Below are 72089 nucleotides of genomic sequence, written 5' to 3'. Positions count from 1 at the left end.
TTAAGATTTTTTGGTCGAGTTCCATAAAAAATGTCATTGGTAATTTGATAGGGATTGCATTGAATCTGTAGATTGCTTTGGGTGGTATAGTCATTTTCACAATATTGATTCTTCCAATCCAAGAAGATGGTATAACTCTCCATCTGTTGGTATCATCTTTAATATCTTACATCAGTGTCTTATAGTTTTCTGCATACAGGTCTTTTGTCCCCTTATGTAGGTTTATTCCTAGGTATTTTATTCTTTTTGTTGCAATGGTAAATGGGAGTGTTTCCATAATTTCTCTTTCAGATTTTTCATCATTAGTGTATAGGAATGCAAGAGATTTCTGTGCATTAATTTTGTAACCTGCAACTTTACTAAATTCGTTGATTAGCTCCAGTAGTTTTCTGGTGGCATCTTTAGGATTCTCTATGTATAGTATCATGTCATCTGCAAACAGTGACAGTTTTCCTTCTTCTTTTCCAATTTCTATTCCTTTTATTTCTTTTTCTTCTCTGATTGCTGTGGCTAGGACTTCCAAAAATATGTTGAATAATAGTGGCGAGAGTAGACATCCTTGTCTTGTTCCTGATCTTAGAGGAAATGCTTTCAGTTTTTAAACATTGAGAATGATGTTTGCTGTGGGTTTGTCGTATATGGCCTTTATTATGTTGAGGTAGGTTCCCTCTATGCCCACTTTTTGGAGAGTTTTTATCATAAATGGGTGTTGAATTTTGTCAAAAGCTTTTTCTGCATCTATTGAGATGATCATATGGTTTTTATTCTTCAATTTGTTAATATGGTGTATCACATTGATTGTTTTGAGTTTATTGAAGAATCCTTGCATTCCTGGGATAAATCCCACTTGATCATGGTGTATGATCCTTTTAATGTGTTGTTGGTTTCTGTTTGTTAGTATTTTGTTGAGGATTTTTGCATCTATATTCACCAGTTATATTGGTCTGTAATTTTCTTTTTTTGTAGTATCTTTGTCTGGTTTTGGTATCAGGGTGATGGTGGCCTCGTAGAATGAGTTTGGGAGTGTTCCTTCCTCTGCAATTTTTTGGAAGAGTTTGAGAAGGATGGGTGTTAGCTCTTCTCTAAATGTTTGATAGAATTCACCTGTAAAGCCATCTGGTCCTGGACTTTTGTTTGTTGCAAGACTTTTAATCACAGTTTCAATTTCATTACTTGTGATTGGTCTGTTCATATTTTCTATTTCTTCCTGGTTCAGTCTTGGAAGGTTATACTGTTCTAGGAATTTGTCCATTTCTTCCAGGTTGTCCATTTTATTGGCATAGAGTTGCTTGTAGTAGTCTCTTAGGATGCTTTGTATTCTGCGGTGTCTGTTGTAACTTCTCCTTTTTCATTTCTAATTTTATTGATTTGAGTCCTCTCCCTCTTTTTCTTGATGCGTCTGGCTAATGGTTTATCAATTTTATTTATCTTCTCAAAGAACTAGCTTTTAGTTTTATTGATCTTTGCTATTGTTTTCTTTGTTTCTATTTCATTTATTTCTGATGAGATCTTTATGATTTCTTTCCTTCTGCTAACTTTGGGTTTTGTTTGTTCTTCCTTCTGTAGTTCCTTTAGGTGTAAGGTTAGATTGTTTACTTGAGATTTTTCTTGTTTCTTGAGGTAGGCTTGTATAGCTATAAACTTCCCTCTTAGAACTGCTTTTGCCGCATCACATAGGTTTTGGATCATCATGTTTTCATTGTCGTTTTTGTCTAGGTATTTTTTGATTTCCTCTTTGATTTCTTCAGTGATCTCTTGGTTATTTAGTAATGTATTGTTTAGCCTCCATGTGTTTGTGTTTTTTACGTTTCCTTCCCCCTGTAATTTATTTCTAAGCTCATAGCATTTTGGTCGGGAAAGACACTTGATATGATTTCAATTTTCTTAAATTTTCCAAGGCTTGATATGTGACCCAAGATGTGATCTATCCTGGAGAATGTTCCCTGTGCACTTGAGAAGAAAGCGTAATCTGCTCCTTTCAGATGGAATGTACTATAAATATCGCTTTAATCTATCTGGTCTATTGTGTCATTTAAAGCTTGTGTTTACTTACTAATTTTCCATTTGGATGATCTGTCCATTGGTATAAATGAGGTGTTAAAGTCCCCCACTATTATTGTATTACTGTCAGTTTGCTCTTTTATAGCTGTTAGCATTTGCCTTATGTATTGAGGTGCTCCTATGTTGGGTGCATATATATTTATAATTGTTATATCTTCTGGGATTGATCCCTTGATCATCATGTAGTGTCCTTGTCTCTTGTAACATTCTTTATTTTAAAGTCTATTTTATCTGATATGAGTATTGCTACTCCAGTTTTCTTTTGACTTCCATTTGCATGGAATATCTTTTTCCATCCCCTCACTTTCAGTCTGTATGTGTCCCTAGCTCTGAAGTGGGTCTCCTGTAGACAGCATATAGATGGGTCTTGTTTTTGTATCCATTCAGCAAGCCTGTGTCTTTTGGTTGGAACATTTAATCCATTTATGTTTAAGGTAATTATCGATGTGTATGTTCCTAAGACCTTTTTCTTAAATTGTTTTGGGTTTGTTTTTGTAGGTCCTTTTCTTCTCTTGTGTTTCCCACTTAGAGAAGTTCCTTTAGCATTTGTTGTAGAGCTGGTTTGGTGGTGCTGAATTCTCTTAGCTTTTGCTTGTCTGTAAAGCTTTCGATTTCTCCTTCGAATCTGAATGAGATCCTTGCTGGGTACAGTAATCTTGGTTGTAGGTTCTTCCCTTTCATCACTTTAAGTATATCATGCCACTCCCTTCTGGCTTGCAGAGTTTCTGCTGAGAAATCAGCTGTTAACCTTAAGGGAGTTCCCTTGTATGTTATTTGTCGTTTTTCCCTTGCTGCTTACAATAATTTTTCTTTGTCTTTTATTTTTGCCAGTTTGATTACTATGTGTCTCGGCGTGTTTCTCCTTGGGTTTATCCTGTATGGGACTCCCTGCGCTTCCTGGACTTGGGTGGCTATTTCCTTTCCCATGTTAGGGACATTTTTGACTATAATCTCTTCAAATATTTTCTCTGGTCGTTTCTGTCTCTCTTTTCCTTCTGGGACCCCTATAATGCGAATGTTGTTGTGTTTAATGTTGTGCCAGAGGTCTCTTAGGCTGTCTTCATTTCTTTTCATTCTTTTTTCTTTATTCTGTTCAGCAGCAGTGAATTCCACCCTTCTGTCTTCCAGGTCACTTATCCGTTTTTCTGCCTCAGTTATTCTGCTATTGATTCTTTCTAGTGTACTTTTCATTTCAGTTATTGTATTGTTCATCTTTGTTTGTTCTTTAATTCTTCTAGGTCTTTGTTAAACATTTCTTGCACCTTCTTGATCTTTCTCTCCATTCTTTTTCCAAGGTCCTGGATCATCTTCACTATCATTATTCTGAATTATTTTTCTGGTAGGTTGCCTATCTCCACTTCATTTAGTTGTTTTTCTGGGGTTTTATCTTGTTCCTTCTTCTGGTACATAGCCCTCTGCCTTTTCGTCTTGTCTATCTTTCTGTGAATGTGGTTTCTGTTCCACAGGCTGCAGGATTATAGTTCTTCTTGCTTCTGCTGTCTGCCCTCTGGTGGATGAGGCTATCTATGTTTCAATCTTTTAAGTTTAAAAATAAAACTGTCCAAGTGCTCACATAAAATAATATGCAGTAATGTATTTTCTTTTCCTTCATCCTGCAATCTCTGTGCTATCATTGTTTATTTCAGATTGGCTGTTTAAACAGAGGAATATGTAGTTCCACAGAAGTCAGCGAAAAGAACTTTGCCCAGAGCCTGATCCTAATTTCCAAAGTCATGTATGTAGCACAGCCACCTGTTTAACTAGAAATTCCTCAAATGAATTTCTATGTAGAACAAAATATTTACTAAAGGATAACAAAAAAAATGTGTTTGTGTGTATGTGTGTGTGTCCAACAGTAACCACAATTGTTTAGAATTTAGACCCCCAATTTTTTTGAGGGTGGAATATTTTATCATTAATAAAGGCTAATATTGCAGGGTCATGGTGATAAAAGGCTGAGTAATCTCGATCAGTTTCATTATTATTATTCTCTTCAGATTTAAATCATTACCTTCACTTTGGAAGGCTCACTCCCATATTTCTGCTCTTGAATTGACACATATGTAGCCCTTTTAATAATTGCTATTTTCAATACCGAGAAAAACTACTGATGAGTTGAGGCTCTGAATCTAATACTTTAAAGGACACTCGGAAAATAATTGTATGCTTTTCTCTCTGATACATTTATACACAAGGTATATCTCACAGTTGTCTGTGGTGCCATTTCAGAGGTGAGGGAGGGTGTGCAAAGCTGTGACTTAAGAGTGGAACCTACAAAACTACATGTGGAACAAGAAACTATAGTAGTAAATATAAAAATATATACGTACATATATATGCTGTGAAAAACAGACATTTGTTGACAAGATGTCAAAATGAGGAAGCAGGCATTTAGGAGGAAGCAAGTAATTTCTTTGTCAATTGAACATATCAGTATCATAGAACTCTAGGTGAGATGAAGGATAATAATAATTGAATGGTTAAATTATGGGCAAAGTCATAATTCTTTATTGTATTTCCTGTTAGTTCATAAGTAGAATAGTAGTATTAACTTAAAAAAAAATACCATTTCTAAGAAAATAGCATTTCTTTGAAAAATTCTGTTGTGGTATCCAGAATACTGTTTGGGACATACCTGGTGTATAATAATTCATTGATTGATATAAACAACATTGTAAATATCCTTAGTGGTTTCTCAAGGAAAAACAAATCTACCCATGAGAATGTGAAATGTCAGCTGAAAATAGATGTAACTTATTTATGAAACAGAGTGCTTACTGAAATTCTCCATGTAAACAACAAATATATAAGCCAATGCACTACCATCTTGGTTTACTTTTTTTTTTTTTTTTTTTTTTTTTTTTAAATTATTTATTTATTTATTTATGGCTGTGTTGGGTCTTCGTCTCTGTGCGAGGGCTTTCTCTAGTTGCGGCAAGTGGGGGCCACTCTTCATCACGGTGTGCGGGCCTCTCACTATCGTGGCCTCTCTTGTTGCGGAGCACAGGCTCCAGATGCGCAGGCTCAGTAGTTGTGGCTCACGGGCCTAGTTGCTCCGCGGCATGTGGGATCTTCCCAGACCAGGGCTCGAACCCGTGTCCCCTGCATTGGCAGGCAGATTCTCAACCACTGCGCCACCAGGGAAGCCCTTGGTTTACTTTTGATATCCACTTTCATTGTAGAGATGCTTTATCTTAATTTCTTGTTACTTTTGATTGGTAGATACTCTTTAATATTTAATGGAACATTGGAACGTTCCTCCACTGCCATTTCTCAACTTTTCCTTTCAAGAAATTAAGGAACTGAAAGCATCATAGTATATTGTTTGCTTTTTATTTTAAGGAAATCCCAAGTGATTTTGAAAGTAAAGAATTTTAACAAGAAAGAAATTATCAATAAAAACTATATTATAAATGTGGGTCTTCAAAATATATATGGTGTGGTTTACTTCTTAAATTGCAATATTTAATTTCATTTTACTATTTCTTCTCAGTAGCCAGGATTGAGCAGGAAATGTATTAACAGATATCTGTAAAATTATGTTTTCTTGTCAAAAAAAATTTTATTCAAATATGTCATTATTTTAGATTCCTAGGACTGCTATATCAAAATACCACAAAGTGAGTGGCTTAAAACAACAGAAATTTACTGTCTCACAGTTCTGGAGGCTGGAAGTCTGAAATCAAGATGTCGCAGGGCCATGCTCCCTTTGAAACCTAAAGGGAATCCTTCCTTGTATCTTCCTAGCTTCTGGTGGTTTGTCAGCATCTCTGGCACACCTTGGCTTGTAGGTGCATCACTCTAATCCTCCGTCTTCACATGGTATTCTCCTTGTGTGTCTTCACATAGTCTTCCTTCTGTGCACATCTGTGTGTCCAAATTCCCCTTTATATAAAGGCACCAGTCATACTGGATTGTGGACCACCCTAGTGACCTAATTTTAACTTGAATATATCTAAGTGTTTTAGGTATGACTTATGTGTATAAATGTATAAATATGGGTCTGGAAAAATGTATCACTTACTACATCTGTGGAGAGTAATGAGAATGACATAGGGCGAAGGAGAACTTTCATACTTCATATTTTTTGCATTATTTGACCTATGTACAACAAGAATATTGTAACATAAAAATATTATAAAAAGAAGACATTGGAAGGAAATGTTGATTTTTTCTCTTTGAAAGAGAGTCTAAAAAGTCATTTGGGGAAAGAAAGAAAGAGAGAGAGGAGGGAGAGAGAAAGAGCAGAGAGGGAGGAAGGGAGGAAGGAAAGGATGAAAGGAAGACACACATATAACCTATGTGATTCTAAATTCAGAGAGGAAATGTAAGAAGTAATTGAACTTCACAATCCAGCTGGGAATATGAAGAGGATCACAGTGGTCCACTTGGGCTGCCATAACAAAATACCATAGGCTGGATTGTTTAAACAACAGAAATTTATTTTCTTACACTTCTGGAAGCTGGAAATTCCAAGAAAACGGCTCCAGTAGGGTTCCGTTTCTGGTAAGAACTCTCTTCCTGGCTTGTGGATGGCCATCCTTTCTTCACATGGCCCTTCTTTCATGTGCTCTGAGAGAAAGGACTCTAGTGTATTTTCCCTTCTTATAATGGCAGCAGGCCTATCAGATTAGAGCTCTCCTCTTGTGATCTCATTTAGCCTTCATCACATCCTCACAGGCCGTATGTCCAAATACAGTTACACTGGAAGGCTTCAACATATAAATTTGGGAGGACACAAATGTTCAGTCTGTAATAGGTCATGACAGATCAGTTACTGCCACAATTTTAAGGCCACTCTTTTTTTACCGCCAAGATGCTTCCCAACTTGAAACCAGACAAAGGATGTGTGGAGGTTAGAAAACCACAATTACCGATTGAACCTGGTGTGGACCAACATAGGTTATATATTTATTACAGTCAAGATGGTGGTGATGAACCCCATTTTTCTTTTATTCTAATTGTAAGCTGAACACAAGAAGATGAAGAACATTTTTATGTGAAGCAACAAGAAAGTCAGCTATTACAAACTAAAGAGGTATACTGTTAATACCCCTTTTTTTGACCCTGTGTACATCAGCAGCAGGTGGGCTTCTGTTTGTTTCAAAAGAGACTTCTGTTGCAGGAGACCCAGAGATATCAAGAAAACAGGAAAGTTAGGTTCAACTTTATTATCCCTCAGTTCATCTGTCTTGCATAAAAGGCAACAATATCCTCATTATTTTCTCTGAAAACAACAATTGAGGATTAAGAGTGATGTGCTATTGACAGACACTGTACCTTTCCCTAAAAGCTCCAGCTGATCCATGGCAGACAAGGTTAAAATTTAAATACAATTAATCTTGGCTTCATGTCAATGAATGTTACATACCACTACCTACCCCAAATTTTCTCTCCTAATTCCCAGTGTTGAAAATTACCTGTAATGTGTTGTTAAAGGTAAATTTTTAAAAAAAATGGGTAAAAGGAAATTCCGATTATTCTTTATAGGAAAGTGGATTACTTCTCCAAAATCAAGATTTTCCAGAAGAGTATTTATTTATTTTTTTTTAATTTTTATTTTTTTTGGCTGTGTTGGGTCTTCGTTTCTGTGCGAGGGCTTTCTCTACCTGCGGCAAGCGGGGGCCACTCTTCATTGCGGTGCGCGGGCCTCTCACTATCGCGGCCTCTCTTGTTGTGGAGCACAGGCTCCAGACGCGCAGGCTCAGTAGTTGTGGCTCACAGGCCCAGTTGCTCCGCGGCATGTGGGATCCTCCCAGACCAGGGCTCGAACCCGTGTCCCCTGCATTAGCAGGCAGACTCCCAACCACTGCGCCACCAAGGAAGCCCCAGAAGAGTATTTTAAAAAGCATTTGAAAAGATTCTGAGTAGTCCCTGCACATATGTCTTGTATTTGATTTTGTGTAGACTATAGCGTGATTACCTTAGAGTATGTTTTAACATCAAAAGATAAGTTCTGACAGCTGAAATTACATTTGAAATTTCATAATTAACTGGTACTTTAATAATGTGGTAAATATATGAACTTTAAAAAGATAATAATTGAGGGCAGGTGTTATGGATTACACTTGAGACCATATATTAAAGAGTCTAAGGCAAATTTATACAAGGACAGGCACAGAGATTTTTTTTTTTTTTTTTTTTGAGATATTTTTTTAAACAGTGAATCCGTTAAGAAAATAAAGTTAGAAGATTAGAAACACTTTAGATGCTTCTATATGCAACCCAAATCACAAGTTAAGTCGATCAAATATCAGGTAATGTATAGTAATAACTAGGGCTAACATTCAATTCTTATATTAATAAGACCAAATACCTGAGTTTGAGACACAATATTCTAGAACACAAAATAATCTGATTATTAAGTACAGCCTGTTCTCTTTATTCATAGATTCAGTATTTGGAGAGTCCATATTTATACATTCTCCTACTCTCTAAAATATATTTATAACCCCAAAATCAATACTCCTAGTGCATTTTCATGGTCATTCGTGGGCATGCTCAGAGCTGTGAAAAATTCGAGTTGCTTGATGCATGTTCCTAGCTAAGGTTGAAGAGGACAATGGTAGGCCTTCTTGTTTTAGCTCTCACACAGAGATGACCAGAGGACGGAGACGGTAGGGGCAATGCAGGGTAGTGTAAAAAGCTCCCATTCTGGGGCCATTTACACAGTGTTTAAATCTCATCTCTGGTACCTATTAGTTGGGCAGCCTCAGGCAAGTCACTTAGTTAACAGTTCTGAACCTCGTGAAAGAAAAAAAAGGAATCTACCAGAATGAGGTACTTTCATGATTTAGGATTATAAATTATGTGAGATATGTATACATATTTCCCCTTAGAGAAATGGTTCAGTATTTGCTAATACAGTATTTATAGTGACTTTATATTGATAGAACATAACTACTGCAAATAAAGATAATCAACTGGATTTAAAAAAATAATAATAATTAAAAGTTACTATTTTTTTAAACTACAAAAATACCCCCATAAGAATTAGACCAGCAACTATGAGAGTTTTTTCCTAATTTTCAGAGATCTTGGGAGGGTACTATATGTGATATGTGATAGGATATAAAGCTCTTTAAATCTCTGTAACTTGATACTTTTTTTTTTCATTCAATCAACAAATTTGCATTAAGTACTATTCTTGGGATACAACACTGAGCAAAAAATAGACAAACAAATTGTCTTTGCAGAGTTAATATTCCAGTTCTAGAGAGACACAGTAAGCAAAATAAATTAGTAAATCTGTATAGTATATACGATAGTCATAAGTGAGTCAGAAGTGAGAAATTCTAAATCAGGAAGGAAGACAGTCTTTGAGTTGGAAATCTGTTAGTTATTCTCTTTTCTACATAAGCACTGACTTTACCCAACTTTAGCCACATGTTCTTTTATGATTCAGTCTATTGTAGGTGGCTCCTAAACAGTTTCCCATCTCCACTCTCACTATTTTCCAATTAGTCCTACATAGATTTGCTAGAGATATCTCTCTAAATACTAATCCAGGTATTAATACCCTCTGTCCCCTGCTCTAAGTTCTTCAGTGATGCCTCAACTCCATATAAAAATATGGCAAAGACCCACATTATTCTGTCCAACCTACCTGGATGAGGTTAACTTATTCCAACCTGATGCTGCTATTCAACTCAAATATCCACTGGTCCCTATATATGCCCTGCATTTTTTCATTTCCTATCCTTTTTTTATAGGCCAAGACCTATCTTACTAAAATGCAAATCTACCATATCACTCTCATTTATAAAACACTTCAGTGATTCTGCATTTTCTAAGAGTTATAGAGCTGGCTACTTATAATGATATGAAGCCTCATTTCCTACCGCACCCCCAGTTTATGTTATAGTCATTGATACTGAACTGTATGTCTCTACTTAGAGTGGCCAGCACCTCTATTCTGCCTAATACACTGCTGATTTTCAGAATTCAACTCCAACCCCACTTCCTCCTTTGGACCTTCTCTCTGCCAGAAATTAGGTGCTCACTTAGCACTTTAAGTAAATATCTGTTGTAACATACTGATACCTTCTATTAATTTTAATTTTGTTCCTTCTATCTTACAAGATCTCCATTTGTTGTGTATTTCCTGGTACATAGATCTTTCATAAACGTTTGCGGTACATAATATAATACATTTCAAACAATAGATAGTATATGCATAACTGTTGATTAAATGACTAGAAGCAGAAGTTCTCAGGGAGAGAGAACATCATATTGTAAAAAGTTAGATGTGATACAGTCATCGAAACAGAGGAGGAAATTCTTGATTGAAGGGATGTGAAAATCAGTTACTGCTAGTCTTTTTGAAAACAAAAACAAATGCTGTTAGAGGGTCTAGGGGAGCATATACTAGAAGCTTGGCTAGCTATGGACATGTAACACAAAGCCATATTTATGAGCTTCCCTCTCTATTCCTTTTTGACCTGCCTTGAGCTGGCCCAGTTATTATTAGGCCATCACTTTAGTAAACAAATTCTTTATGCCCATGTGATTCATTTCCTATCTGTGCTTTATATACAGCTTATGTGTGTTTGTGTATTGGTTTTTAAAGATTGGAGAGAGGTGAAAAGTTTATAATATAATCTCCAAGCTGCCTCTGATCGTGCCTGGTGAGGGGCACTAATTGATAATTAAAACCTTCATGACAAATGGTGCCTTCCTTGTCAACAGACAGGTTATTCCTACAACAATAGCTGGAGATCAGTGCTGCTAAATACCTCTTCTCATTTGGCACTATATTGTACAACTTATCATACAGTTTCTTAGATAATTTTGGTGTATTTCTGCTCTCTTCAATTAACAAATAAATTACCAAGAACAGGTTTCACTTTTCTTAATTTCCACCATAGGACTTAGCCCAGTTCTCATCATTAGGTAGCTACATAACTGAATTCATCGAACATGATTCAGTTTGCTTAGATGTAAAGTCATGTTTAATTCTATGGGTTTACTTTGATAGTGCTTCTTTCTTAAACTAAGCTAAAGAACTAATGATGTATTTGAAATAAGAGAAAAACTGTGTTAATCGATTAATCCATGCACTTATCTAAAAATACTTCATAGGATAACAAGAAGTACAAATAAGGAGCTTGTAATTTAACTAGAAGTAAGCTGCTCTGTTGGATGAATACATGGAATTCCAAAGCATATCATACTGATTTGCAAGGCTGTCTCTATTCACAATGTGAATCCATGAAATTGCTGTATATTGCTATTGGAAGCATGCAGTTAAAGTGATTTACTTTTATAATTTACAATACCAATTGATAATTAATATGAGTCTGTGGCTAAAATAAACTTATCATAAATATATATATATATTTCTTTTTCAGCTTCTAACATTGACATAAACATGAACACTAAAAATAGTAACACATATTACTAAAATGTAATACTTTTAATTCCTCCCCAGAATCCTTAATTAGTGCCTTAATTAATTAAGTTAGTGACTGCACTACATGGAATTAAGGTTTATTTTTGCGGCCAATGCATGCCAACAAAAAAAGGAAGCAGGTAATCAATAATACATTAGGGCTTGTTTTATGGTAATCCTGGAAAAGATGACTGCAAGGTAAAGACAACAGAAGGGCTTTTCTATGAGAAAAAAAAGAAGCTAAATGATTTTTAAGTCAAAGCAAACAAACAAACAGAACTCCTCCATTCCTTACTCATTTTTTATTTGATTGTTATTACCCTGACAATAACATCAGCCTCAATACATCAGCCTCTGTTTGGCAAAGAAATATTTTAGGTAGTAAATGAAATGTGTTTGAGCTTCATAACTGAGCATGAATAATTGCCTTTGCAATAGCCAAATCTCTGAAGACAGCTGTTGAGACAATTTCAACTGATGATAATTTTAAAAAATAATAAGTACCAATTTACAATGTGTCTCAAATAGAGAACTGAACTACTTATTACAAACAGTAACTTGTCCCTTTAGGGTGAGACAGAAGAAATAATTGTTTCTAGTGTAACTTATGGTGATTTTTTTATAAAACATTAGAAAACTAATCACTGTTCTGCACTTTACTCCCTTAAATATTGAGTACAAAGCTCTGTTAGGATCAACCTTCCCAGAGGGTTTAATCAATGATACAAAGGATCTTGGCAAAGAACTCAAAGGCCATTTAATATTTTTCATTCAATCATCTATAACTTTTGTTAGACAGATGAAAGTTAAAATAGAAATTGTACATTAGAAGCTCTATTTACTTCTCAGTGCATCATCAGGAGAGTTGAAAAGGTAGTTGGGAATTTTACAGTCCCCTTGATTTTGATGTTTGTGAGCCTACGTAAACTTTTGTTTCCTAGCTGGATGGATATTTACAGTAAAGAGGAGGTGAAAGGGTTTGAAAGAACATGAAGAACAGTGGAAAAGAATGTTTCTACATCTCTTTCAGTGAAAAAAAAGCCTGTACATTAAGTCCAGAAGAATCACTCACTGGACATCATTTTGCATGCTCTGATTTTAAGTTTTTTTAATGGATATAGTCAATACAGATATTTCCTCATTAGTCTGTATATCTAAGCCAACTGAAGTTATCTAATGATGCCCACTGATCAGTTTTATAGACGTGTACAAAAATTCTATGATTATTGGGGAAAAAAATATCTTCATTACTTTTCTTCTGTCCAAGACTAATTCTTTAGTGGGCTAATTTGTTCTTTCAGTAAAACCAAAATTTGATTCAACTTATGCGGCCAAACAGATATTTAAATCTGGAGTAGAGGGACAGCTTTGCAATTACTACTTAGTCACCAGTTGTCAGAAATTTAGTGAAAAGGACTTATGTCCAGAAATAGAACAAAACCATAAGATAATATTAAGCTATAATATCCAGTATAAATTAGTCTCATTGTCATTCAAATGTCATTCAAAACCCTTCCAAAAACTAATGATATTAAAACCAAATTTATGACTTCCAGTTTCCAGATCCACTAGAAATAAACTTGAGGTCTCCACTCCATCCTAACAACAAGTGAAAGTCTGAACAGACCTTCCAAACAGAAAGCACCAGGCCCAGATAAGTTCATTGGTGAATTCTACCAAATGTTTAAAGATGAAATTATGTCAATTATCTACAATCTCTACAAAAGACAGAAGCAGAGAGAATATTTCCTAACTCATTCTATGAAACAGCATTACCCTAATACCAAAACCAGATAAAGACATTACAAGAAAAGAAAAATACAGATCAGTATCTCTCATGAACATAGATGCAAAAATCCTTAACAAAATATTAGAAAATTGAATAAAAAAAGTATAAGAAAGAATTATACACCATGACCAAGTGGGATTTATCCCAGATATGTATGGCTGATTCAATATTCAAATATCAATTAATGTAACCCATCACACCAAAATATCAAAAAAGAAAAAATCACATGATCATATCAAGATGCAGCTAAAACATTTGATAAAATCCAACACCCATTCAGGATAAAACCTCTGAGTAAACTAGAAATAGAGAGGAACTGCCTCAACTTGATAAAGACTATCTACAACTAACATCACACTTAATGGTGAGAAACTCGAAGTTTTCCCACTAAGATCAAGTACAAGACAATGATGTCTCCTCTCACCATTCCTTTTCAATATTGTACTGGAAGTTCTTGCTAATGCAATAAGGAAAGAAAAGAAAAGAAAAGAGGAGAAAAGAAAGGAAAATGTTTAGAGATTGGGAATGAAGACATAAAACTGTCTTCATTCATAGATGACATGAGTGTCTATGTAGAAAATCTGAATGAGCTGACAAAAGAACTCCTGGAATTAATCAGCAATTATAGCAAGGTTGCAGAATATAAGATAAATATATAAAGGTCAATTGCTTTCCTATATACCAATAATGAACAAATGAAATTTAAAATTAAAAACAGAGTACCATTTGCATTAGCAACCTCCAAAATGAAATACTAGGTATAAATCTAACAAAATATGTACAAGATCAAAATGAAGAAATCTACAAAACTCTGATGTGTGTAATCAAAGAACGCAATAAACAGAGCTGTTCCATGTCCATAGATAGAAAAACTAATATTGTCAAGATGTGAATTCTTCCCAATTTAGTTTACAGATTCAATGCAATTCCAATCAAAAAAGCCCAGCAAATTATTTTGTGGATATTGACAAACTAATTCTAAAGTTCATAGAGAAAGGCAAAACACTCAGAATAGGCAACACAATATAGAAGGATGAGAACAAAGTTGGAGGGCTAACACTACCTGACTTCAAGACTCACTATAAAGCTACAGTAATCAAGACAGTGTGGTATTGGTATAAGAAAAGACAAATAGATCAATGAAACAGAAAAGAGGACCCGTAAAACGACCTTCATAAATAGAGTGAACTGATCTTTGACAAAGAAGCAAAGGCAATGCAATGGAGCAAAAATAGTCTTTTTAACAGAAGGTGCTGGAAGAACTGGACCTTCACATGCAAAAATAAATAAGTCTAGACACAGACCTTATACCCTTCACTAAAATTATCTCAAAGTGCATCACAGACCTAAATGTAAATTGCATAACTATAAAACTCCTAGACTATAACATAGGAGAAAACCTAGATGACATGATGTATGGTGATGATTTTTTAGATACAACACCAAAGACATTCCATGAAAGAACTGACAAGCTAGACTTCATTAAAATAAAAATCTCTGCTATACAAAAGACAAGAGAATGAGAAGACAAGTCACAGACTGGAAAAAAATATTTGCAGAAGACACAGCCGATAAATGACTGTTAGATAAAATATACAAAGAACTTTTAAAACTCAACAATAAGAAAACAACTAATCATATTAAAAATAGGCCAAAGACCTTAACACACATCATCAAAGAAGATATACACATGACAAATAAGCATGCTTCACATGTGCACTTATTAAAATCTCTAAACTATGGAACACTGACAACACCAAATGCTGGTGAGGATGTAGAGCAACATGAACTGTGAAACATTGTCGATGGGAATGCAAAATTATTACAGCCACTGTGTAAAACAGTTTGGCAGTTTTTAACAAAACTAAATTTACTCTTACCATACGATCCAGAAATCATGCTCCTTAGTATTTACCCAAAGGAGTTGAAACGTTATGTCCACACAAAAACCTACACATGGATGTTTATAGCAGCTTTACTCATAATTATCAATACTTAAAAGCAACTATGATGTTCTTCAGTAGATGAATGGATTAATAAACTGTACCTCCAGACAATGGAATATTATTCAGTGCTGAAAAGAAATGAGATATCAAGCCGTGAAAAGACATAGAAGAATCTTAAATGTATATAACTACGTGAAAGAAGCCAATCTGAAAAGGTAACATACACTGTGATTCCAATCATATAACATTCTGGAAAAGGCAAAACTGTGGATATAATAAAAATATCAGTGATTCCCAAGCGTTGATATTGGGGGAGAGAGATGATTAGGCAGAGCACAGAGGATTTTTAGGGCAGTGAAAATACTCTGTATGATATAATGGTAGATAAATGTCATTAAACATTTGTCCAAAACCATAGAATGTTCAATACTAAAGGTGAACCATAATGTAAAATATGGACTTTGGGTTATTATGATGTGTCAGTGTAGATTCATTGCTTGTAACAAATGTACCACTCTGGCAGAAGATTTGGATAATTGGAGAGTCTATGCATGGGTGGGGGCAGGTGGTATGTGGGAAATCTCTATTTTCTGTTCAATTTTTCTCCGAACCTAAGACTGCTCAATGAAAATTAAGTTTTAATTAAAAAAACCAAAATTTATCACCTAAAGTTAGTAACCTTGCTAAAGAAAAAAAATCAAATCATAAAGGCAAGAAGCTTTTTGGAGAAATTACAAGGTACACACACATATTAATTGGAATGATTGTAGCTGCAAGTAACCGACAACCTAACTGAGAATGACAAACTCAAAGCAAGAAGCCCAGAGGCAGGGAGTTACTGGCATTTGTTCAGCTACTTAACATCATCAAGGCTTCTATCTTTCTGTACTACTGTTATTAGCATATTGACTTTTTCTTGCCCTATGCTTTTTCTCTTCATTTTAGTAAGATGGCTGGTGTAGCCTCTAATATAACACATTCATTAAAGTTGATGAGTAAGAAGGAGGAAGGGCAGTACAGGATCCATCTATTATTTTTTATCAAATAAGCAAAAGGTTTTCCAGATGCTCCTTGGAAATTTTCTATGTCACATCAGCTAGAACTGAATTACATGGTCACCCATAACTGGGAAAGAAAACATCTCACTCAGCACCTTCAGTGAAATATGGGAAATGGAGAAAGGGTTAAGGAGCAGTCAGTGAATTATCCATTAACAGAAATGACTGAGAGACAGACAGATGATAGATAGATACATACATACATACACGCATACATACATACATATACACATATGGACACATATGGATTATATCTGTTTTAATATTTTCTATGTGAGACAAAAATATCATTCTGCTTTCTCCCCAATATTTTGAATTATCTTTTCACTGTTGACAATTACAGCAGCAATACTGTTTTTATAAATTAGACAACATATACTACATTACTTTTCTATCACACAGACTTTAAGTTGGATAGACTTAGTATTCAAATTTGTTTATTAAATTAAAAAAATCACACAGGCACTTAAAAAAATGGTTATATATAATTATAAAGCATTATATAAGCCTAATTGAATTTTAGCATTTAAAAAAAAAATCCTTATTGGAGTATAATTGCTTTACAATGGTGTATCAGTTTCTGCTTTATAACAAAGTGAATCAGTTATACATATATATATATGTCCCCATATCTCTTCCCTCTTGCGTCTCCCTCCCTCCCACCCTCCCTATCCCACCCCTCTAGGTGGTCACAAAGCACCGAGCTGATCTCCCTGTGCTATGCGGCTGCTTCCCACTAGCTATCTATTTTACGTTTGGTAGTGTATATATGTCCATGTCACTCTCTTACTTTGTCCCAGCTTACCCTTCCCCCTCCCCATATCCTCAAGTCCATTCTCTAGTAGTAGGTCTGTGTCTTTATTCCCGTCTTGCCCATAGGTTCTTCATGACCATTTTTCTTTTTTTTTGGATTCCATATATATGTGTTAGCATACGGTATTTGTTTTTCTCTTTCTGACTGACTTCACTCTGTATGACAGACTCTAGGTCCATCCACCTCACTACAAATAACTCAATTTCGTTTCTTTTTATGGCTGAGTAATATTCCACTGTATATATGTGCCACATCTTCTTGATCCATTCATCTGTTGATGGACACTTAGGTTGTTTCCATGTCCTGGCTATTGTAAACAGAGCTGCAATGAACATTTTGGTACACGACTTTTTTTGAATTTTGGTTTTCTCAGGGTATATGCCCAGTAGTGGGATTGCTGGGTCATATGGTAGATATATTTTTAGTTTTTTAAGGAACAAACAACCCAATCCAAAAATGGGCAGAAGACCTAAATAGACATTTCTCCAAAGAAGATATACAGATTGCCAACAAACACATGAAAGAATGCTCAACGTCATTAATCATTAGAGAAATGCAAATCAAAACTACAATGAGATATCATCACGCACCTGTCAGAATGGCCATGATCAAAACATCTACAAACAATAAATGCTGGAGAGGGTGTGGAGAAAAGGGAACCCTCTTGCACTGTTGGTGGGAATGTAAATTGATACAGCCACTATAGAGAGCAGTATGGAGGTTCCTGAATTTTAGCATTTTTGAATATTTAAAGTATATATATAATTTGTAAGGATATAATTTATAATTATAAAAAATATGTAAAAATATATCTAAAATTTTAAGTATGACATAAATGTCCCTAAGACATTTTATAAATGTTTCATGAGTTATCATTTTGTGTGTATATGTGTATATATATATATTTGTGTGTGCATGTGTATCATCTTTGTAGGAACAAGATGGTTCAAAATAAATACTTTGATGTAGAAATTTTAAATTAATCTGTTAAATTGGTCATTTTGAAAATGTGCATAGTGACATGAATGTAAACTCATAGACACACAGTAGATACTCAATATTAGTAGGTTATCTTAAAAAATCAAGGAAATTGAAATTATGTAACAGGATAACTTGAAATATCCAAAGGTATATGATAGAAAAAACCTGCAGCACATCAGGAAACTAGAGAATGCTGCATACTTATTTTTGAAACCTAGAAATTTCCAAAATATGTAGCTTAAAAGGATACCCAAAACTTTTTCTCACTTTAAAAGAAAAGACTTCTTCCCAAGGTGTTTCATATTATCTGTAATAACAGACATTTTGGGGTGTGTATATGTATGTACCTTTATGAATCCACTTTAATGAATGCCTTACTGCTGGCTAGTTAACATTTGAGGTAATCTACTCAAAATACACACTTCAAGGGTGAAGAGTAGTCTAAAGAGCATAGTTAGGAGTCTATGGACACCCAAAATAAATATCAACCGTAGGTAACTGAATAACTGTACAAGGATGATAATAATGATTTTATTGGGGGAAAGTAGATGTGTTAAAAATATGAGGATTTTCCAGGGATACAGAGACACAAAGAAGGCATACACATATGGCAATTCTAACAGCTGAAAACTATTCGAAGTAGAGTTGGAAATGTAACGAACTTACAAGAAACTATTTAACACCTTTTTGCTAGTAAATATTTATATGTGAGGTAAAATTCAGCATGAGACATAATTTCATTGATACATTGTGGACAAGGGGGTTCTGTCTCAAATCATAAGAGGCTACCAATACCTATAAAGAAGAACCAGATAACCATGACTGCCCAAATTAGCTTAGGTCAGTTCTCAACAGGACTAAATGCAAGAATCACTAACAAAAATGCATTTACATACATTGGTTCATGAGAACAAAACCTGATAATTTTAATACTATTAAAACCCTTGAGAAGAGTTTTATATATTGGAATTCATCCATAGTAGTAACATAATCTTTATGATATGTTACTTTCATAGATGTATTAATGATTGACTTAACATAAATAATATGACCACTAATGGGAATATATATTGTAGGTTTATATGCCTTCAAAGGGGAGTCTTTGGAAATAGTTCAATGGCTTATTCATCACCTTACATATTGAATCTATAAAAATTTGCTATTTTGCACACTCGTATCAATTGGATGATGTTATGAGTAAATCACAATGAAAACCTTATACTATTTTATTAAAATATGAATGCTTTAGAAATTTTTGTATTCGGTCACTGAAGAATTTAGGCTTACTATTGGGTTGCAGGGGACATTTCAAAGAATTCACAATCTTCTAAAACCATTACTATCATCTATTATTCACAAACTTACGTTACCCTCAGTAACACAGCATTGCTTTTCTTCATAGAAAACCATAGGGTGCTGATGTGAAATTAAAGTGCCTTTCTCTTTTAGTCCATATGTTTCTGAAATTTGATCACATAACAAAATTGCATGGTGAATGCCATAAACTGAAGATTTGAGCAGGTTATGATTTTTCAGGGTCACAATTAAGTTTCTCTGGGTATGCTGGTGTGTAAGGAATATCTGTTCCTTGATGATATATACAACTGAATTTAAGTTCATATTTCCATAATCTGTGATTTTGAGCAAGTTCTTTAAATTTCCCTACTCTTGGGTTTCTCACTTGTTTAGCTGGTACTAATAATTTTTGCTTGTCTTGTACTTTAAAGATACACTTGATTCCTATGTTTCTCTTCCAAAAGTGTTCTTTGCTCAGTAAAAGAGTTAATAAACATGAATATATAAGCCTGAAATTGGAAAGCCGGTAAAGATCAAGTGAGACAACACTTAGGCTAGCAGCCCATGGAACTAGTGAGTCACTGTTCCTAGGGCTCTAGGGCAGATTCAGATGCACAGTCTACAGTTGGATGGAATCTGTATGAAAAGTTACATGACCAGTAGGCAAGGATTCCCAGTAAGGTCGTCAAGAACCTTGTCTATTGCTCTGTTTTGATTTAAAAAGCAAAATGGTCTTTGTTGGGTACTTATTGTCCTATCTCAGTAAAGAGATAGGTTGGGCTTGTGACCATTTAAGTTCTTTATCCACTCTCAGAGTTATCTTCCCTCAATAGAAGCAAAAACTGTTACCGTATACCCTTATTCTGCATACAATCCTGTTTGAACAGGAGAGACTTGCATTAGCATTTGCCTGTTTGGGTACTAAAATATTAATTCAATTATCTTCACAGAAAATTTAAGAGTGAGGTTCAAACATCAATTTATTAAAACGTTTAGGCTTCTCTGTGAAATATAATCTGCCTTGGCAAAAAGCAAATCCCGCCATTATATCCAAAATATATAGTCCTCAGGTCTGGCTATCTCCAATCTGTGTACATTTATCAAAATAAATGATATTCATCCTTCTTTAAAGCTCTATTTTTTGAAATCCTGACATATCATGGAGACAAACATGATGACTGTCACAACTTACAACTAAAAACCTGCCTACCTCATAATGAGACACAAAATATATGTAAAATGTAAAAAGACTGCCACTTCCAGCTAAATAATGTTATTGTCTCTGAGATGGTTTACGATATTGGTGTGGTTATCTATCTCTGTGAAAGAAAAATGCAAATTCAAGCTACCAAACATTCAAGAGAGTCCTCTGAAGTCTAATTTATATTCTAAAATATTAACATCACACAGAAACACTATTTCCAGAATTATCCTGTGAAAATGTCTTTACCCAAATTCTCAAAGCAAGTTCTGAATAATTCAGAAAAAGGTTAAAATTCAGTTTAAAGTTCCTACTATGACCCCAAAATAAAAAATAGCAAACTAATCAGATCTAATTTTGAAGGAGGCAGAGCTGACTCAGTAGCAGAAGAGACCTTACTTAAAAGCTAAATAATGGGATGTTTGGAGATTTAAATTAAAAGACTAGACAAGGAGACAGATAATTAGAAAAACTATCAAGACTTGCCTCTGGAAAAGAAATTTGGATTAATCTTACTTTTGCTGACATATTATAACTAGACATCACTTAGAAAGGAAATCTGTATCTGTATTCTATAAGGAATTTTAATTTCAATTCTGCCTGTCCTTATAATCTGTGCATTACGAATTATTTTTCTGAATGGATACACATCTGTGTATTTTCTTCCCCATCATGTAAAATGATAAAAATAATTTACAAGTGGAAAAATGTATCATGAACTACCAAAGTGACCCAGAAGGCACATATGATAGTGATGAGTAATTATAATAAAGTGAATATATCTTCTGTATGTCTTATTTTTTCTAAAACCTTCAGATCAGAACACTTCTTTACATTACAGTGAATGTACTGTGATTAAGAAGCTTAAGGAAATTGTGAATAAAAGATATATGACATTGTAGTGTCAATATAAAGGGATATGCTGAGTTGTACAAATTTAAAGATTGAGCTAAGATAAATGTACCATATGAAAAACACCTATAGTAAAAACAAGTTTAAATAAAATTAAATGAATTATTAAAATCTAGATTTAGAATTATTTTACATTCTTGCTTCACAAGGAGAACATTTTTGGATAAAAATTAAAAATTACTATCTTTTGAATTATTTCTTGGTTTTTATATCATTGGGCATGCATCAGAGAAATTTGATCTTTATGACTTTTTAAAAAGATAGGGTTTCTAAAAGCTGGTTCTTTGAGAAGATAAACAAAATTGATAAACCATTAGCCAGACTCATCAAGAAAAAAAGGGAGAAGACTCAAATCAATAGAATTAGAAATGAAAAAGGAGAAGTTACAACTGACACTGCAGATATACAAAGGATCATGAGAGATTACTACAAGAAACAATATGCCAATAAAATGGACAACCTGGAACAAGTGGACAAATTCTTAGAAAAGCACAACTTTCCAAGACTGAACCATGAAGAAATAGAAAATATAAACAGACCAATCACAAGCACTGAAATTGAAACTGTGATTAAAAGTCTTCCAAAAAAGAGAAGCCCAGGACCAGATGGCTTCACAGGTGAATTCTATCAAACATTTAGAGAAGAGTTAATACATATCCTTCTCAAACTCTTCCAAAATATAGCAGAGGGAGGAACACTCCCAAACTTATTCTACGAGGCCACCATCACCCTGATACCAAAACCAGACAAAGATGTCACAAAGAAAGAAAACTATAGGCCAATATCACTGATGAACATAGATGCAAAAATCCTCAACAAAATACTAGCAAACAGAATCCAACAACACAGTAAAAGGGTCATACACCATGATCAAGTGGGGTTTATCCCAGGAATGCAAGGATTCTTCAATATACGGAAATCAATCAACGTGATACACCATATTAACAAATTGAAGGAGAAAAACCATATGATCATCTCAATAGATGCAGAAAAAGCTTTTGACAAAATTCAACACCCATTTATGATAAAAACCCTCCTGAAAGTAGGCATAGAGGGAACTTTCCTCAACATAATAAAGGCCATATATGACAAACCCACAAACTAGTAGACAACTAGTAGAGCTAATCAATGGATTTGGTCAAGTAGCAGGATACAAAATTAATGCACAGAAATCTCTCGCATACCTATACACTAATGATGAAAAATCTGAAAGAAAAATTAAGAAAACACTCCCATTTATCACTGCAACAAAAAGAACAAAGTACCTAGGAATAAACCTACCTAAGGAGACAAAAGACCTGTATGCAGAAAACTATAAGACATGGATGAAAGAAATTAAAGATGATACAAACAGATGGAGAAATATACCATACTCTTGGATTGGAAGAATCAACAATGTGAAAATGACTATACTACCCAAAGCAATCTACAGATTCAATGCAATCCCTATCAAACTACCAATGACATTTTTCAGAGAACTAGAGCAAAAAACTTCACAATTTGTATGGAAACACAAAAGACCCCGAATAGCCAAAGCAATCTTAAGAAAGAAAAATGAAGCTGGAGGAATCAGGCTCCCTGACTTCAGACTATACTACAAAGCTACAGTAATCAAGACAGTATGGTACTGGCATAAAAACAGAAAGATAGATCAACGGAACAGGATAGAAAGCCCAGAGATAAACCCACACACATATGGTCACCTTATCTTTGATAAAGGGAGCAAGAACATACAATGGAGAAAAGACAGCCTCTTCAATAAGTGGTGCTGGGAAAACTGGACAGCTACATATAAAAGAATGAAATTAGAACACTCCCTAACACCATACACAAAAATAAACTCAAAATGGATTAAAGACCTAAATGTAAGGCCAGACACTATCAAACTCTCAGAGGAAAACATAGGCAGAACACTCTATGACATAAATCCCAGCAAGATCCTTTTTGACCCACCTCCTAGAGAAATGGAAATAAAAACAAAGATAAACAATTGCGACCTAATGAAACTTAAAAGCTTTTGCACAGCAAAGGAAACCATAAACAAGACGAAAAGACAACCCTCAGAATGGGAGAAAATATTTGCAAATGAAGCAACTGACAAAGGATTAATCTCCAAAATTTACAAGCAGATCATGCAGCTCAATATCAAAAACAAAAAGAACCCAACCCAAAAATGGGCAGAAGGCCTAAATAGACATTTCTCCAAAGAAGATATACAGATTGCCAACAAACACATGAAAGAATGCTCAACATCAGTAATCATTAGAGAAATGCAAATCAAAACCACAATGAGGTATCACCTCACACTGGTCAGAATGGCCGTCATCAATAAAGCTGCAAACAATAAGTGCTGGAGAGGGTGTGGAAAAAAGGGAACCCTCTTGCACTGTTGGTGGGAATGTAAATTGATACAGCCACTATGGAGAACAGTATGGAGGTTTCTTAAAAAAACTAAAAATAGAACTACCATATGACCCAGCAATCCCACTACTGGGCATATACCCTGAGAAAACCGTAATTCAAAAAGAGTCATGTACCACAATGTTCATTGCAGCTCTAGTTACAATAGCCAGGACATGGAAGCAACCTATGTGTCCATCGACAGATGAATGGATCAAGATGTGGCACGTATATACAATGGAATATTACTCAGCCATAAAATGAAATGAAATTGAGTTATCTGTAGTGAGTTGGATGGACCTACAGATTGTCATACAGAGTGAAGTAAGTTAGAAAGAGAAAAAGAAATACCGTATGCTAACACATATATATGGAATCTAAAAAAAAAAAAAAATGGTTCTGAAGAACCTAGGGGCAGGAATAAAGACACAGACGTAGAGAATGGACTTGAGGACAGGGGGAGGGGGAAGGGTAAGCTGGGACGAAGTGAGAGAGTGGCATGGACATATATACACTACCAAATGTAAAATGGCTAGTGGGGAACAGCAGCATAGCACAGGGAGATCAGCTCAGTGCTTTTTGTCCACTTACAGTGGTGGGATAGGGAGGATGGGAGAGAGACGCAAGAGGGAGGAGATATGGGGATGAATGTATACATATAGCTGACTCACTTTGTTATACAGCAGCAACTAACACAACATTGTAAAGCAATTATAGTCCAATAAAGATGTTAAAAAAAAAAAAAGAAATGGTTCATACAGCCTGAAGAATTTTAGTGCCGTTTTACATTGAGTAAATATTATCAAATCTGTTATATCTATTCTAAATAAAAGGCACAAGATCTTAAATGATCCATTATATAAAACAGATATATAAGTTCAACAACAGCAAAAAAATGTAAAACATGTGACATTTTCCTTGAGTTTTGATGAACTTACCAGTCCTCACCTTTGTATCCCTCAAGGGATTCCTTTGAGGAATTCCAGCTCCTAACCAGGAACCTGATTCCTGACTGAGGCTTTCCACAATAGCTGTCAGAAGAGGTTTGGAATGAGGCATTTCTATTCTAGAACATGGATTTTTTTCTCCTTCCCAGGTGGTTTACATTTTAAACTTTCTCTATCCTCACAGACTTTGCTTCTTATGGGAGAAATTTTAAAGGTGGAAGATCTTACCAGAGTCCAGATACAAGAGCAGCAGCCGTAATATTTCCCCACTGCGTAAGACTAGCTCTTCCCACAAAGTCACACCTTTGGATAGGCAATTCACACCTTTTTTTCACGTATGTCTTACACTTCTAGTTTCATTTTAGTTAAACACTTGTTGGAATTTTAATTTCTCAAGTGATTCAGAAGATGAACCGAATGAATTTCTGAACTATCTTGCTGCAGTAGAGTCTAGTAATTATACTTGTGGGCCCAAGAGATAACCCAACCTCGGCTCAAATCCCACTCCTGTTGGGTAGTTACTATCTATGCCAGCTTATAAAAGTAATTTGACTGTGTCTCAGTTTTCACAACCACAAAGTAAGATGAATAACATCACCAACCTCACAGGAAAATCATGAGGATATGTAAAATATGTAAAAGTACCTTGAACATGTCAGTGAATGATATTTTCATTATGATCATCATCATCAACTTCACAAAGCTGTGATAATTAAATGACAAAAGGAATATAAACTATTTAACCCAGTGTCTGGCATATTAAATGTGCCTATACATGGTTTGGTCTATTGGGGGAAGGGTCTGTTTGGCTGACTTGATAAAGGAGTTGGTTCTGTCCTTATTTTATGCACGTTTGATTCTTGTCTCCAACACTGTGCATAAAAAGGTTAAACACATTTTGGTTTATATATATATATATATACCTGAATCTTATTTTATGATTGCAAATGTTATCTCTTAACTAAATATTTATCTTATGATTGCAAATATTATCTCTTAGCTAATATTTAAGCACCATATCTTATACATCCTTTGTAGCCAGAAGGGAACAGTGGGGTAGCAAAGCAACATTTGTGTTGTCTATATGCACAGTCCTACCCTGGGTGATTTACTTGTATTTGGCCACTCAATCCTCCCAGGAACCTTTGAAAGGGATGTTATTATCTCCATTTGACAGACAAGAATGCTGAGAGTCAAAACATTTTCAAAGCCAGAGCTAGAACTAGGTATATAAATATTCACATTCATTGCCAAGAATATACAATGGGGAAAGGATAGTCTCTTCAACAAATGGTGCTGGGAAAAGGGGATATCAACATGCAAAAGAATGAAATTGGAACCTTATTATACACTAACCACAAAAATCAACACAAAGTGGATTTAACACTTAAAACTCCTAGAAGAAAACATAGGGGAAAAGCTTCATGACATTGATCTTAGCAATAATTTGATAGATATGACACCAAAAGACACAGGCAACAAAAACAAAAATAAATAAGTGGGACTACATCAAACCAAAAAGCTTCTGCATAGCTAAGAAAACACCACATAAAAAGGGAACCTATGGAATGGAAGAAAATATTTGCAAACCATATATCTGATAAGGGGTTAGTCCCCGAAATATATAAGGAACTGCTACAACTCAACACCACAAAATCTAATAACGCATTTTAAAAATGGACTAAGCACTTGGATAGACACTTCTCCAAGGAAGACATTCAAATGGCCTACTGGTATAGGAACAGATTCTCAACACCACTAATCATCAGGGAAATGCAAATCAAAACCACAAGGAGATATCACCTCATACCTGTTAGGATGGTCATTATTTTAAAAGTACAGAAAATAACAAGTGTTGATGAGTATGTGAAAAAATTAGAACTCTTTTTCACTGTTGATGGGAATGCAAAATGGTGCAGCTGCTACAGAAAACAGTATGAAGTTCACTCAAAAAATTAAAAACAGAACTACCATATGATCCAAATCCCACTTCCGGGTATTTATCTAAAATAATTGAAATTGGGATCTCAAAGAGATATTAACACTCTCATGTTCACTGAAGCACTATTTACAATAGTTAAAATGTGTAAACAACCTAAATGTCCATTGATAGATGGAATGATAAAGAAAATGTGGTACATACATACAATAGAATACTAGTCAACCTTTAAAAAAAAGGAACATTCCGCCATATGCAACAACACAAATGAAACTTGAAGACATTACGCTAAGTGAAACAAGCCAATAACAGAAAGAAAAAGACTGCACATGATTCTACTTATGTAAGATAATTAAATAATATATTTTATAGAATCAGATTGTGGAATGGTGGTTGCTGGGGGCTGACAGGAGGGAGAAATGGGGAGTTACTAATCAATGGGCATAAAGTTTCAGTTAGCAAGATAAATAAGCTCTAGTGATCTACTGTAAAGCATTGTATCTAGAGTCAAAGATACTGCCTTGTACACTGAAAAATGTGTTAAGAGGGTTGATCTCATGTTAAGTGTTCTCACCACAATCAAATAACATTTTAAAAAATATTCAGTATCAGGGCAGTGTGGCTGACAGCACATAACACCTCCCCTCCCATTAAAGTGTTTGGTATGAATTAATTAAACAACTAAATTTACTTTTGAACTCACTAGACCAAAATTATATGCTCCAGAATAAGAAAAGAGGAATCTTTTCCCATTTGGTGATAATTTATCACATACCTAGCAGTGAGCACAGAGGGTCTGATATACGGGTTGGTTATTTTATGGAGACCCCTGAAGAAGCAAAATTGACTCCTCTCCAAAAATTGGTTCGGATATTGAGAGTGAGGATGACACACACATACTATGAGATTTTGGGGGGACAGCAGGGTAGATTTCCCAAACTGAAGTGAAAATGGCTTGGGTTTTTATGGTGGTTAGGGAATAAGACCTAGCTGAAGGTTCCTGCAAGTTGTTTGAACTTGTTGCCGGTATCAAACGTCAGCATACACCTGGCTTCCTTACCTGCTTGCTTAGATGTGAATCAGAATTGGAAAAGGGAGGAATAATGTTACAAGCTGTCATCAGTCAAAAAAAGTGTTTTTTTTTTTTAAATTTAGTCAGACTTCTCATTACTGTTTAATTAAAAGCAAACTTTCTTCAGAAAGATAGAATAATTATGGGAATATAAAAGTGAAAAAAAAAAGTTAAGGTAAATTTAAAATAAGTATGAAGAGAAGTAAGTATCAGGTTAGGGTAGAGCAAAGTCAGTTTGTGGTACACAGTATGATCTGAACAGCTACAAGTCTTAAATTATTGAATTTTACTGCTTTGCTTTTAGAAATGGAAATTTATAAAAGTGATTCAAGAAGCAATACTTTTGAAATTATTTGAGTCTCAAACCTTGCTTTAATTATAAGCTTTGCTTTTAATTTTAGAAAAATGTAATCATAATAGGGCAGAGATTTGGCTTTCAGTGAATTCCTCAAGTGAGTATTTCACTTGGTGAATTCATTCTATCTCAAGGCCACCTCTACATCTCATTATCACCTACTTTGATTTAATTAAGAAATTATCCACCAAGACAAGTAGAGTTAAACATAAAAACGGATGTGTCTTGAATTTACTCAATTCCACCCTCTAAAATCTGAATGTCCCTTCGCACTCTGTTGGAAATGGGAAAAACCAATGATCTGGTCTTTACCTTTTTTACTACCTTCACCTGCTACCTATGGAACTATGGATGGAAAGAGGATAAGCCCATCTGCGGAGGTACCACAACCTCTTCTTCATGGCACAGGTGAGATGGACTTAAGAGGGAAGGATTTGCCTTCCCTTCCATGCACATGGTGTTTCTCCTTGACTGAGCTCTCCAGCAACACAGAAACTAGAAATAAAATAAACTTGTGATAATCTTTCTATTCACTTTTCTGGACAGAGAGTCTGGCTGAACATATGTCCTATCCCATTTTGCAATGCCTCTCAATGACCAAGTTTCCTAAGTGCAGATCCTTCAGTTTTTGGAAAATCAAGACAGCATTCAATTGAACTCTTTCTACCCCAGTTTATTTTTTCCCATTAAAACATTAAAAGTTAATTAATTAAAGTTCACATGAAGCACACATAAAAGTGCAAACACATGCATACATACCCATTACTGCCAGCCATATGATAATTATCTGAAGAAGCAGGAAAAAAATGGTAACTATAGGGGAATATACATTCTAGTTGGTAAGACAAACGTGTACCCCACAAATAATGTGGGAACAATAACACAGCCAGAAATGCTGCATACCAACACAATTTCAGCCTAGATACATAAAAGATGAGTTGATATTGTAATAAGGGGGTGAAAAATCCTAAACAGTCATGTGTAAACTTGTGTCTTACCCCCTCCACCACTACTCTACTGGTCGACACTAATTAGGCAAGAAAAAACACATCAAATGGCTAGGGATTTTAACTTGAGGAAAAAAATGAGAATTCTGTTCATAAACATGAAATTAGCTGCTCATTAATTTTGATTATTTATTTGATTCAAAAGAACAATATTAGATGAATAAAATTAAGATATATATATATATAGATAGATAGATAGATAGATAGATAGATATAGATATAGATCAGGGCCAAAATCTTTGGAAATATTACCCTCCCACCCAGTGCATTTAAAAAATAATGATAAATATGAATGCCATGCAGATATTTATGTCCTACTAACTGAGCTAATCACACAGGTTAGGAAGGGTGTTTATCTTTTTAGTGTGATATTGAAACTCACCATTTCCTAACTTGTGCTTGTTGATCTTGAGGTCTCTTCTAACACAAAGGGGGAAAACTAAGTATAGTTGAGCATTTTAATTTAAATATGCAGAACATCAACCTCTTAATTTGTTGGGCAATTTCGTCCATGAATTCTTTAGAGATATATAGCAAGCTTAAAAGATGTAGAGGAGAGATGATAACAATTATCTTTTAATATCTCCCTTGTGGCTTTGTCCAACTGAGTGGCACTAATTTACCATGGATTGTTTTAAATATGCAATGATATATGTTTACATGAAAAGCAATCACAAATATCCTAAAATTATTTTTCCTTAGCCATTTAAAATCAACTGAACTATCATCTCACTCAACATTTAAATTCTATTGCTATAAAAACTTTTCTCCATCTTTGCTTTATTTCCCTTTCTATATGTCTAAGTTTAGTCATTATTTTTTCATTTAAATATATATTAACATATATAATTTACCATAGATTGTGCTAGAATCCTGAGGGTGGTGGGAACAAAGGGAGGATAAAAGTTTAAAAAAGGCTGTTTTTAATAGTTCACTGTCTAGTGGGAGAGCAAGAGAAGAGTAAACATACAACTAAATTCAGCATTACTTGTGTTATAATAGAGGTATGTGGAAAAAGGTAGACAGTAAGAGGTTTTAATGGACACTAAGAGCTAATCAGTAGGATGCTACGGATGGATGGTCTACACAGAGAATAGACACATCAACCTACATGAAAGACTATGGAGAATTCAAGAAATTATAGACTAATTTGGTATGACTTAACATAGAGGGCTTTTGGGGAATGTATGAAATGTGGTTGAAAGAGAAATATGTGGCCGTCTCACTGTGAAAGATAAGATGTGTTCTAAGAAGAACATGCATTCTGTAGGCATGGAGAAGCCATTGAACGTTTAGGTGATCAAGGTGGGCTTTAGAAACACCTCTGATGATGGTATGGGGGATGCATGGGAGAAAAGAGGAGGGAACAGGGAAGCCAGGTGGGAGGCTGAGACGCTTGCCTGAAAGGATTCGGTTCTGATCTGAGAGAGCAGCAGTGAGGACAGAGGGGGAAGAAATGAACTTGAGAGCTCCTTCAAGATTAGAATGGACAGGAGTTAGTTTATGGATGAGGTGAAAGAAAGGGAAACATCTAATAATACTCTGCTGTTTCACTTGGTGAATTGTGCACGATGAGTTCTCAGAAATGGGAAACATAGGAGAGGAGCATATTTGAAATAAAAGAAAACTTTATTTTGGATGTGTTGTATCTGAATTGCTTACCTGAGAGCTATACAGACATACCTGGCTACATGAAGGTGTTTGCTAGCTTCTCTTTTTCCTTTCGTTATACTCTTCTTATCTTTGAGTCTACTAGAATAATTTTTAATATCATATTGTCACATGCTAAAAACAATCATATTCAAAGGCTACATAAAATTCTCCAGTCTTACAAACTTTCTAATTTCCACAGCTGTTGCCCACAGTATAATTGTTTTTGTCTTTCAAAATGGTCATTGGCAAGCATTGTTTTAGGCACTGGACTCAGGTAGAACAATGGAGCACTGAACCATATGTGTCTGAGGTTGGTTGCCACCCCACAAAATTCTCTTTTTAAATGTAAGTCTTCAAGTACATCATTTGGCTTCTCGTAAGAAGTTTGACTATATAAAAGAAGCTTCTTTATTAGAGATATAATGCAAATAATAATAAAAAATCCTGGACCCAGAGGGAAATCTTACTGTGGTTCCCATTCATCACGAATCCTCTCATAATGAAAATACTGCTAATATGGACATGAAAGATGTGGGTGAGCATTCACCTCAAAGTGATCCAGCCAAACAAATGAACCCTAATAATTCAGGACCCTCTGACTTCAGATCCACTATGCTAAGATTTATGTTCAACTTCTGGAAGAAGTTGGCTTTGGAATGATCCACTGAATGAGGAAGCCCCTCTAGCCAGATGGCACAATGCCTATGGTGTTTTGACTCAGACCTTTTAATGATAAGAGAGTCAATTCCCCTGGGCTGAGTTAGAACATATCACTTCAGAGCCTTGAGTATTTTGTGAATTGAAAAAGGGGACTCCCCTAGAGTTATAATTATTTGCAGTTACATTGATGGGTAAAATTGTCTGGGCTTACCTGACAATAGATCAAATAGCTGTTCACCTTAGTGCTTCGTATTTAAACTCTTGGCTCTATAATACTAGAAATCAATTCGGCAGGAATGCACTCTGCCCCAAGTACATTTTTTTAGCTCTTCTGATAATTATTTCCTGCCCACTAAAATAACATAGACAACTCAAAGCACAAGGTATTATTTACTTGGAACATCTACTTCATCCTCTTTACCAAGATGGCACCAAGGAATCAGAATTGAAAAAAAATCATTTATGTTTTCGTTTTACTTGATTAGAAAATCTATTTGGAGTTATTGTTTAGTTTCATAAAACGACTGCATGCCTGGAGAACAATGTTATTAACTTAGACCAAAGGCACTTAGAGACCGATAAGCTTATGCAAAGTTATGAAACAATTATTTTTGTAAGATCAAAATCACTAATAAAAAACCACCACTCCACTGAGTAGGAGTGCTGAAAGATTATGGGAGATTTAGGTTCAGATTGGAGGCCTAAAGATCTGAGGAAGTTAGGACCCCTTACAACCACATCACCCTTAAATAGGAAAGGAAAGAAGAACAAACTTAGAAAATTTCTCTCTCAAAATAACCATGAAGGGCTTCCCTGGTGGCGCAGTGGTTAAGAGTCTGCCTGCCAATGCAGGGGACACAGGTTCGCGCCCTGGTCTGGGAAGATCCCACATGCGGCGGAGCAACAAAGTCCATGAGCCACAACTACTGAGCCTGCGCGTCTGGAGCCTGTGCTCCGCAACGGGAGAGGCCGCGACAGTGAGAGGCCCGCGCACCGCAATGAAGAGTGGCCCCCGCTTGCCGCAACTGGAGAAAGCCCTCGCACAGAAACGAAGACCCAACACAGCTAAAAATAAATATAAATAAATAAATTAATTAATTAAAAATAACCATGAAACAAAATTCTCAAACACATTAAGAAATCTAATGTTAAGCAATTTAACCAACCTGATAACAGAATTATGTACTCATTCCTGATAAAATGAATGTTATGGAATAGCCTGACAGAAATTTTAAAATAAATATGTTTAAGTTGTTAAAAGAGATAAATGAGGGATGATCATAAATTAAAAGTGATAAATACAATAAACAACAGTATGGATTAATCTCATAGACAAAATGATGAATGAAAGAAACCACTTACAAGAGTATATAATGTATGATTCCAATTATAAAAAGTGCAAAAACATTCAAGAAGTCTTTCCTGACTTCTGGTTTAAATGTTCTTACTCATTTTTTTCTTATTCAAAATATGCCATTTTTTTCTTCACTTATTTGCACCTTTGCATTTGCTGTTTTCTCTTCTCAGAATGTTCTCACTCAAATTTTTAATCTCGATAAATTCCTTCCTTATAAACTAAGTTGGGATGGTTTCATGGATGGTGTATGCATATGTCCAAACTCATCAAATTGTATACATTAAACATGCACTGTTTTCTTATTTATCAATTATACTTCAATAAAGCTGTTTAAAAAAAGACTAAGTTGGACTGCTACCTTCTCTGGGAAGTCTTATCTCTTGCCTATGACCAGTGTTAGCTGTCATTTTAATACCTCTCTCAGACATGTGAGATCATTAGAGAAGTTATATACTCAGGTTTAGGAGAGATACTGCCTGGGTTCTAAAATCTTTCCCACTACTTGCTGATTTTATGATATTGATGATTCATCTAACCTCTCCATGCCTTCGTTTTCTTGTAAGTAAAATGGGAATAAAATATAACCTTCTTCTTAGGATTGTTTTAATGATTAAATAAAAGCACAAATTCATAGAATAGTATCTGACACATACTATGTGATCATTAAATCTTTTTTTTTGAACATCTTTATTAGAGTATAATTACTTTACAATGGTGTGTTAGTTTCTGCTTTATAACAAAGTGAATCAGCCATACATATACATATGTCCCCATATCTCTTCCCTCTTGCGTCTCCCTCCCTCCCACCCTCCCTATCCCACCCCTCTAAGTGGTCACAAAGCTCCGAGCTGATCTCCCTGTGCTATGCGGCTGCTACCCACTAGCTATCTATTTTACCTTTGGTAGTGTATATATGTCCATGCCACTCTCTCACTTTGTCCCAGCTTACCCTTACCCCTCCCTGTATCCTCAAGTCCATTCTCTAATAGGTCTGTGTCTTTATTCCCGTCTTGCCCTTGGGTTCTTCATGACCATTGCTTTCTTTCTTTCTTTTTTTTGTAGATTCCATATATATGTGTTAGCATATGGTATTTGTTCTTCTCTTTCTGACTTACTTCACTCTGTATGACAGACTCTAGGTCCATCCACCTCACTACAAATAACTCAATTTCGTTTCTTTTTATGGCTGAGTAATATTCCATTGTATATATGTGCCACATCTTCTTTATCCATTCATCTGTTGATGGACACTTAGGTTGCTTCCATGTCCTGGCTACTGTAAACAGTGCTGCAATGAACACTGTGGTACATGACTCTTTTTGAATTATGGTTTTCTCAGGGTATATGCCCAGTAGTGGGATTGCTGGGTCATATGGTAGTTCTATTTGTAGATTTTAAAGGAACCTCCATATTGTTCTCCATAGTGGCTGTATCAATTTACATTCCCACCAACAGTGCAGGAGGGTTCCCTTTTCTCCACACCCTCTCCAGCACTTACTGTTTGTAGATTCTTTGATGACGGCCATTCTGACTAGCGTGAGGTGATACCTCATTGTAGTTTTGATTTGCATTTCTCTTATGATTAGTGATGTTGAGCATCCTTTCATGTGTTTGTTGGCAATCTGTATATCTTCTTTGGAGAAATGTCTATTTAGGTCTTCTGCCCATTTTTGGATTGGGTTGTTTCTTTTTTTAATATTGAGCTGCATGAACTGCTTGTAAATTTTGGAGGTTAATCCTTTGTCAGTTGCTTCATTTGCAAACATTTTCTCCCATTCTGAGGGTTACCTTGTCTATGGTTTCTTTTGCTGTGTGAAAGATTTTAAGTTTCATTAGGTCCCATTTGTTTATTTTGGTTTTTATTTCCATTTCTCTAGGAGGTGGGTCTAAAAGCATCTTGCTGTGATTTATGTCATAGAGTGTTCTGCCTATGTTTTCCTCTGAGAGTTTGATAGTGTCTGGCCTTACATGTAGGTCTTTAATCCATTTTGAGTTTATTTTTGTGTATGGTGTTAGGGAGTGTTCTAATTTCATTCTTTTATATGTAGCTGTCCAGTTTTCCCAGCACCACTTATTGAAGAGGCTGTCTTTTCTCCACTGTATATTCTTGCCTCCTTTATCAAAGATAAGGTGACCATATGTGCGTGGGTTTATCTCTGGGCTTTCTATGCTGTTCCATTGATCTATATTTCAGTTTTTGTGCCAGGACCATACTGTCTTGATTACTGTAGGGTTGCAGCATAGTCTGTCAGGGATCCTGATTCCTACAGCTCTGTTTTTCTTTCTCAAGATTGCTTTGGCTATTCGGGGTCTTCTGTGTTTCCATACAAATTGTGAAGTTTTATGTTCTAGTTCTGTGAAAAATGCCAGTGGTAGTTTGATAGGGATTGTATTTAATCTGTACATTGCTTTGGGTAGTAGTGTCATTTTCACAATGTTGATTCTTCCAATCTAAGAACATGGTATATCTCTCCATCTATTTGTATCACCTTTAATTTCTTTCATCAGTGTCTTATAATTTTCTGCATACAAGTCTTTTGTCTCCTTAGGTAGGTTTATTCCTAGATATTTTATTCTTTTTGTTGCAATGGTAAATGGGAGTGTTTTCTTAATTTCACTTTCAGATTTTTCATCATTAGTGTATAGAAATGCAAGATATTTGTGCATTAATTTGGTATCCTGCTACTTTACCAAATTCATTGATTAGCTCTAGTAGTTTTCTGGTAGCATCTTTAGGATTCTCTGTGTATAGTATCATGTCATCTGCAAACAGTGACAGTTTTACTTCTTTTCCAATATGGATTTCTTTTACTTCCTTTTCTTCTCTGATTGCTGTGGCTAAAACTACCAAAACTATGTTGAATAATAGTGGTGAGAGTGGGCAACCTTGTCTCGTTCCTGATCTTAGTGGAAATGCTTTCAGTTTTTCACCATTGAGGACGATGTTGGCTGTGGGTTTGTCATATATGGCCTTTATTATGTTGAGGAAAGTTCCCTCTATGCCTGCTTTCTGGAGGGTTTTTATCATAAATGGGTGTTGAATTTTTTCGAAAGCTTTCTTTGCATCTATTGAGATGATCATATGGTTTTTCTCCTTCAATTTGTTAATATGGTGTATCACATTGATTGATTTCCGTATATTGAAGAATCCTTGCATTCCTGGGATAAACCCCACTTGATCATGGTGTATGACCCTTTTACTGTGTTGTTGGATTCTGTTTGCTAGTATTTTGTTGAGGATTTTTGCATCTATGTTCATCAGTGATATTGGCCTATAGTTTTCTTTCTTTGTGACATCTTTGTCTGGTTTTGGTATCAGGGTGATGGTGGCCTCGTAGAATAAGTTTGGGAGTGTTCCTCCCTCTGCTATATTTTGGAAGAGTTTGAGAAGGATATGTATTAACTCTTCTCTAAATGTTTGATAGAATTCACCTGTGAAGCCATCTGGTCCTGGGCTTCTCTTTTTTGGAAGACTTTTAATCACAGTTTCAATTTCAGTGCTTGTGATTGGTCTGTTTATATTTTCTATTTCTTCCTGATTCAGTCTCAGAAGGTTGTGCTTTTCTAAGAAGTTGTCCATTTCTTCCAGGTTGTCCATTTTATTGGCATATAGTTGTTTGTAGTAATCTCTCATGATCCTTTGTATTTCTGCAGTGTCAGTTGTTACTTTGCCTTTTTCATTTCTAATTCTATTGATTTGAGTCTTCTCCCTTTTTTCTTGATGAGTCTGGCTAATGGTTTACCAATTTTGTTTATCTTCTCAAAGAACCAGCTTTTAGTTTTATTGATCTTTGCTATCGTTTTCTTTGTTTCTATTTCATTTATTTCTGCTCTGCTCTTTATGATTTCTTTCCTTCTGCTAAGTGGGTTTTGTTTGTTCTTCTTTCTCTAATTGCTTTAGGTGTAAAGTTAGGTTGTTTATTTGAGGTGTTTCTTGTTTCTTAAGGTAAGATAGTATTGCTATAAACTTTCCTCTTAGAACTGCTTTTGCTGCATCCCATAGGTTTTGGCTCATCGTGTTTTCATTGTCATTTGTTTCTAGGTATTTTTTGATTTCCTCTTTGATTTCTTCAGTGATCTCTTGGTTATTAAGTAGTGTATTGTTTAGCCTCCATGTGTTTATATTATTCACAAATTTTTTCCTGTAATTGATATCTAGTCTCATAGCGTTGTGGTCAGAAAAGATACTTGATACAATTTCAATTTTCTTAAATTTACCAAGGCTTGATTTGTGACCCAAGATATGATCTATCCTGGAGAATGTTCCATAAGCACTTGAGAAGAAAATGTATTCTGTTGTTTATGGATGGAATGTCCTATAAATATCAATTAAGTCCATCTTGTTTAATGTATCATTTAAAGCTTGTGTTTCCTTATTTATTTTCATTTTGGATGATGTGTCCATTGGTGAAAGTGGGTGTTAAAGTCCCCTACTATGATTTTGTTACTGTTGGTTTCCCCTTTTATGGCTGTTAGTGTTTGCCTTATGTATTGAGGTGCTCCTATGTTGGGTTCATAAATATTTACAAGTGTTATATCTTCTTCTTGCATTGATCCCTTTATCATTATGTAGTGTCCTTCTTTGTCTCTTATAATAGTCTTTGTTTTAAAGTCTATTTTGTCTGATATGAGAATTGCTACTCCAGCTTTCTTTTGATTTCCATTTGCATGGAATATCTTTTTTCTTCCCCTCACTTTCAGTCTGTATGTGTCCCTAGGTCTGAAGTGGGTCTCTTGTAGACAGCATATATACGGGTCTTGTTTTTGTATCCATTCATCCAGTCTATGTCTTTTGGTTGGAGCATTTAATCCATTTACATTTAAGGCAATTATCGATATGTATGTTCCCATTACCATTTTTTTAATTGTTTTGGGTTTTTTATTGTAGGTCTTTTCCTTCTCTTGTGTTTCCTGCCTAGAGAAGTTCCTTTAGCATTTGTTGTAAAGCTGTTTTGGTGGTGCTGAATTCTCTTAGCTTTTGCTTGTCTGTAAAAGTTTTAATTTCTCTGTCAAATCCGAATGAGATCCTTCCTGGGTACAGTAATCTTGGTTGTAGGTTTTTCTCCTTCATCACTTTAAATATGTCCTGCCACTCCCTTCTGGCTTGCAGAGTTTCTGCTGAAAGATCAGCTGTTAACCTTATGGGGATTCCCTTGTGTGTTATTTGTTGCTTTTCCCTTGCTGCTTTTAATATGTTTTCTTTGTATTTAATTTTTGTTAGTTTGATTAATATGTGTCTTGGCATGTTTCTCCTTGGATTTATCGTGTATGGGACTCTCTGTGCTTCCTGGACTTGATTTACTATTTCTTTTCCCATATTAGGGAAGTTTTCAACTATAATCTCTTCAAATATTTTCTCAGTCCCTTTCTTTTTCTCTTCTTCTTCTGGGAACCCTATAATTCGAATGTTGGTGTGTTTAGTGTTGTTCCAGAGGTCTCTGAGACTGCCCTCAATTCTTTTCATTCTTTTTTCTTTATTCTGCTTTGTGGTAGTTATTTCCACTATTTTATCTTCCAGGTCACTTATCTGTTCTTCTGCCTCAGTTATTCTGCTATTGATCCCTTCTAGAGAATTTTTAATTTCATTTATTGTGGTGTTCATCTCTGTCTGTTTGCGCTTTAGTTCTTCTAGGACCTTGTTAAACGTTTCTTGTATTTTCTCCATTCTATTTCCACGATTTTGGATCATCTTTACTATCATTATTCTGAATTCTTTTTCAGGTAGACGGCCTATTTCCTCTTCATTTGTTAGGTCTGGTGGGTTTTTACCTTGCTCCTCCATCTGCTGCTTCTCTTTCTTCTGATTTTGCTTAACTTACTGTGTTTGGGGTATCCTTTTTGCAGATTGCAGGTTCGTAGTTACTGTTGTTTTTGGTGTCTGTCCCCAGTGGCTAAGGTTGGTTCAGTGAGTTGTGTAGGCTTCCTGGTGGAGGGGACTAGTGCCTTTGTTGTGGTGGATGAGGCTGGATCTTGTCTTTCTGGTGGGCAGGTCCACATCCGGTGGTGTGTTTTGGGGTGTCTGTGGCCTTATTATGATTTTAGGTAGCCTCTCTGCTAATGGATGGGGTTGTGTTCCTGTTTTGCTAGTTGTTTGGCATAGGGTGTCCAGCACTGTAGCCTGCTTGTCGTTGAGTGGAGCTGGGTCTTGGCGTTGAGATGGAGATCTCTGGGAGATTTTCGCTGTTTGATATTATGTGGAGGTGGGAGGTCCCTTGTGTACCAGTGTCCTGAACTTGGCTCTCCCACCTCAGAGGCACAGCTCTGACACCTGGCTGGAGCACCAAGAGCCTGTCATCCACACGGCTCAGAATAAAAGGGAGAAAAAAAAGAAAGAAGAAGATAAAATAAAATAAGGTAAAATAAAATAAAGTTATTAAAGTCAAAAATAAAAAATAATTATACGAAAAAATTTTAAATAAGTAATAATAATAATAATAATAATAAAGGACAGACAGAACCCTAGAACAAATGGTAAAAGAAAAGCTATACAGACAAAATCATACACAGAAGCATACACATACATACTCACGAAAAGAGCAAAAGGGAAAATAATATATTGTTGCTCCCAAAGTCCACCTCCTCAATTTGGGATGATTTGTTGTCTATTCAGGTATTCCACAGATGCAGGTACATCAAGTTGATGGTGACGATTTAATCCACTGCTTCTGAGGCTGTTGGGAGAGATTTCCCTTTCTCTTCTTTTTTCGCACAGCTACTGGGGTGCTTTGGATTTGGACCCTCATCTGCGTGTAGGTCGCCTGAGGGCGTCTGTTCTTCACTCAGACAGGACGGGGTTAAAGGAGCAGCTGCTTAGGGGGCTCTGGCTCACTCAGGCCGGGCGGAGGGAGGGGTACGGAGGAGGCGGGGCGAGCCTGTGGCGGCAGAGGCCTGCGTGACGTTGCAGCAGCCTGAGGCACGCTGTGTGCTCTCCTGGGGAAGTTGTCCCCGGATCACGGGACCCTGGCAGTGGCGGGCTGCACAGGCTCCCGGGAGGGGCGGTGTGGAGAGTGACCTGTGCTCACACACAGGCTTCTTGGTGGCGGCAGCAGCAGCCTTAGCGTCTCATGCCCGTCTCTGGGGTCCGCGCTGATAGCTGCGGCTCGCGCCCGTCTCTGGAGCTCGTTTAGGCGGCGCTCTGAATCCCCTCTCCTCACGCACCAGGAAACAAAGAGGGAAGAAAAAGTCTCTTGCCTCTTCAGCAGCTGCAGACTTTTTCCCGGACTCCCTCCCGGCTAGCTGTGGTGCACTAACCCCTTCAGGCTGTGTTCACGCCGCCAACCCCAGTCCTCTCCCTGGGATCAGACCGAAGCCCGAGCCTCAGCTCCCAGCCCCGCCCACCCCGGCGGGTGAGCAGACGAGCCTCTTGGGCTGGTGAGTGCTGCTCGGCGCCGAGCCTCTGTGCGGGAATCTCTCCGCTTTGCCCTCTGCACCCCTGTTGCTGCGCTCTCCTCCGTGGCTCCGAAGCTTCCCCCCTCCGCCACCCGCAGTCTCCGCCTGCGAAGGGTTTCCTAGTGTGTGGAAACCTTTCCTCCTTCACGGCTCCCTCCCACTGGTGCAGGTCCCGTCCCTATTCTTTTGTCTCTGTTTTTTCTTTTTTCTTTTGCCCTACCCAGGTACGTGGGGAGTTTCTTGCCTTTTGGGAAGTCTGAGGTCTTCTGCCAGCGTTCAGTAGGTGTTCTGTAGGAGTTGTTCCACATGCAGATGTATTTCTGATGTATTTGTGGGGAAGAAGGTGATCTCTGCGTCTTACTCTTCCGCCATCTTGAAACTCCTTCTCATTAAATTTTAAACATTATTGTTGAATCACAGCTTTTAGTGTTCCATAATTTGGCCACTGCTAAGTTCCCTAAGATTCCCGATTTTGTCTTTACTATATCCTGTAGGCCTTGCACCATGTACAGCACCTGGCATACGTGAGGTACTCAATAATTCATTATTTGAATTGAATCCCTTTATTAGCCAATTGTTTAATATAGACTTATAATAATGATGATGAGGCTCTCGACAAATTTGAGGGGGCTTAAATATTAACAAGTATTTTAGTTATGCTCGACATAATTTTCATTATATCTCTATTGATATTTCTAAGTTCTTTGAATGTTATATCAAATGAGTAAGTACTCATTTCCCCAGAGTTCCACTAGCTGTCTGTGGGCTTACTGGTAAGTATGTGTCAAAAAATGACCTCCCTTTTTACAAAGAATGACAAAAGGACAAAACCATCCAGACATCAAGCAAAGAAGAGTTCTGAATGTCACCAGTCTAAGTGAATCAGACCCTGTTCTCAGTTTGCACCTTCCTTTACGTTTCACTCACTTTGATTTTCTCCACCCCTGGCTACAGGGCATAAGCTTCCGCCATAAAATATTTGTTCATGTCTATACAAAGGTGGTATCAAAGTTCAGACTCATTCAGGGTCATAAAAGAGAACTCCATTTGAGCTCTCCATAACAAAAGATGGTGGTTTCAGGGGTTGATTTTAAGAATATAACAATATATTTTAGAGACTTAAAAAAAGGAAGATACTATCAGGCCTAGGGGAAGAATCAGAATATTCAAATTTATACAAAATAATTATCCTTCTTCCTTCTTTTACTTTTGCCCTCTCGTGATTCTTGGCTTCATTCTTCTTTTTGTGTGTCAAGTTTTCTTTATTTTAGTCCACAAGGCAGAAAGTAATCATTCATAGTTTTACTTACAACTCCACAATAGAGTTGAGGTTTCTAAATTCAATTTTAAATTCCCAATTTTAAATTTAAGAGGGATGGCTTATTGGCAGAGACTAGATTCACAAAATAAGCCAGTCAATCAATTATGGTTAAGGAGGCAGAGTTATGCTAAAACAGCATGGCTAGATTCACACACACACACATGCACACACACACAATATGTGTCTGATTTTGACGATAACAGCAATGTTAGAGAGAATCTCAAGTATAGTGAGTTTTATAATGTCACCCTCAATATCCATATCTACTGGAAACCTCAGAATGTGACCTTATTTGGAAATATGTTCTTTGCAAGTATAATTATTGTAAGGAATGAGATAAGAAATTATGTTGAATTAGGCTTAGATCAAAACCCAATGATAGGGCTTCCCTGAAGGCACAGTGGTTAAGAATCCGCCTGCCAATGCAGGGGATACGGGTTTGAGTCCTGGTCTGGGAAGATCCCACCTGCCGCGGAGCAACTAAGCCCGTGTGCCACAACTACTGAGCCTGCGCTCTACAGCCTGTGAGCCACAACTGCTGAGCCTGCAAGCCACAACTACCGAGCCTGTGAGCCACAACTACTGAGCCTGCACACCTAGAGCCCGTGCTCCACAACAAGAGAAGCCACCGCAATGAGAAGCTTGTGCACCGCAATGAAGAGTAGCCCCCCCTTGCCACAATTAGAATGAAGCTCGCGCACAGCAACAAAGACCCAACGCAGCCCAAAATAAATAAATAAATTTTTTAAAAAAGAATGACTTGTAAATAAATAAATAATAAATATTGCTAAAATAAAAAACCAACCCAATGATAGTACCCTTCTTTTTAAGAAACAGAAAGGACACAAGGAGAGAGACACAGAGAAGAAAGTGATATGAAGATGGAAGCAGAGATTAGTGATGTGTCCATAAGCCAAAAAATGTTAAAGATATTGTGTAACCCCCAGAAGCTAGGAGAGAGGCATGGGAAAGTTTCCCCCTCAGAGCTGGCAAGACAAAGAGCATGTAATGGCAAAATTACAACATTTTGACAGTATGAAATTATGACAGAGGGAGCCAGTCCTGTTGATTCCTTGATTTCACACTTCTGGCTTCATGAACTGTGAGAGAATAGATTTCTGTTGTCTTGTAACCCACCAAGTTAGTAGTAGTTTATTATTGCAGCCCTAGGAAATAAATAGACCAAGAAAAGAGAAAAGGACTGAAGGAGACCAATTGAGGAGTTCCTTTTTTCCACCAAGAGATTCCCCCCACTTCTTCTCTGGTAAACAATGCATTCTGTATTTTAGCTTAGCCAGGTAAGCTATTTTCTTCCAATGTTCAACTTATATCATATTAGTTTATGAGTATAAAAGGATCCCAAGCAACTTAACATAGAACGATGCAATAATAGTTGACTATTATTGCTCACAAATGGCAAAAAAGCAGAAGATAGCTACTCTTTACTTCTACTCCTTTACTGATTTAAACTCATGTAACTAAGTGGTAGTTTCCTCACTTTAAGGACAAAATGTACTCGACAGTTCTCACTTAAGCATTCATCACCAGGACTCAAGGTCCTTGCATCATTTGGGATCGATTCAGTAAAAAAGCGACTAAAATGAAGTGCTTGAACTGGTCCTTAAATATTTCTGTAGTCATTGCATACCTTTGCAAATAGCTTTTTAATGGCGAAATTGCCACATTATGATTTAATTTGTACTGAACAAATGAGGATGTATTATCATCTCAGCCAATATTTGAGTTAGCTCAGGAGAATTTCAGGCAACTTGGATGAGTTTGGCTGCAATGCAGTGCCTGAAATAAAATAAACTTTGTTTCTTTTTGTGTTATGTAAAAATATAAGTACATATACATGAATTGAAAACAACCTTCATTTTATATAACCAGAATAAAAAATAAAATGGAAAGATGCCAGCATTTTTGTTTTCTATAGTAGAAAATACACTGACTTTTCAATCATGGCTTGATCATGTCTCAAGTGTCCTATGAAGAGAAAATAAAGCAGTAACATGTCATTTATCTGAAGGTCATGTATCCTACAAATCAGCAGTTTGGAACATCAGTGAGAACTTGGTAATAATGAAGAAAGGCCCAAGAGAATAGAAAGAGATGTCTGTACATTTTTTGATTTGACTTGATTTAACAAAACACTTGATTTGGCCATTCACCAAGAAAGCACTTGATATACAATTTTTTTTTTTTTACTGTTATAGTAATAATTTTATAAAGCCCACCTAGCTTTCTGACTATCAATGATTTAAAATTAATCAGAACTAAGGAGATCTAGAGGTAGTCACAGTGATGACAGAAGGAAGTTAACAACCTGGGAGCAATGGAGGAAACAGGTAATACTTTTTTTTTTTTTTTTAAACATCTTTATTGAAGTATAATTGACTTACAATGGTGTGTTAGCTTCTGCTTTATAACAAAGTGAATCAGTTATACATATACAATATGTTCCCATTTCTCTTCCCTCTTGCATCTCCCTCCCTCCCACCCTCCTTATCCCACACCTCTAGGTGGTCACAAAGCACCGAGCTGATCTCCCTGTGCTATGCGGCTGCTTCCCACTAGCTATCTATTTTACATTTGGTAGTGTATATATGTCCATGACACTCTCTTACCCTGTCACATCTCACCCCACCCCCTCCCCATATCCTCAAGTCCATTCTCTAGTAGGTCTGTGTCTTTATTCCCGTCTTGCCACTAGGTTCTTCATGGCCTTTTTTTTTTTTTTTCCTTAGATTCCGTATATATGTGTTAGCATACTGTATTTGTTTTTCTCTTTCTGACTTACTTCACTCTGTATGACAGACTCTAACTCCATCCACCTCATGACAAATACCTCCATTTCATTTCTTTTTATGGCTGAGTAATATTCCATTGTATATATGTGCCACATCTTTATCCATTCGTCTGTCGATGGACATTTAGGTTGCTTCCAGGTCCTGGCTATTGTAAATAGAGCTGCAATGAACATTTTGGTACATGACTCTTTTTGAACTATGGTTTTCTCAGGGTATATGCCCAGTAGTGGGATTGCTGGGTCGTATGGTAGTTCTATTTGTAGTTTTTTAAGGAACCTCCATACTGTTCTCCATAGTGGCTGTATCAATTTACATTCCCACCAACAGTGCAAGAGGGTTCCCTTTCCTCCACACCCTCTCCAGCATTTATTGTTTCTAGATTTTTTGATGATGGCCATTCTGACCGGTGTGAGATGATATCTCATTGTAGTTTTGATTTGCATTTCTCTAATGATTAATGATGTTGAGCATTCTTTCATGTGTCTGTAGGCCATCTGTATATCTTCTTTGGAGAAATGTCTATTTAGGTCTTCTGCCCATTTTTGGATAGGGTTGTTCGTTTTTTTGTTATTGAGCTGCATGAGCTGCTTGTAAATCTTGGAGATTAATCCTTTGTCAGTTGCTTCATTTGCAAATATTTTCTCCCATTCTGAGGGTTGTCTTTTGGTCTTGTTTATGGTTTCCTTTGCTGTGCAAAAGCTTTTAAGTTTCATTAGGTCCCATTTGTTTATTTGTGTTCTTATTTCCATTTCTCTGGGAGCTGGGTCAAAAAGAATCTTGCTGTGATGTATGTCATAGAGTGTTCTGCCTATGTTTTCCTCTAAGAGTTTGATAGTGTCTGGCTTTACACTTAGGTCTTTAATCCATTTTGAGTTTATTTTTGTGCATGGTGTCAGGGAGTGTTCTAATTTCATTCTTTTATATGTAGCTGTCCAGTTTTCCCAGCACCACTTTTTGAAGAGGCTGTCTTTTCTCCACTGTATATGCTTGCCTCTTTTATCAAAGATAAGGTGACCATATGTGTGTGGGTTTATCTCTGGGTTTTCTATCCTGTTCCATTGATCTATATTTCTGTTTTTGTGCCAGTACCAAACTGTCTTGATTACTGAAGCTTTGTAATATAGTCTGAAGTCAGGGAGCCTGATTCCCCCAGCTCCATTTTTCGTTCTCAAGATTGCTTTGGCTATTCGGGGTCTTTTGTGTTTCCATACAAATTGTGAAATTTTTTGTTCTAGTTCTGTGAAAAATGCCAGTGGTAGTTTGATAGGGATTGCATTGAATCTGTAGATTGCTTTGGGTAGTAGAGTCATTTTCACAATGTTGATTCTTCCAATCCAGGAACATGGTATAGCTCTCCATCTATTTGTATCATCTTTAATTTCTTTCATCAGTGTCTTATAACTTTCTGCATACAGGTCTTTTGTCTCCTTAGGTAGGTTTATTCCTAGATATTTTATTCTTTTTGTTGCAATGGTAAACGGGAGTGTTTTCTTAATTTCACTTTCAGATTTTTCGTCATTAGTGTATAGAAATGCAAGAGATTTCTGTGCATTAATTTTGTATCCTGCTACTTTACCAAATTCATTGATTAGCTCTAGTAGTTTTCTGGTAGCATCTTTAGGATTCTCTATGTATAGTATCATGTCATCTGCAAATAGTGACAGCTTTACTTCTTCTTTTCCGATTTGGATTCCTTTTATTTCTTTGTCTTCTCTGATTGCTGTTTCTAACACTTCCAAAACTATGTTGAATAATAGTGGTGAGAGTGGGCAACCTTGTCTTGTTCCTGATCTTAGTGGAAATGGTTTCAGTTTTTCACCATTGAGGACAATGTTGGCTGTGGGTTTGTCATATATGGCCTTTATTATGTTGAGGAAAGTTCCCTCTATGCCTACTTTCTGCAGGGCTTTTATCATAAATGGGTGTCGAATTTTGTCGAAAGCTTTCTCTGCATCTATTGAGATGATCATATGGTTTTTCTCCTTCAATTTGTTAATATGGTGTATCACATTGATTGATTTGCGTATGTTGAAGAATCCTTGCATTCCTGGGATAAACCCCACTTGATCATGGTGTATGATCCTTTTAATGTGCTGTTGGATTCTGTTTGCTAGTATTTTGTTGAGGATTTTTGCATCTATGTTCATCAGTGACATTGGCCTGTAGTTTTCTTGCTTTGTGACATCTTTGTCTGGTTTTGGTATCAGGGTGATGGTGGCCTCGTAGAATGAGTTTGGGAGTGTTCCTCCCTCTGCAATATCTTGGAAGAGTTTGAGAAGGATAGGTGTTAGCTCTTCTCTAAATGTTTGATAGAATTCACCTGTGAAGCCATCTGGTCCTGGGCTTTTGTTTGTTGGAAGGTTTTTAATCACAGTTTCAATTTCAGTGCTTGTGATTGGTCTGTTCATATTTTCTATTTCTTCCTGGTTCAGTCTCGGCAGTTTGTGCATTTCTAAGAATCTGTCCATTTCTTCCAGGTTGTCCATTTTATTGGCATAGAGTTGCTTGTAGTAATCTCTCATGATCTTTTGTATTTCTGCAGTGTCAGTGATTACTTCTCCTTTTCATTTCTAATTCTATTGATTTGAGTCTTCTCCCTTTTTCTCTTGATGAGTCTGGCTAATGGTTTATCAATTTTGTTTATCTTCTCAAAGAACCAGCTTTTAGTTTCATTGATTTTTGCTATTGTTTCCTTCATTTCTTTTTCATTTATTTCTGACCTAATCTTTATGATTTCTTTCCTTCTGCTAGCTTTGGGGTTTTTTTGTTCTTCTTTCTCTAATTGCTTTAGGTGCAAGGTTAGGTTGTTTATTCGAGATGTTTCCTGTTTCTTGAGGTAGGCTTGTATTGCTATAAACTTCCCACTTAGCACTGCTTTTGCTGCGTCCCATAGGTTTTGGGTCGTCGTATCTCCATTGTCATTTGTTTCTAGGTATTTTTTGATTTCCCCTTTGATTTCTTCAGTGATCACTTCGTTATTAAGTAGTGTATTGTGTAGCCTCCATGTGTTTATATTATTCACAAATTTTTTCCTGTAATTGATATCTAGTCTCATAGCGTTGTGGTCGGAAAAGATACTTGATACGATATCAATTTTCTTAAATTTACCAAGGCTTGATTTGTGACCCAAGATATGATCTATCCTGGAGAATGTTCCATGAGCACTTGAGAAAAATGTGTATTCTGTTGTTTTTGGGTGGAATGTCCTATAAATATCAATTAAGTCCATCTTGTTTAATGTATCATTTAAAGCTTGTGTTTCCTTATTTATTTTCATTTTGGATGATCTGTCCATTGGTGAAAGTGGGGTGTTAAAGTCCCCTACTATGATTGTGTTGCTGTCGATTTCCCCTTTTATGGCTGTTAGTATTTGCCTTATGTATTGAGGTGCTCCTATGTTGGGTGCATAAATATTTACAATTGTTATACCTTCCTCTTGGATCGATCCCTTGATCATTATATAGTGTCCTTCTTTGTCTCTTGTAATAGTCTTTATTTTAAAGTCTATTTTGTCTGATATGAGAATTGCTACTCCAGCTTTCTTTTGATTTCCATTTGCATGGAATATCTTTTTCCATCCCCTCACTTTCAGTCTGTATGTGTCTCTAGGTCTGAAGTGGGTCTCTTGTAGACAGCATATATATGGGTCTTGTTTTTGTACCCATTCAGCCAGCCTGTGTCTTTTGGTGGGAGCATTTAATCCATTTACATTCAAGGTAATTATCGATATGTATGTTCCTAGTCCCATTTTCTTAAATGTTTTGGGTTTGTTATTGTAGGTGTTTTCCTTCTCTTGTGTTTCTTGCCTAGAGAAGTTCCTTTAGCATTTGTTGTAAAGCTGGTTTGGTGGTGCTGAACTCTCTCAGCTTTTGCTTGTCTGTAAAGGTTTTAATTTCTCTGTCAAATCCGAATGAGATCCTTCCTGGGTAGAGTAATCTTGGTTGTAGGTTCTTCTCCTTCATCACTTTAAGTATATCCTGCCACTTCCTTCTGGCTTGCAGAGTTTCTGCTGAAAGATCAGATGTTAACCTTATGGGGATTCCCTTGTGTGTTATTTGTTGTTTTTCCCTTGCTGCCTTTAATATGTTTTCCTTATATTTAATTTTTGACAGTTTGATTAATATGTGTCTTGGCGTGTTTCTCCTTGGGTTTATCCTGTATGGGACTCTCTGTGCTTCCAGGACTTGATTAACTATTTCCTTTCCCATATTAGGGAAGTTTTCAACTATAATCTCTTCAAATATTTTCTCAGTCCCTTTCTTTTTCTCTTCTTCTTCTGGGACCCCTATAATTTGAATGTTGGTGCGTTTAATGTTGTCCCAGAGGTCTCTGAGACTGTCCTCAGTTCTTTTCATTCTTTTTTCTTTATCCTGCTCTGCAGTAGTTATTTCCACCATTTTATCTTCCAGGTCACTTATCCTTTCTTCTGCCTCAGTTATTCTGCTATTGATCCCATCTAGAGTATTTTTTATTTCATTTATTGTGTTTTTCATCATTGCTTGGTTCCTCTTTAGTTCTTCTACGTCCTTGTTAAATGTTTCTTGCATTTTGTCTATTCTATTTCCAAGATTTTGGATCATCCTTACTATCATTATTCTGAATTCTTTTTCAGGTAGACTACCTATTTCCTCTTCATTTGTTAAGTCTGGTGTGTTTTGACCCTGCTCCTTCATCTGCTGTGTGTTTTTCTGTCGTCTCATTTTCCTTATCTTACTGTGTTTGGGGTCTCCTTTTCACAGGCTGCAGGTTCGTAGTTCCCGTTGTTTTTGGTATCTGTCCCCAGTGGGTAAGGTTGGTTCAGTGGGTTGTGTAGGCTTCCTGGTGGAGGGAACTAGTGCCTGAGTTCTGGTGGATGAGGCTGGATCTTGTCTTTCTGGTGGGCACGTCCACGTCTGGTAGTGTATTTTGGGGTGTCTGTGGCCTTATTATGATTTTAGGCAGCCTCTCTGCTAATGGATGGGGCTGTGTTCCTGTCTTGCTAGTTGTTTGGCATAGGGTGTCCAGCACTGTAGCTTGCTGGTCGTTGAGTGAAGCTGGGTCTTGATGTTGAGATGGAGATCTCTGAGAGATTTTTGCTGTTTGGTATTACGTGGAGCTGGGAGGTCTCTTGTGGCCCAGTGTCCTGAAGTTGGCTCTCCCACCTCAGAGGCACGGCCCTGATGCCTGGCTGGAGCACCAAGAGCCTTTCGTCCACATGGCTCAGAGTAAAAGGGAGAAAAAATAGAAAGAAAGAAAGAAAGAGGCTATAATATAGTGAAGTAAGATAAAGCTATTATAAAGCAAAGCTATACAGACAAAATCTCACCCAGAAGCATATACATATACACTCACAAAAAAAGGAAAAGGGGAAAAATTAATATATCCTGCTCCCAAAGTCCACCTCCTGAATTTGGGATGATTCGTTGTCTATTCAGGTATTCAACAGATGCAGGCACATCAAGTTGTTTGTGGAGTTTTAATCCGCTGCTTCTGAGGCTGCCGGGAGAGATTTCCCCTCCTCGTCTCTGTTTGCACTGCTCCTGGGGATCAGCTTTGGATTTGGACCCGCCTCTGCGTGTAGGTCGCCTGAGGGCGTCTGTTCCCCGCCCAGACAGGACGGGGTTAAAGGAGCAGCTGCTTCGGGGGCTCTGGCTCACCCAGGCCGTGGGGAGGGAGGGGTACAGAGGAGACGGGGCGATCCTGCGGCGGCAGAGGCCGGCGTGACGTTGCACCAGCCTGAGGCGCGCCGTGCATTCTCCCGGGGAAGTTGTCCCCGGATCACAGGACCCTGGCAGTGGCGGGCTGCACAGGCTCCCGGGAGGGAGGTGTGGAGAGTGACCTGTGCTCACACACAGGATTTTTGGAGGCGGCAGCAGCAGCCCCAGCGTCTCACGCCCGTCTCTGGGGTCCGCGCTGACAACCGCGGCTCGCGCCAGTCTCTGGAGTTCGTTTAGGCGGCGCTCTGAATCCCCTCTCCTTGCGCGCCGTGAAACAAAGAGGCAAGAAAAAGTCTCTTGCCTCTTCGGCAGCTGCAGACTTTTTCCCGGTCTCCCTCCCAGCCAGCTGTGGTGCGCTAACTCCTTCAGGCTGTGTTTACGACGCCAACCCCAGTCCTCTCCCTGCGATCTGACCGAAGCCCGAGCCTCCGCTCCCAGCCCCGCCCGCCCCGGCGGGTGAGCAGACAAGCCTCTCCGGCTGGTGAGCGCTGCTCAGCGCCGAGCCTCTGTGCGGGAGTCTCTCCGTTTTTTCCTCTGCGCCCCTGTTGCTGTGGGATCCGCGCTGATTGCCGCGGCTCGTGCCCGTCTCTGGAGTTCGTTTAGGCGGCGCTGTGAATCCCCTCTTCTCGCGCACCAGGAAACAAAGAGGGAAGAAAAAGTCTCTTGCCTCTTCGGCAGCTGCAGACTTTTTCCCGGTCTCCCTCCCAGCCAGCTGTGGTGCGCTAACCCCTTCAGGCTGTGTTCACGCCGCCAACCCCAGTCCTCTCCCTGCGATCCGACCGAAGCTGAGCCTCAGCTCCCAGCCCCGCCCGCCCCGGCGGGTGAGCAGACAAGCCTCTCGGGCTGGTGAGTGCTGGTCGGCACTGATCCTCCGCGCGGGAATCTCTCCGCTTTGCCCTCCGCACCCCTGTTGCTGCGCTCTCCTCCGTGGCTCCGAAGCTTCCCCCCTCTGCCACCCGCAGTCTCTGCCCGCGAAGGGGCTTCCTAGTGCGTGGAAATCTTTCCTCCTTCACAGCTCCCTCCCACTGGTGCAGGTCCCGTCCCTATTCTTTTGTCTCTGTTATTTCTTTTTTCTTTTGCCCTACCCAAGTACGGGGGGAGTTTCTTGCCTTTTGGGAGGTCTGACGTTTTCTGCCAGCGTTCAGTGGGTGTTCTGTAGGAGCAGTTCCACGTGTAGATGTATTTCTACTGTATCTGTGGGAAGGAAGGTGATCTCCGCGTCTTACTCTTCCGCCATCTTCTCTCCTCCTCCCAGGTAATACTTTAAAATACAGAAAGAAGAGCTCTCTAAAATTATAGCAGATCAATTTTGCAAATTCACAACTCCTGATCAATTTCGCAAATTTACAACTGCTCAAACCTCCCACAATGTCATCTGAACACATATAAATGAAAGAACAAGCACTGCCAAACAAAATTGCCATAATTAAAAAAGAGATTTTCTTCATAGACTAGGAATGAAGCATATATTTACTAAACATTCTGGGCTAAGTCAAGAACATCAAAGGTCTGGGGAGGAGGGTCAGTGTAACAGAACTTGTGATTTACTTGGGTGGTGCTCATAAAACATGCATAACGGTAAAGAATCAGAAAATATAACATAATACAAGAAGAGGAATAAATTTTTATTGACTGAAAACTCAAGCAGGATCTCTTATACATGTGAAGCCAATCTAGAATTCTGTAATGTATTTAATGAAATAAATCCAGGAATAAACTAACCACATGGGATCTGAATCCAATAATAGGTGAAACATGCAAAGACTGTCGTGGAAGCCTTGTGTCATGGAAGGCCAAGACTAAGCATCTTTAAGACAGTTATGTATTCCCTGGATGTGTAATAAAGTAATATCTGTCCAAAGATAGCCTTACAAATAAGAATCACAAAGTGCTAGAGGAAAACCAAAACAATGAAAGGGTTGCACAACTGAGCAAAACAGACTTATAACTCAGAACATAGAGAAAAGTACAGCAATCTGAAAAGAACTTTAAAGTAATCAATTTAATGTCTTCTAAAGAAAAATAAAAGTGAAAGCAACCAAAACAAGAATAAAAAATTATGACACAGAAGTTGATGGTTATTAAATGAGAAATACTTGAATAGATTTACTACCCAGCCAACTGGAGAGACTTGAAAAGTGAAACAGTGAGTTGTAAAATCAGTGAAAACTTCCTTGAATATAGAGCAAAGGATTAAAAAAAATACAAAATATAAAACAAAGTTAAAATACATTAAAGATAGTAGTTTAATAAAATAAATAAATTGGAAACAATAGTAACAGTTGAGAGGTGAAATGGTACAAAGGAAAGTATAAGTATGCTAAAAACTTTGTCTTGTCCCAAAGAAAGGCAGAACTACGTGATGTACTTGTTTAAAAAAAAGTTGATGTTTTGTGAATAAAAATTTAAAGAAATCCCAAACAACAAGAAGAAGAAGATGAGGAAGAAGAAGGGGAAGAAGAAGAGAAAGGGGAAGGAAAAGGGACGGCCCAGGAGGAGGAGGAGGAGGAGGAAGAGGAGGAAATATTAAGAATCAGACTGTAAAACTTATAAACCTATAGAGAAAAAAATGGAACAAATAAACAAGAACATCAAAGAAATTATACATTAAAAAAAAGGGAGGGACAGGAAAAAAAAGAAAAAGTTTGATAAACATTAAAAAAAAAAACACGCTAAGATGGCAGAAATAATTTAAAGTATACCATTAATTAAAATAGGCATATTTGAGTTAAAACTATTATTAGAAAGCATAAGTTATAAATGGATTTTTAAAATGTAGCTAGAATCTGTTCATACAGGACAAGCTTAAAAGAAAAAAAAAGTTGCAACAAAAGAATATAAACATGTAACGATTTGAAAATGACTCAGTAACTACTTTAAAGGAGCCTGAGTTCTTGACGGCTGTAAGACCCTCCCAGCCCTAGATGGCCTACGTTTTGAAGAGAGAGAAATAAATGTGTGTCTTGCTTAAGCCACAGTTATTATCGTTTTATTTCATTTTTATCACTGGATGCTAAATATTCTTGTAACCAATACATACTATGAGATATTAAAGCAGATAAAGTGCCTATTCCTCCCTTATAAAAGGATTGATCCACAAAGACAATAATACTCATGAATTTGGATGTAGCTAACAACAGAGTCTTAAAATAAATCAATCCAAATAATGAAAAACAAGAAGTTGAAAAATTCCCAGTTCCTAGTGGGGAACTTTAACATGGTGTTCTCATATACTTACATTTCAAGCAAGCAAAAAATAAATAAGAACACATAGAACTGAAATAACCAGGTTTGTTACTAAAAAATATTTAATAGCCAAAGTAACAAAGGCACTGATTAATCATATAAAGGTGTCAACAAAGTAGAAGAGATGTTGGACTTTAACAATCAGTTTGAAGTGCAAAGTCTGAATGAGCTGAATATCAACCATAGGAATAAACAAAAAAATAAGCTGCATATCTGTACTATACAAAGAGAAAACACTTATTATCTTCAATCCCATATTAAATATTATCAATCCTATATCAATACTGACCAGCTACTAGAACATAAAATAATCTTCAATCAATATTACACAAAACACATTCCCTAACTAAAATTAAATAAAATTACAAATCACATAAATTCATCTGTCCCACTTATCTGAGATATTGGAATACATATGTTTCTTTAATTCATGATTATATTAGTTATATATTGCTGTGTAACAAATTACCCCAATATTTAATAGCTCAAAAAATAAATACTTGTTATATTATGGTTTCTCTGGGTCCAGCATTCAGGTGCTTCTTAGCTGGGTGCCTCTGGGTTGGAGTCTCCCATAAGGCTATAATCAAGGAATCATCTGGGGTTATAGTTATCTGAAGGCTCAACTTAGGGGAGAATCTACTTCCAAGTTCATACAAGTGGTTGTTCCCAGTTCTCAGAGAATCCACTTTCAAGTCCATTCATGTGACTACGGCAATCCTTAGCTTCTCACTGTTTGCCAGAGACATCAGTTCCTGCCCCTGCCATGGGGGGTTCTATGTGGGGAAGCTCACAACATGGCAGCTAGCTTTCGCTCAGAATGAGGCAACGAGAGAGACTGAGCAAGACATAGGCCAGTCTCTTTGTAACATAATCTCAGAAGTGGCATCTATAATGTCAGAATTACTATTTATTTGAAGGATGTCACTCAATGAAAGGAGAATACACATGGGCATAACACTAGGAGGCAAGAGTCTTTAGGTCCATCTTAGAGGTTTCTTGCTACAATGGTTTAAGAGAAAATAAAAGTAGAAAATATAAATTATTTATGACTGAATGACAACAAGAGCTTTACATATCTAAAATTGTGGATGTAGCCAAAGCAGTAGCAGGGAAAAATTCTTTCAAAATGTGGAAAATTAGAATAAATCAGCTAAGTATTAAACTCAAAAAGATAGAAAAAGCAAAACAACTAAAGAAAATTGAGGAGAAAAACTAAAAAAGGTAAAAATCAATGAAATAGGAAAAAATGTTGAGCAATTAAACAGTGGTTGAAAAGATGAACTAGACAGTAAATGGTGTTGGAAAAACATGATAAAAATAATTTTTAAAACCCTGTTTATACCTCTTCCCATATACCAAGAAGAATTCTATATGGATAAAATACATAAATAAAAAATAATCTAACTTTTAATAACCTATATGAAAACATGGGGGTATTTTTATAATCTAAAAGTGAGGCAATCTTTCTAAACTATAGCATAATTCAGAAATCTTAGCAAAATCAAATATGAAAAATTCAATCTCTTAAAACATAAAAATTATAGTAATAATAATGATAAATTCAAAAATTATGATCTAGGAAAAATGCCTTAATTCATCTTTTAAAAAGGCTAATCTACCTAAAGTTAAAGAAAAAGATCAACTACCAAAAAAAATGGGCAAAGGATATCAACACTCTTTTCAAAGAGAGAGAAATATAAATGGCTCTTAAACATATGCAATATTTCTAATTTAACTCATAAAATAAGAAACACAATTAAACTATATATAAATTATCCTTTGCATTTATCAAATCAGCAAAATTCTTAAATCTGGTAACATAATCAAATTCCATTGGAGAATCTGTGTGCAAACAATTTCATGTATCTTTAACCCAGCTATTCCACTTGTAATAAATTCCCCTACAGACACATCCATGCTATGTGAAATGATTTATGCTCAAAGTTATTTACTGTAACATTCTTTGGAAGAGCAAAAGAATGGAAACAATCTAAAAGAGAAAGAAAAAAGAATTTAGTGAAGAAATTATATTATATTCAGACAATGGAATGTTATATAGATGTAAAAGATAAGAAGTCCTTTACGAACTGACATAAAGATTTCCAAGATATATTGCTATGTGAAAACAGTGAATAATAGTATGTATATGTAACCAATTACATAAAAAAGTGGGAAAAAAAGTAACATATATTTGCATTGGTTTGAAATGAATAAAATTACCTGGAAGGATAAACAAGAAGCCAGTAGTGATAGTTATGTGCTAAGGCTATAAGAAGTGTTCACGTGAAAACAAAACCGGGAAAAGACACATTGTAGAAGATTTTAAATTTTGCAATGCTCAACTTCCAAATTAAGTGGGCAACATGATTATATTATTGAAAATTGATATGCTTTAAAAATGTTATTTTTAAAAAATAGAAATAAAGTAGGAAAAACATTAAGGTAAAAGCAATAAATTAAACAGAAAATACAAATATGTTGGCTAAAACGTTCCACATTATCAAGAGTTGGCCAGGGCGTGAGGAAAGGCAGAATAGGCTAGTATCAATATATCATTGGTGGGAATATGTAAATTACAGCTACTCTTGAGAACAATTTGCAGTACTACTAAAACGGAAAATTACCTATTTCCCATACAGTTTTCTTCTAGATACATATATTAGAAGTATATTTACACATATGCACAATAAATTAGGCACAAATATGCTCACTGTGGCATTATTTGTTATAACAAAAAACGTGGTAGCAATCTAAATGTCCACCCGAAGAGAAACAAATAGTGGTATACCTCAAAATGGAATGATACATCAGTTAAAAAATAAATTTGAGCTACACATGTCAACCTGGAAAATGTTCCATCACTGCAATAATTCCCTTTCATCCACCTTCACCTTCCTTGCCAGGCTATCCCTCCTTAGCACTCGTATGCGAAAGCCCAACTCTCCCTCTATTCTCCTTTCACTAAGGCAACTCAACCTGACTAGAGAAAACATGTAATCTTTGTGACTAGTTAATTTAAGTTTACTTATCAATTCGCACTGCAATTCTGTTATCAATTAGTAGCAATTCTGCTATGTATCTGTATTCCAATTAATTGCTTACTCTCCTAAAGGATATTTTCACACTTTATTCCCTGTCCCCAAGCTTCAACTATTTTCACACTCAGCTGATTATTTTAGCCCCTATTTCACTGAGAAATAAAATCTGCAAAGAATTTTATCATATCTTTATCACATCAACTAATTTGCCATCATTTGTACCAATACACTCTGCCTTCTCTTCTGCTACTGTATAAGTTGTCCATGTAAAGCCAACTCAACCATTCATGCACTATACCCAATCATTTTTTTCCTGCATCATTTTTTCCCATCAGCATACAGACATCTTAAAAAGAAAAGCCCTCACAACCTCTACATCTCCTTTAGCTAATGCTTTATTTTCCTGAACCCCTTTTGTATTAATTGTCTTTTAAAACATAATTGCCTATTTTAAAAGTGTGCCTTAAAATATCATAAACTTAGTGGTGTAAAACAAGACAAATAATTATATCACAATTTCTGTGGGTCAGGAGTCAAGCATAGGTTAGCTGGGTTCTCTACTCAGGCGCTCAGTGGATTGAATCAAGAGGTCAGCTGGGACTGTGATTTCAAATGAGGGGTTCACAGGTATCCTCTTCTAAGCTTACTAGTTCCTGTCAGAATTCATTTCCACGGAGTTGTAGGACTGAGTTCCATGTTTTCTTGCTGGGTATTTGCTGGAGGCCCCTCTAAGCTCCTAGAAGACTCCAGCTGACAGACTCTCTCAGAACATAGCAGTTTGCTGTTTTTTCAAGGCCAGGAGACGAATTTACCTCACACATTGAATCTCTGATTTCTGGAGATGCCTTGTCCCTTTTACAGCTCATTTGATTACGCCAGGGCCACCTGAATAATTTTCTTTTTGATTATCTCAAAGTCAACTGATTTGGTACCTTAATTGCAAATGCAAAAATGTCTTCACCTTTGTAATATAAACTAATCATGGGGTGAAATCCATCATATATGCAGTTACATCTACAGTCAAGGAGAGATGACACAGGGCATGTACACTGAGCGCGGGTGAACTCAGATGTTTCAAGGATGATTTCTGAATTTTACCTACCACACCTTTGACGTAAAATTCTTTTAAGGATTGGTCTATACCAATTGATTTGTCACCAATTCACTTAGCCTTGACTCCTCTCTAAATAGGCTTTCATCCGTACCACTCCATTAAATTGACTCCTGTAAGAGTTATCAATGATATTCATGCTACTAATTCTACTGGTCAGTTGAATCCTCATTTTACTTTACTTACCTTCAGCATTTGACATATTTTATCATGTTCTCCTTCTTGAAACACTTTCTTCATTTAGATTTCAAGGCGTCACATTCTCCTGGCTTTCCTCCTATCTCACTGAGTGCTCCTCCTCATTCTCTTGACCGGTTCTTCATCCTCTCCACAAAACCCTTAAATGTTACAGTAACTCTGGGCCTTGTCCTTCTAATCTGCACTCATGTTCTTAAATACTTCATCTGATGTCATGGTTTTAAAGAATCTCTATATGTTGATGACTCCCAAATAGATGCCTCCATTTTTGACCTTTGAAATCCAGATTCTTATATCTTGCTTCCACTTACCATTTTCATTTAGATTTCTTTCTAAAAAGCATTAATTAATAAACTGACCAAAAGCAATATCTTAGTTATCTCATTCTCAATATGTTTTCTCTATTCCTCAACTCAGTGAATTTTAAGTTCAGTATTCAAATTGCTTAGGTCCAAACCCATGGAATCATCACTGACACTTCTTTTTCTCTCATACCACATTCAGGACACTGAGGGATGATTTTGGCTATATCTTAGATATATCCTGTATCCAACTACATCTTAAAATCTCCACCACAAATGTGGGTGGAAAAAAAGAGAAAAAATAATATAATTTAAGGGTTTATAAATCAATCTACCATACAAATCCTAGTCAAATACTTCCTTGTTTAAAATTATTAATACTCACATTTACTTTAGGATAAATTTAAATTATTTTTTATGACCCCTATCTGGACCTTATTTATCTTTTTAGCTTTGTCTCTGGGTACCTAACTTTATAGCTTACACTTAATGACACTGAATCTCTCATATTTCCTGGAGTTTTCTCTTCTAGAAATATCATCGCCCTAATCCCTCTTTTTTATATAAATCCTAATATTCCTTCAGTACTCTGCTCATTTGCCACAAACTGAAGAACCATGGATCATACAAATATATTAGTCTTCCAACTCATTCAATGGCAAAATAAAATAGAAAAATGATCAAAGTCCATGTTCACATGTGAAAGATGTCTCAAGGCATTGTATGTGAAATAGGTTTTCATTAGTGGCCTCTTGTAACTTATCAGGGAATAAGATTTCAAAAGTACCATGAAGATCAACCAAAACTCTTCTAGAATCTATTCGATTTTCATATGTACACTGATCTAAAGGCAGTATCAAAATTCATTAAGACCAAATACAAATATTACTACTGTCAACTACATAACTTTGAGGCATTTAATTATTAGCACTCTTGTCTTAAAGAAGAGAAACTCATTTGAGATATGTAGAATAATGGCTCCCCCAAAGATGCCCATATCAATTCCTGGAACATATGATTATGTTATGCTACACAGCAAAAGGGAACTTTGTTCGCAGATAGAATTAAGGGTGTAACCATCTAACTTTAAGTAAAAAATGTTAACCTAGAATATCTGGGTATGCCCAAGGTAATCACAATGATTCTTAAAAGTGGAAGAGGGAGGCTGAAAAAGAGAACGTGATGACAGAAACAGGGAGAACAATTGCTATTTGGCATAAAGTCTATTGTTCTAATTCTTTTCTGAGGTCTGATAGTATCTCTCTTTTCTAATTTGTGATATATTGTTATATTCTTACAGTAAATCCCCCAAACTCACCTACTTTTGCTTCAGATAGCTCAAGTAGAGTTCTGTTATATGATTCCAAATAAGTCTGAACTTTTAACATGATCTAGAGAAAAAAACAAGAACATAAACATGTAAATCACTAACTGGGAGGAAAACGTTTGGAAAAAATACATCTGACAAAGAACTTGAATCAAGAATATATAAAGTACTCCTACAACTGAAAAATAAAAAAAAACATAAAAATGGGCAAAGAATTAAATAGACAATTCAAAAGAAGACTTATGAATAGTCAAAAAGCACATAAAGATGCATAATCTCTTTAGTTATCGGGGAAATGCAAATTAAACCACAGTGTGATACCATTACACATCAGAAAGAAAAGCTAAATTTAAAATGACTGTCAATTATGTATGCTGGCAAAAAAGTGTAGCAATTGGAACTCTGATACGATTGCAAATATGTAAAAAAAAGTAAAATCACTTTGTCAGGGTGTTTGGCAGTTTCTTGTCATCTTAAACATACACCTACAATATGATCCCAAAATTCCATTCCTAAGAAAATTAAAAATTGTGTCCATAAAGACAAACAAATAAACAAACTCAGATTTGAATGTCCATAGAGACTATTCATAATAGCCCCAAGATGGATACAACTCAAATGTCCATGAACAGGAGAATGAATATAAAAAGTTGAGTTATTTTCTTAAAATAGAATAATATCCAAAAATAAAAAGGGAAGAATTAGTGTTATTTGCAGTAACACAGATGAATATCAAATTTATGCTGAGCAAAAGCAGACAGACAAAAAGAGTATATATTGTATGATCCCATTTTAATGAAATTAAAAGGCTGAAGAACTTTCACAGATTGGGGGAGACTAAGGTGACACAACTAAATACAATGCAGGATTTTTGATTGGATCTTAGAACAGAAAAACAGCATTATGGGATGTCATTAGTGAAATGCTAATAAGGTCTTTTAAGTTAATAATGTTGTATCAATGTTTAGTTAATAGTTAACAATATTGTATCAATGTTAATTTCCTGATTGTAATATTTGTAATGTGGTTAAGCAAGTTGTTAACATTTGGAAGAAACTGGGTGAAGGGTATATATACATGAATGCTCTGAACTTTTTTTGTGACATTTCTGTAAATTTAAAATTATTTCCATCCTTAAAAAACTAAAAATATAACTACCATATGACCCAGCAATCCCACTACTGGGCATATACCCAAAGAAGACCATAATTCAAAAAGACACATGTACCCCAGTGTTCACTGCAGCACTATTTACAATAGCCAGGACACGGAACTAACCTAAATGTCCATCAAAAGAGGAATGGATAAAGAAGATGCCGTACATATATACAATGGAATATTACTCAGCCATAAAAAGGAAACAAATTGGGTCATTTTTAGAGATGTGGATGGACCTAGAGACTGTCATACAGAGTGAAGTAAGTCAGAAAGAGAAAAACAAATATCGCACATTAACATATATATGTGGAATCTAGAAAAATGGTACAGATGATCTTATTTGCAAAGCAGAAAAAGAGACACAGACATAGAGAACAAATGCATGGATACCAAGGGGGGTGGGGGTGGATGGGATGAATTGGGAGATTGGGATTGACATATATACACTATTGATACTGTGTATTAAATAGATAACTAATGAGAAGCTACTGTATAGCTCAGGGAACTCTACTCAGTGCTCTGTGGTGACCTAAATGGGAAGGAAATCCAAAAAAGAGGGGATATATGCATACGTATAGCTTATTCACTTTGCTGTACGGTAGCAACTAAACACAACGTCGTAAAGCAATAAAAGTTAATTTAAAAAAAAGAGTAAAAACAATTATTTCCAAAAAAATTGTTTTAATAATAACAGAACCATCTAGGATCTAACAATCTCCCCTCTGGATCCTCAAAGCATTTACATCACATCTTTTTCCCAGCTCATCCTTCAATTTAGTAGTTCCCTACTTCCCATTCTACAACTATGCAGCATTTGTAGAATGGAAGAATGGCCAATCTTATTTTTCTGAGAAGCAGAAAGCTTTACCTGTTGCTCTACTGCTGATTCTACTTTGGAGGAGCAAGCTGCTCCTCAGACTGATAAATATCTCAGAGTTCTACCTCTAAAACACGACACCTTTGTAACATCCTTGAGTTCCCGACCCCCTACCCTCTCCTCACTGACCCTCTCCACACACACACAAAATGAAATGGCTGTAAAGTTGGTGGAATTTGTTATTCTCTACAGAACAAAAACATTTTATATTACTGGTCAAAAATTAATGCTTTCAAAATGAAACTTTAGTCTGACTAGGAAACCCCTGAAGTCAGGTGTGTCCAACTGTTCAACAAACAAAGGAGCAAGTAGATTCTGAATAAGTCGGTGAAGATCTGCCTGAGAAAGTTACTACCTTCAACGGGAGCAGCTGTGGTCCTGAAAATACATCCTGTCTCGACCAGCTGCCTCTAAGAGCAAACCTACCCTATTTCTCAATATTTTCATCATTCCCCCAAGACCTACCCATGTGAGTTAAAAATGATCACAACCTTCTCTAAACTTTGTTCATACAGTTTACCTCTACTGTACCATGTTTCAAATATTGCTTTGAAGTCTCATTATTTATGAACTTATCTTCTCTAGATATCTAGAATGTAAGTTTCTTGAGAGCAGCCCCATGTCTTAATCACTTCTATTTCCTCATGATAATTAGTATCATAGCAAATGTCACATGAGAATTTGAGGAATTATTTATCTTGGTTTTCACTAATATATTAGAATCCATTTATTCGTTTTTAAAAATTCATTCAAATTATAGAGCACTAAAGACAATTTTGTGTCTAGTTTGAAAATATCCTTGAGATTTTTCTCAGTTTGAAACTTCATGAAAAAGCAGTTCTCCATACAGTTAGCGAGAACAGAAACTCTCTCCTGACATGGTTCATTGAACAAAACTGGAACGTAGGTCAACTAACCCATTCTATTCCATGAAGATAGAATGAAAAGTCATATGAACTTTCCCAGTCAGGACAACCAAAAGAGAACTGTAGATGACTCATTGTATCCAAACAGAGGACTAGCTTCAGCATAGGTTTCCTCAGATTTGTTAATTCTGAAGGCCTTGTGGTGATTTATAGGACAGATTACATTTCCATGAAAGGAAAATGATGTACATAAATCCTGAACCCAGAAAAGTATAGAGAGTCATATCACCTCTGGGCTAATATGTGGGAGGGAGGGAGGGAGAGAGGGAGGAGGGTGGGGCAGGTCCAAAGTCTTGTCTTAACATCAAATGCCTTGCAGTAAACAAGTGATTTCGTAATACCAACACACACACATTAAACATTAAATACTTGGGCTTCCCTGGTGGTGCAGTGATTTAAGAATCCGCCTGCCAATGATGCAGGGGACACAGGTTCGAGCCCTGGTCCAGGAAGATCCCACATGCCGTGGAGCAACTAAGCCCGTGCACCACAACTACTGAGCCTGTGCTCTAGAGCCCGCGAGCCACAACTACTGAGCCTGCATGCCACAACTACTGAAGCCCGTGCACCTAGAGCCCGTGCTCTACAACAAGAGAAGCCACTGCAATGAGAAGCCCACGCACTGCAACCAAGAGGAGCCCCCGCTCGCTGCAACTAGAGAAAGCCCGCGCACAGCAGCGAAGACCCAATGCAGCCAAAAACAAATAAATAAATAAATAAAATAAATTTATTTTAAAAAAAAACATTATATTCAAACACTAATGGTGTTAATGGAAAAAGCATTCCAACGCTAAAATGAGTAATAAATAATAGTTATGACTTCTTCAGATAAACTACTGAGGCTTTCTTAAGTACAGAAGCAAGTTGAGAACAAGCAAATTTGTTTTAAAAAATTAAAAATCCACTAAAATGCCTGATAATTTTGGCAACTTTGCAAAACAAATACTGCATAGCACCAAGACTGGATGCTATGAAAGTGATGTTCAAGAAAAGATGATGTCCAGTGTTTAAAAAGGAATTACTCTGGTATATGGCTTCTAACTGCACTGGTAAATTATTTTTAAACTGTTATATAAATATGGCATGTCCTCAGTGCTAGGAAGTTTCTGAAACTGTTTTGATACCGTTTATTTTCTTTCTCATTTACACAGGGAATAAACCAATTTTTACTAAGCTGGATTTGAAGGACATCCAGTTCCAAGCAGAGGAGATAGTCCAATTTTTACTTAAGGGCTGTGCTTCTTACATTTACTCAAATAAATTGCTTTCAATTTTGGAATACTCCAAATTAAACTCATAGTAAGGTAGGCTTCAAATGAAAAATACATAAATAAATATAACGAGATTTACTTACATTTTTTAAAGTTACTACTTTTTCACTATTACATATGATAACTTTAAAACAATATTCTATGCACTTTTAAAGACGTGTAGAGTGAGAAAAGATGGGGTTTAACGCACAACATGATTAGGAAAGAAGCACTGTGATGGTTAATTTTGTGTGTCAACTTGGCTGGGTCACAGTGCCCAGATATTTACTCAAACATTATTCTGGATAATTCTGTGAGGGTGATTTGGATAAGATTCACATTAAAATGGGTAGGCTTTGAGTAAAGCAGACTGCTCTCCATAATGTGGGCGGCCAGTCGAAGCCCTGAACAGAACAAAAGACTGGACCTCAGCGAGAAGGAATTCTCAGCTTGATAGCCTTTAGACTTGAACTGCAACATCAGCTCTTTGCTGTATCTCCATAATTTGTTGGACTTGCCAGCCTCCATAATTGTTATGAGCTACTTCCTTTAAAATAAATCTCTTTACACACACACACACACACACACACACACACACACACACACACACACGGCCTATTGGTTCTGCTTCTGAATAACCCTGAGTAATAAAAGTTATATCTGAAATGCAGCCTCAACATTAAGGGCCCTGTTATTTGAGGTTATTTGAGATATGAGGTAATCAACATTCTTCACAGGACGACAAAGATCCTGTTGAAATAAGAACAAGAAATCTGCTTGGAGATCATTGTAAATTCATCCAGAGCTGGTGAAAAGAGAAAAATCATCTAGCCTCCTTTATTTGAGAAAAACCATTCCTCTTATGACAGTTTTTCATATTCTGCACTTAAAAGATGAATAACAAATGGTGATGAATAATAAACATTCCACTAAGTTATCCAATGATACCCTACTGATAACCAAGTCCAGAGTTTTTCAACCCCAACTTGACATTTTGGACCAGATAATTCTTTGTTGTGGGTACCCCTCCCGTGCATCATAGAATGTTTAACAGTATCCCTGGCCCCTCCCCAATAGATCCCAGTAGCATTTCCAAATTGTGATAATAAAAAATGTGTTCAGATATTGACAAATTGCCTTTGGCTGAGAGGAACAGGCCTGCACCAAATCTGCTATCTTAGTCTGCTCAGGTTTCCATAAATAAATACCACAGTGTGGGTGGCAGAGACAACAGAAATGAATATTCTCATAGTTCTGGATGCTTGAAGTCCTAGATCAGGGTGCCAGCATGGTCAGTTTCTGGTTGTTCTCACATGGTGGAGAAAGAGAGAGAGAGAGAAGAAGAGAATATGAGAAAGAAAGTTCTGGTGTCTCTTCTAATGAGGAAAATAATCCCACAATGTGCCCACTCTCACAACATCATCACAACATACTTACCTTACAAAGTCCGCATCTTCGAATACTAATACTGTCACGTTGTATGTTAGGGCTTCAACATATATAAATTCGAGGGGACATAATTCAGTCCATAGCAGCTGCCCTTGGAAAGTTTGAAAGTATCTGAAACCTCATATTTCATGTCAAGTTGATATTAAAATTCTTATTATGTCAATGTTTCTTTCTAACATAAAAATGAGGATTCTTTGATAAAATCTTTAAGGAAAAGTAAGATTACCCTGGGGCTCCCTTCATATAACTCCAAGAAGAGGAGTCCCAAGTTCCAGAATCACAGGCATAAGGAGACTAAAGATGAGGATCTTACTGTGTGCTTTTTACTATTAGTATCTCCAGCATTAGTATTTTGTAGAAATGTCTTTGTAGAAAAAAAAATAGACTAGATGATTTCTAAAATTTCTTCCATTTCTTAAAAACCTGCATATCTGTGAATTTTTAAAAAATGCTTGCAGAAACTTGGAGTGATTCATTATTTTAAAAGGACCTTCTAAGTATACAGTAGATAGTTTAAAATATGTGAGAGGTTACCAAGTAAATGAGAGCTTATTGTTTCTGTGTACTTCTAGAAAGCAAAATTAGGACTAATGGGTTCAGGTTACAGACAGGTGAGGGGTACAGATTTCAACTCAATATAAAAAAAAAAAAACTTTCTTACACTCAAAGCTGCTAAAGTGGAATGAGATGTTTGATGAGGCAGTAAGTTCCAAGTCATTTAAAGTGCTTGAGCTTATAAATCATTTTAGTGGATGAAATAAAGGGATTTATGCATTAGAGAAAGACTAGATTGCTTTTGAGGTGTCTTTCAGCCTTAAAATTATATGATTCTGAAGAGATCCTTTAAAAGAATAATAAGGTGAAAATAAAACTCTGTGTGTGTGTGTTTTTTTTTTCTAATTTGCTACACAAAAACAAGCAAAGAAAAGAAAAACACTAAGTGCCAAACATGGCAATTGTTCTCAACTAAGACAATGCCCTTGGCAAAGTAAGATTCTCTCTGTGATGTACTTTCAAGGAAGTGAGGTCAACAATCAGGGTCACTTGGAATCTCTCTCACATGAGTTTAGGCCGAAAGTCATGGTGGGGAGCTCATGCATCCGTCCTCTCTTCTGGCGCTGCACACTTGCCTGTTCTATGCCCACAGAGAAGAAGAGAGCTGCAATCAGTCACAGTGCGAGAAAGGTGACTCCAGCAACATCAATTCTGAACTTCCTATTTCACAAATGAACAATCAGGGAAGTTTCACAGGTTCATCTGATCCCTAGATAATCAGCTCACGTACAAACTCCTTCACTTTCTCAGCCATTCACCAATTTGTGACACATCAATCACACCATTTCTAAGTGGCTACAAACTTTTCAGTGACCTCTGGTTAAATTTTTTAATGTGAGAGTGTTTTAGGACTAATTAATTATAGCCAAGGAATTCCTTGGTTGTGTTCACATCAAGATCGATATGATAATGCTTTGAGACCTCTGGGAAGCTATCAATATCAAATGCGGATGAAGCATCTTCTTTCCCTGTTATAAGATAGAATCCAGTGGCTGAAGAGAAGTAGGACTTCAGTTGAATTTGAAAGTCAAAGGCAAAATCTGAATGCCTAGAAAAAAGACTGGCTCAGGGCGATATCTTACAATAGGGCAGATTTATTTTAGGGTTTTCTATTCACCCTCTCATATTCACTCAACAAATATCTATTGACTATAGACTACATAAAAGGCCAAGTCCTCCCAGTATTCAGAACCTAATTCTGCCTTTCTCCTCCTGTCCAAAGACAAGGACCTTGAGATTTCCCTAAAGCCCTGCTGTTTAAGAAATTAATCACATAGAAATAATTAACATGGCTACTTGCAGGTTTGGATTTTTCTTAAAGGATGCTTCCAAAAGACACCAAAGGACCAAAGTTTTAGTTTGTACTACCTATACTGGGAAACTGTATCAGGTCGAGAGGGTATAAGTGTCCTTTCAGGCTCCCCTAACTGATGGCAACATACAACTCTGACTTATTCTGTATAAATAGGGTTAGTTAGCACAATTCTTTCCAAAACTGTTTTAAGAAGAGTTATTTTAATAAATTTTTGTTGAAAGAAGGAATAAATGAATAAAGAAAAACAAACAAAAACCATATAGCTTCTTCAGCAATAACTTTTTCTTAAAACCATCATTAAAACAAAAATGCATAGGAGCTTCAAGATGGCGGAAGAGTAAGACGCGGAGATCACCTTCCTCCCCACAAATACATCAGAAATACATCTACGTGTGGAACAGCTCCTACAGAACACCTACTGAACGCTGGCAGAAGACGTCAGACCTCCCAAAAGGCAAGAAACTCCCCACGTACCCGGGTAGGGCAAAAGAAAAAACAGAGACAAAAGAATAGGGACGGGACCTGCACCAGTGGGAGGGAGCTGTGAAGGAGGAAAGGTTTCCACACACTAGGAAGCCCCTTCACGGGCGGAGACTGCGGGTGGCAGAGGGGGGAAGCTTCGGAGCCACGGAGGAGAGCACAGCCACAGGGGTGCGGAGGGCAAAGCGGAGAGATTCCCGCACAGAGGATCGGCGCCCAGCAGCACTCACCAGCCCGAGAGGCTTGTCTGCTCACCCGCCGGGGTGGGCGGGGCTGGGAGCTGAGGCTCAGCTTCGGTCGGATCGCAGGGAGAGGACTGGGGGTGGCGGCGTGAACACAGCCTGAAGGGGGTTAGCCCACCACAGCTAGCCGGGAGGGAGTCCGGGAAAAAGTCTGCGGCTGCCGAAGAGGCAAGAGACTTTTTCTTGCCTCTTTGTTTCCTGGTGCACGAGGAGAGGGGATTCAGAGCGCCGCCTAAACGAGCTCCAGAGACGGGTGCGAGCCGCGGCTATCAGCGCGGACCCCAGAGACGGGCATGAGACGCTAAGGCTGCTGCTGCCGCCACCAAGAAGCCTGTGTGCAAGCACAGGTCACTATCCACACCGCCCCTCCCGGGAGCCGGTGCAGCCCGCCACGGCCAGGCTACCGTGATCCAGGGACAACTTCCCTGGGAGAGCACATGACACGCCTCAGGCTGTTTCAACGTCATGCTGACCTCTGCCACTGCAGGCTTGCCATGCATTCCACATCCCTCCCTCCCCCAAGCCTGAGTGAGCCAGAGCCCCCAAATCAGCTGCTCCTTTAACCCTGTCCTGCCTGAGCAGGAACAGACGCCCTCAGGTGACCTACATGCAGAGGCGGGGCCAAATCCAAAGCTGAACCCCAGGAGCTGTGCGAACAAAGAAGAGAAAGGGAAATCTCTCCCAGCAGCCTCAGGAGCAGCGGATTAAATCTCCACCATCAACTTGATGTACCTGCATCTGTTGAATACCTGAATAGACAACGAATCATCCCAAATTGAGGAGGTGGACTTTGGGAGCAACGATATATATATATTTTTCCCTTTTTCTCTTTTTGGTCTTGGTGGTCCGGCTGGGTGTCAGGCCTGTGCTTCTGAGGTGGGAGAGCCGAGTTAAGGACATTGGTCCACCAGCCTCCCAGCTCCACATATCAAAAGGCGAAGATCTCCCAGAGATCTCCATCTCAACACCAAGACCCAGCTCCACTCAACGACCAGCAAGCTACAGTGCTGGACACCCTATGCCAAACAACTAGCAAGACAGAAACACAATCCCAACCATTAACAGAGAGGCTGCCTGAAATCATAGTAAGGTCACAGACACCCAAAAACACACCACCAGACGTGGACCTGTGCACCAGAAAGACAAGATCCAGTCTCATCCACCAGAACACAGGCACCTGTCGCCCCCACGAGGAAGCCTACACAATCCACTGAACCAACCTTATCCACTAGGGGCACACCAAAAAAAACAGGAAATACGAACCTGCAGCCTGCGAAAAGGAGACCCCAAACACAGTAAGTTAAGCAAAATGAGAAGACAGAGAAACACACAGCAGATTAAGGAGCAAAACACACCAGACCAAAGAGGAAATAGGCAGTCTACTTGAAAAAGAATTCAGAGTAATGATAGAAAAGATGATGCAAAATCTTAGAAATAAAATGGAGAAAATACAAGAAACATTTAACAAGGACCTAGAAGAACTAAAGAGCAAACAAACCATGATGAACAACATAATATATGAAATTAAAAATTCTCTAGAAGGAATCAATAGCAAAATAACTGAGGCAGAAGAACGGATAAGTGACCTGGAAGATAAAATAGTGGAAATAACTACAGCAGAGCAGAATAAAGAAAAAAAAATGAAAAGAATGGAGGACAGTCTCAGAGAACACTGGGACAACATTAAACGCACCAACATTGGAATTATAGGGGTCTCAGAAGAAGAAGAGAAAAAAACAGGGACTGAGAAAATATTTGAAGAGATTATAGTTGAAAACTTCCCTAATATGGGAAAGGAAATAGCCACCCAACTCCAGCAAGCACAGAGAGTCCCATACAGGATAAATCCAAGAAGAAACATGCCAAGACACCTATTAATCAAACTAACAAAAATTAAATGCAAAGAAAAAATATTAAAAGCAGCAAGGGAAAAACAACAAATAACATACAAGGGAATCCCCATAAAGTTAACAGCTGATCTTTCAGCAGAAACTCTGAAAGCCAGAAGGGAGTAGCAGGACATATTTAAAGTGATGAAAGGGAAAAACCTACAACCAAGATTACTCTACCCAGGAAGGATCTCATTCATATTCAACAGGGAAATTAAAACCTTTACAGACAAGCAAAAGCTAAGAGAATTCAGCACCACCAAAACAGCTTTACAACAAACGCTAAAGGAACTTCTCTAGGCAGGAAACACAAGAGAAGGAAAAGACCTACAATAACAAACCCAAAACAATTAAGAAAATAGTAACAGGAACACAAATATCGATAACTACCTTAAATGTAAATGGATTAAATGCTCCAACCAAAAGACATAGACTGGCTGAATGGATACAAAAACAAGACCGGTATATATGTGGTCTATAAGAAACTCACTTCAGGCCTAGGGACACATACAGACTGAAAGTGAGGGGATGGAAAAGGATATTCCACGCAAATGGAAATCAAAAGAAAGCTGGAGTAGCAATTCTCATATCAGACAAAATAGACTTTAAAACAAAGACTATAACAAGAGACAAAGAAGGACAATACATAATGATCAAGGGATCAATCCAAGAAGAAGATATAAAAATTGTAAAAATTTATGCACCCAACATAGGAGCACCTCAATACATAAGGCAAACACTAACAGCCATAAAAGGGGAAATTGACAGTAACATAATCATAGTAGGGGACTTTAACTCCCCACTTTCACCAATGGACAGATCATCCAAAATGAAAATAAACAAGGAAACACAAGTTTTAATGATACATTAAACAAGATGGACTTAATTGATATTTATAGGACATTCCATCCAAAAATACCAGAATACATTTTCTTCTCAAGTGCTCATGGAACATTCTCCAGGATAGCTCATATCTTGGGTCACAAATCAAGCCTTGGTAAATTTAAGAAAATTGAAATCATATCAAGTATCTTTTCTGACCACAACGCTATGAGACTAGATATCAATTACAGGAAGAAATTTGTAAACAATACAAACACATGGAGGCTAAACAATACACTACTTAATAACCAAGAGATCTCTGAAGAAATCAAAGAGGAAATCAAAAAATACCGAGGAACAAATGACAATGAAAACATGACGAGCCAAAACCTATGGGATGCAGCAAAAGCAGTTCTAAGAGGAAAGTTTATAGCAATACAATCTTACCTTAAGAAACAAGAAACACCTCAAATAAACAACCTAACTTTACACCTAAAGCAATTAGAGAAAGAAGAACAAACAAAACCCAGTTAGCAGAAGGAAAGAAATCATAAAGAGCAGAGCAGAAATAAATGAAATAGAAACAAAGAAAATGATAGCAAAGATCAATAAAACTAAAAGCCGGTTCTTTGAGAAGATAAACAAAATTGGTAAACCATTAGCCAGACTCATCAAGAAAAAAAGGGAGAAGACTCAAATCAATAGAATTAGAAATGAAAAAGGCAAAGTAACAACTGACACTGCAGAAATGCAAAGGATCATGAGAGATTACTACAAACAACTATATGCCAATAAAATGGACAACCTGGAAGAAATGGACAACTTCTTAGAAAAGCACAGCCTTCCGAGACTGAATCAGGAAGAAGCAGAAAATATAAACAGACCAATCACAAGCACTGAAATTGAAACTGTGATTAAAAGTCTTCCAAAAAAGAGAAGCCCAGGACCAGATGGCTTCACAGGTGAATTCTATCAAACATTTAGAGAAGAGTTAATACATATCTTTCTCAAACTCTTCCAAAATATAGCAGAGGGAGGAACACTCCCAAACTTATTCTACGAGGCCACCATCACCCTGATACCAAAACCAGACAAAGATGTCACAAAGAAAGAAAACTACAGGCCAATATCACTGATGAACATAGATGCAAAAATCCTCAACAAAATACTAGCAAACAGAATCCAACAGCACAGTAAAAGGGTCATACACCATGATCAAGTGGGGTTTATCCCAGGGATGCAAGGATTCTTCAGTATACGGAAATCAATCAATGTGATACACCATATTAACAAACTGAAGGAGAAAAACCATATGATCCTCTCAATAGATGCAGAAAAAGCTTTTGACAAAATTCAACACCCATTTATGATAAAAACCCTCCAGAAAGAAGGCATAGAGGGAACTTACCTCAACATAATAAAGGACATATATGACAAACCCACAGCCAACATCATCCTCAATGGTGAAAAACTGAAACCATTTCCAATAAGATCAGGAACAAGACAAGGTTGACCACTCTCACCACTATTGTTTAACATAGTTTAGGAAGTTTTAGCCATAGCAATCAGAGAAGAAAAAGAGATAAAATGAATCCAAATCAGAAAAGAAGAAGTAAAACTGTCACTGTTTGCGGATGACATGATACTATACATAGAGAATCCTAAAGATGCTACCAGAAAACTACTAGAGCTAATCAATGATTTTGGTAAAGTAGCAGGAAAGAAAATTAATGCACAGAAATCTCTTGCATTTCTCTACACTAATGATGAAAAATCTGAAAGTGAAATTATGGAAACACTCCCATTTACCATTGCAACAAAAAGAATAAAATACCTAGGAATAAAC

The sequence above is a fragment of the Balaenoptera ricei genome, chromosome 13 (assembly GCF_028023285.1).
Source record: "Balaenoptera ricei isolate mBalRic1 chromosome 13, mBalRic1.hap2, whole genome shotgun sequence".
Classification (NCBI taxonomy): domain Eukaryota; kingdom Metazoa; phylum Chordata; class Mammalia; order Artiodactyla; family Balaenopteridae; genus Balaenoptera; species Balaenoptera ricei.
The sequence above is the reverse complement of the archived record's forward strand: the minus strand, read 5'-3'. Positions refer to the sequence as shown.